At 40.7% G+C, this 71,875-nt stretch overlaps 5 protein-coding genes across 5 annotated transcripts; 4 read left to right on the forward strand and 1 right to left on the reverse strand.

The window, feature by feature from the left end:
- The first annotated feature begins 14,497 nt into the window (after positions 1-14,497).
- Positions 14,498-18,384, forward strand: LOC128509000 (uncharacterized). The gene is made up of 3 exons (XM_053480506.1): positions 14,498-14,782; positions 15,087-15,152; positions 17,651-18,384. Exons 1-3 carry the CDS (start codon positions 14,500-14,502, stop codon positions 17,905-17,907), a joined length of 606 nt encoding a protein of 201 aa, XP_053336481.1. The 5' UTR covers positions 14,498-14,499; the 3' UTR covers positions 17,908-18,384.
- Positions 18,385-21,235: 2,851 nt separating this feature from the next.
- LOC128509001 (PAX-interacting protein 1-like) lies at positions 21,236-22,771 on the reverse strand. Its single transcript, XM_053480507.1, has 4 exons — positions 22,620-22,771; positions 21,946-22,000; positions 21,787-21,838; positions 21,236-21,687 (listed from the first exon to the last, which is right to left on the reverse strand). The coding sequence occupies exons 1-4, from the start codon at positions 22,673-22,675 to the stop codon at positions 21,572-21,574; spliced, it is 279 nt and encodes a 92-aa protein (XP_053336482.1). The 5' UTR covers positions 22,676-22,771; the 3' UTR covers positions 21,236-21,571.
- Positions 22,772-23,280: 509 nt separating this feature from the next.
- Positions 23,281-26,491, forward strand: LOC128509706 (uncharacterized). Its single transcript, XM_053481539.1, has 10 exons — positions 23,281-23,527; positions 24,179-24,267; positions 24,488-24,637; positions 24,767-24,912; positions 25,048-25,184; positions 25,309-25,402; positions 25,493-25,604; positions 25,691-25,917; positions 26,008-26,179; positions 26,309-26,491. Exons 2-10 carry the CDS (start codon positions 24,186-24,188, stop codon positions 26,452-26,454), a joined length of 1,266 nt encoding a protein of 421 aa, XP_053337514.1. The 5' UTR covers positions 23,281-23,527; positions 24,179-24,185; the 3' UTR covers positions 26,455-26,491.
- Positions 26,492-41,812: 15,321 nt separating this feature from the next.
- Positions 41,813-47,153, forward strand: LOC128508999 (uncharacterized). The gene is made up of 4 exons (XM_053480505.1): positions 41,813-41,900; positions 45,298-45,342; positions 45,463-45,759; positions 46,473-47,153. The coding sequence occupies exons 2-4, from the start codon at positions 45,300-45,302 to the stop codon at positions 46,811-46,813; spliced, it is 681 nt and encodes a 226-aa protein (XP_053336480.1). The 5' UTR covers positions 41,813-41,900; positions 45,298-45,299; the 3' UTR covers positions 46,814-47,153.
- Positions 47,154-49,668: 2,515 nt separating this feature from the next.
- Positions 49,669-64,354, forward strand: tnksb (tankyrase, TRF1-interacting ankyrin-related ADP-ribose polymerase b). Its single transcript, XM_053480509.1, has 27 exons — positions 49,669-50,143; positions 50,673-50,897; positions 51,226-51,321; positions 51,459-51,495; positions 51,609-51,684; positions 54,963-55,057; positions 55,139-55,205; positions 55,289-55,475; positions 55,568-55,686; positions 55,853-55,944; positions 56,041-56,119; positions 56,229-56,400; positions 58,147-58,226; positions 58,355-58,500; positions 58,805-58,970; positions 59,092-59,311; positions 59,426-59,535; positions 59,686-59,874; positions 60,013-60,199; positions 60,348-60,430; positions 60,565-60,685; positions 61,982-62,079; positions 62,182-62,256; positions 63,441-63,546; positions 63,632-63,818; positions 63,933-64,089; positions 64,239-64,354. Exons 1-27 carry the CDS (start codon positions 49,708-49,710, stop codon positions 64,323-64,325), a joined length of 3,693 nt encoding a protein of 1,230 aa, XP_053336484.1. The 5' UTR covers positions 49,669-49,707; the 3' UTR covers positions 64,326-64,354.
- Positions 64,355-71,875: the final 7,521 nt, after the last annotated feature.

A 71,875-nucleotide genomic window follows, 5' to 3' on the forward strand; every position in this document is an offset into this window, starting at 1 on the left:
GAACAATAAATATTTATTTTAGAATTAGTTTGACAATAGAATTGGTGGCCCATCTCTTCAACAAAGTTGTTTAATTTAATTTTGCTGTTCCAACTAAAAAATATGCTGTAGTATTTTTTATGCCGCTTCTGCTGAAATCTGTACACTTTTAAAAAAATCTATCTTCTGTCAGGCAAACTTATTTCTCTGTAAATAACAACAGAGCCATTCACAGTTTGTTCCAACAAGACATCATTTCTATTCCATCTGACCATCTACAAGTTTGTATGAAATGTGAATGTGTACAAATCGAAATGATCAGAAATGACAAGCTGAGGGTGACGGCGACTGTGGCAAGGAAAAACTCCAGATGGCAATAGTAAGAAACCTTGAGCGGAACCAGACTCAACAGGGAACCCTCCTCATCTGGGTGATACCGGATAGCAGGGATTGATCTGCAGTCATACTGTGTGTTAGGAGGCTGGAAGTTCAGTATAACAGGAGATGTGGAGAAGTTCATATGGAGTCCAGTTGGCTATTGGAGGCTCGGGTAGACTGTAGGAAATTCCAGTCCTGAACTATCGAGCGACTGCGGTCACGAGTGCTCAAAGAACAGCTGTCTGTATCAGCCGAGGAAAGGACCGTCTTCATGGTAGAGTGGAACCATCCCCAGTCACCACACGCATCCCAGACAGACCACACGGGGCGTCCATGTGATGAGATCTCCAACCAGGAGCAGGACATCAGGCAGGAGAGTGTGAGGAGAGAGAGAGAAGAGGGGAGAGCAGAAGAGAAGGAGAGATAACAGTTAGGTCTGGTCACAGTCACATAATGTATAATGTAAATGTATATTTAGTGTAGAGTGCAAGCAGAGACTCCGGCAGGACTAACTATGACATTGTTAGGAACTTTTTCAGAGACCAGGAGACGTTGGGATATCATTCAAGCAGAAGTTACTCTTAATTGAGAACTCGCCGAGTGTCGCTGTAGTCATCCAAGTCTTGACTAAAAACTCAGCTCTGGAGAGTTTATACTTTACAAGAGGGAGGGATACAAAGAGGTGGAGACAATCAAAACAAGGCATAGTCTAGTACAGGAGTCAGCCTGGTAACGGAAGTTCCCCAGCCCTGATCTCATCAGCATAACAGTGGCTTCCAAATGCATATGTGCTAATCTAATCAGCCTGACAGTATCACCCAAACCTTTACATTCTCATAGAGACAAAGGCACGGCCTGGCCCTGAGATTAGCACTCACATTGACTTTGGGACATTTACATTTAGGCATTTGGCAGACACTCTTATCCAGAGCGACTTACAAAAAGTGCTTTAAAGTTGCCATTATTGGATACATACTTACACTGGGTTAACTAGGTTAATAACTAAGTGCCATTAGTCAAACACAACTGGGAAGAGGGGTATTATAATTTTTTGGGGGGTGGAGGGGTTAGTCCAAGTACTGGAGAAACAGATGCGTCTTGAGTCGTCGTTTAAAGATAGTCAAAGTCTCTGATGTACGGACATCTAGAGGAAGTTCATTCCACCACCTAGGTGCCAGAACAGAAAAGAGCCTGGATGAATGCCGCCCTCGATCCCTGAGAGATGGTGGGATGAGGCGAGCAGTGCTGGAGGATCGGAGGGAACAAGGTGCAGTGCGTGGTGTAATTAGCGCAGAGAGGTAAGTGGGTGCTGGGCCATTTTTAGCTTTGTAGGCAAGCATCAGCGTTTTGAATTTGATGCGGGCAGCTACAGGAAGCCAGTGCAGGGAGCGGAGGAGTGGGGTGGTGTGGGAGAACTTTAAAACTTAACTGGGAAGGTTAAAAATGAGACGTTCTGCTGCATTCTGGATCAGTTGCAGAGGACGAATCGTGGACAGAGGCAGGCCTGCCAGGAGTGAGTTGCAGTAGTCCAGTCTTGAAATAACAAGGGACTGAACAAGCACCTGAGTAGCCTGTGAAGAAAGAACTGGGCGAATTCTTCTGATATTGTAAAGAAGAAATCGACAAGAGCGAGTAAGGTTAGGGGACCCTACCCAGTGGTCAGGAAGTAGATAAAGACAAAAGGTTAATGTCTTTGACCCATGAGCTACGACTTGATCTTCTTAGAATATCACCCTCTTTACCTTAAAATGTAAAACCCAATGTACATAACTTGTTCAGTTTATATAATATTACGTTGGAAGCTAGATTTAACATTTTATAAATTTGTAATCCTACAACATAACTAAAAGGGAGAGCCAGAAGGAAACACAGACATGAGGGGGAACTGGGGTGTAAAGCAAACAATCACCTCACCGTCAACAAACCTGAGTGATCAATGAGAGTGAGGAAGACAGCATCCAAACATACCAGTTCACCATAATACTCTACGTCTTATGTTTACAATATGTACAAGTAATATTTACAAGTAAATAAAATAAAATAGAATTGAAGTAGAATTGAAATAGAAGTGTACCAGATGTTTAGTGTATAGATTATGCTGGATAAGTTACAACTGAGTGTTGTCCTCATTTGTGTGAGAAATGAGCAAACTCTCTGAAAAATGTGCAAAGTCCCAGAAGTGAGCAGCATGTAGGCCAAGTGCCCATTTGCTCACTATGATATTATAAGCCTTTGAATAATGAGATCAGAAAATAATTATAACTAAAATGTATTATAAAACTGTTAATATTGTATAGCTAAGATCACCAGTATTGCTTTACATAAAAGTTATTTAATTGATGAGCAAAAAATTAACAATTTAAGTGTATGAGTAATTCCTGTAAAACCAGTATCAGTCACATGATTTACAATAAGCGCACCATACCAAAGAGAACCTAATTTGTTTAGGAAATGCAGCATAAGGTTTAGCCAATCACACATTAGTGTAGTCCTTTAAGTTTACAATCACTTGTGATCTGGGCTTTAGCATCAGTTGAGGGTCATTTCTCTCTTTATTTTGTAAAGAGTGATTTTATGAGGAGAGCAGCTGTGGAATTCATTCTATATTTGTTCAGGTGAGTACTGAGACTAATGATTAACTCGCTTTTATAACGCTGTTATCTTGTACTAGTGAATAGTAACAAAGATGGGCTGATTGTCTAAGTTGACTTAAACTAATAAAGCTAAATGGAGTTTTGCTGAGAAATCAGACTGTATGTGGAGTAGCTGCCAATTCATATACGCACTCCTGAACAAAATTTTAAGACCAGTGAAAATACAGTAAGACGCAGTAAGACAGTCATTTTAAATTTATTAAAAGATCCTAAGAGTTATGGGCCAAAAATTATGTGGTAGACCCAAAATCATTTCACCTTCACTGAGCCAGATGATCCAACCCAAATTAAGGCCCTTACTGATGCTGATTGCAGTCTAATAACCATAAGACAGCATCTGTGAGAGAAGGGCTTGAACAAAAAACGTCTTCGAAAGCTACGTCTCCTTCCACACTACAAACAGTTGGAAGAAAGTTTTATTCTCGGACAAGAAAAAATTTAATCTGGATGGTCCTGATGATTTCCAACAATATTGGCATGACAAGGAGATTCCACTGGAGATGTTTTCTACACGGCACAATGGAGGAGGCTCCTTCATGATCTGGCCTGCGAAAATGGAGCTTCAGGTTGTGCAGGGGCGTCAAACGGCGGCTGGCTATTTGGACATGTTGCAGCAGGCATCCCTCTTGACTGAGGGACTCATCCGTGTGGTAATGACCAGGTCTTTCAACAGGACAATGCTGCAGTTCACAATGTCCGTCTGACAAAGGACTTCCAGGACAATAACATTGCACTCCTGGACCATCCTGCGGTTTCCCCTGATCTAAAACCCCTTAAGGATGTTTGGGGAAGGATGGCAAGGGTAGTTTACAAAAACTGACATCAGTTCCAGTCTGTGGATGCCCTTCATGAAGCCATTCTTCACCACTTGGAGCAAAGTTCCCACCAGCCTCCTGGAAACAGTTGCATCAAGCATGCCAAAATGAGTGTTAAAAGTTATCAACAAGAACGGTGGAGCTACTCATTACAGAGTCCTTTATTATAAATCATTAGTAAATGCCAATTTCAAAGCTTTACAAATACTTTGACTCTTCAAACCTTGTGCACACACTTGCGGACACTCAACAACCATGGGTTCCTCTAAGCAGCTGTGTAAGACTCTGAAAATGAAAGTTATTGATGCCCACAATGCAGGAGAAGGTACAAGAAGATAAAGCAAAGTGTTGTCAGCTTGCAGTTTCCACAGTGAAAAATGGAATTAAGAGACGGCAGTTCAGGGTAACCATGGAGGTCAAGATGAGATCTGGAAGACCAAGAAAACTCTTGGAGAGAACTGCTTGTATGCTGGTCAGAAAGACAAATCAAAACCCTCATTTGACTGCAAAAAACCTGCAGGTAGATTTAGCAGACTCAGGAGTGGTGGAGCACCGTTCCACTGTGCAGCGATGCTTGCACAGACAAGACCTTCATGGAAGAGTCAGCAGAAGAAAACCTTACCTGCGTCCCCATCATAAAATCCAACGTCAGAAGTTTACAACAGAACATCTACAGAAGCCTGATGCGTTTTGGAAACAAGTGCTGTGGAGTGATAAAGTTAAAATAGAACTCTTTGGCCACAATCAGCAAAGGCATGTTTGAAGAATAAAAGGAGCAGCATATCATGAAAAGAACACCTTGCCAACTATTAAGCTTGGGGGTGGATCTATCATGCTTTGGGGTTGTGTTGCAGCCAGTGGCACAGGAAACATTGCACGGGTGGAGGGAAGAAAATTCAGCAAATTCTGGAAGCAAACATCACACCATCTGTAAAAAAGCTGAAGCTGAAAAGACGATGGCTTCTACAACAGGACAATGATCCTAAACATACCTCGAAATCCACTATAAAATACCTCAAGAGACACAAGCTGAAGGTTTTGGAATGGCCTGTCCCCTGATTTAAACATCTTTGAAAATTTGTGGGTAGATCTTAAAAGAGCTGTGTATGCAGGACGACCAAAGAACATTACAGAACAAGAAGCTGTTTGCAAGGAAGAATGGGAGAAAATCCCAAGTACAAGAATTGAAAGACATTTTTACAAGCTGTGATATCTGCCAGAGGAGGTGTTACTAAGTACTGATTATGTAGGGTGCCCAAACTTTTGCACAGTGCCACAATAATGTTTTTTTTTTTTATCTTTTTTTAATCTATGACATGAAAAGTAACTATGCACCAATGTTTGCTGAAAATACTGTGAATTTTCCATTTCCAAACGTCTTTTCAATGAAAAAATCACCAAAATCTGTTATTTATCAAGGGGGTCCTAAACTTTTGCATAAGTGTATATAAAACACTATTTTGCCTTCACATGCATATGAACTTGAGTAATTTAATTCTTAATCTAAATCCAAATTCAAATTCTATTTGTCACATACACAGTCATACACAGTATGATATGAAGTGAAATGCTTTTGACCTAAAAAATTTTAAAAAGAAAGTATGAAATACCAGAATTTTTACAAATTAGACATGTAAAAAAGAATTCTTAATTTACATTATGTACAAATAATAAAATTATATTAAAAAATTATAGAATAAAAATAGAAATATAAACAATATAATAAAATACAGAAGAGTCGAAGTGGAAAGCCCAACCCTGAATTCTCGACAACTTTGTCCCCAAACAAGTCAGGGTTGGGTTATAAAAAATATCCAAATATAATCCTCCTGAGCACCATCAAATCCATCATCTTTAAAGGGAAAAACATGGTACCACAACAAACCTGCCAAGAGAGGGCCGCCCACCAAAACTCACATACCCAAACTCACAAGGAGGGCATTAATCAGAGAGGCAACACAGAGACCAAAGGTAATCCTGAAGGAACTGTAGAGTTCCACAGCAGAGACTGGTGTATCTGTGCATGGGATCACAATAAGCCATACTCCATAGAGTTGGGCTTTATGAAAGAGTGGCCAGAAAAAAGCTATTACTTAGTTTTAAAAATAAGGAGGCACATTTTGAGTTTGCCCAAAGACATGTGGGTGACTCACCAAATGTATGAAGGAAGGTGCTCAGCCACCAAGGAAAATGCTATGTCTGGTGCATACCCAACACATCCCGTCACCCCAAGAACACTATCCCCAAAATGACACATGGTGGTGGCAGCATCATGCTGTTTTTCAGCAGCAGGGACCGGGAAACTGATCTGAGTCAAGGGAAAGATGGATGGTGCTAAGCACAGGAATATTCTTGAGCAAAACCTGTTTGAGTCTGCCTGTGATTTGAGACAGGGACGGAGGTTCACCTTCTAACAGGACAATGACCTGAAGCATACTGATAAAGCAACACTCGAGTGGTTTAAGGGGAAATATTTAAATGTGTTGGAATGGCCTAATCCAATTAAGAATCTGTGGTCAGACTTGAAGATTGCTGTTCAAATGCCGAAACCATCCAACATAAAGAAGCTGGATCAGGGGTAGCTCAGTGGTTAAGGCATTGGACTATGGTTCGGAAGGTCCCAAGTTTAAATCCCATGACCACCAGGTTGTTTCTTAAGCAAGGCCCTTAATCCTCAACTGCTCAAATGTATAATGAAATAAAAATGTAAGTCACTCTGGATAAGGGCGTCTGCCAAATGCCTAAATGTAAATCGAGTAGTTTTGCCTTCAGGAATAGGCAAAAATCCCAGTGGCTAGATGTGGCAAGCTCATAGAGACTTATCCAAAGCGACTTGCAGCTGTAATTGCCGCAAAAGGTGGCTCTACAAAGTACTGACTTAGTTCTGACATAGTTATGCACTCCCAAGTTTTTTGTTATTTTGTCCTATTTTTTGTTTGCTTCACAATAAAAAAGGGTGGGGCATGTTCTGTAAATGAAATGACAACAAAACATAAAAAATGGGGGTGAATACTTTTGGAAGTCACAGGATAATAAGCGACAGGAAATCATTATGTGTAACATGCTGGCTTTGTTTGCTTCTCTCCGCCTGCAGGTGATGCTTAACCATGCCCATGCTGCAACATGGTCATTTTGAAAAAAAGTGAAAGCATTAGCATACATGTTTAAGTCTTGTTTTTTTTAAGAGCTGGACTACCTGAACCTGGTGTTCTAGCTGTATCACACATTTGCACTCACACATTTTATGATCTCTCTCCTGCACTACCGAACACCATTATCTCCTGCTACTTTGGCCAGAATGTCAGTTCTTTGTTTATTCTACAAGAAAATTGTCATTTTGTTAATCATTCAATCATCATGTTTTTCTATTTCAAAACTCAACTTCTGTCATGAAGTATATACAATACACAGTTCTGGTAAATGAATTTAGCATCAGAGTAGATTAGTTTGACACAGGACACAGGATATTTAATTTGAATTTTTCAGGCCAAAACTGACTGCATTTTTTTCCTTTTGCAGATGACAGTAAATTTACCACTGAAGCTACAGATACTGAGACACTTATCACAAAAATGAGTTAACCTTAATCTTGTGTAACTCTGTGTGTGTTGTGTGTTTCTGCAGTCATGTGGAGCTACACACTTCTGTTTGGGCTGCAGATTTTCACCTGTAAGTTTTCTTTTCGTACATTCAAATGTACATTCACATCAACTACCACACAGAGTATTATCAGTAATCTCCCAGAGTTCCCAACTTCGATTAGATCACCGTCTGACCCCACAGAACTCGATCAGGCGACTGAATATTTAGAGTCGACATTTCGCTATACCCTAGATAATGTAGCTCCAGTTAAAAGAAAAATTATTAGAGATAAGAAACTTGCTCCCTGGTATAACGATCACACGCGCACTTTAAAACAGACCGCTCGGAAATTAGAACGTAAATGGCTCAAACTAAATTGTTAGTATTTCAAATAGCATGGAAGGAGAGCATCCTGAACTATAGAAAAGCTCTTAGTGTAGCTAGATCAACATATCTCTCCACTCTTATAGAAAATAACAAAAATAATCCTAGATTCTTATTTAATGCTGTAGCCAAATTAACCAGAAATAAGACCACTGCAGAAATCTCCACAACAACATCATGCAATAGTGAGGACTTCATGAACTTTTTTAATAATAAAATTGTAAATATTAGGCATAAAATTGAGGTTTTGAAACCGAACAATGTAATTGATGCAGATGTTATTCTAGCCATGTTAGATCAGAACCTAGAATACTTTACTCCCCTTGAAGAGAATGAACTAATTTCACTCATCTCTTCTGCAAATTCATCAACCTGTATATTAGATCCTGTACCGACACATTTTCTTAAACAGATAGTACCAGCAATAATAGAACCCCTGTTGAGAATAATTAATTCTTCACTTAGCATTGGTTATGTTCCAAAATCTTTTAAATTAGCAATTATCAAACCAATAATTAAGAAACCTGACCTCGACCCCTGTCAGCTGTCCAGTTACAGGCCAATATCAAACCTCCTCTTTATCTCTAAGATTCTGGAAAAGATAGTAGCGGAGCAGCTATGCTCATATCTACATAGAAATAGAATACATGAACTGTATCAGTCAGGATTTAGGCCTCATCACAGTACAGAGACAGCACTCATTAAAGTAGTATATGACATCCTATTGGCCTCTGACCAGGGTTGTGTAACTATGCCTGTATTACTTGACCTCAGTGCAGCTTTTGACACCATTGATCATAGTATTCTTCTTCACAGATTAGAAAATGTAGTAGGAATTAAGGGTACAGCCCTCTCCTGGCTCAGATCCTATCTGACCCATCGTTATCAGTATGTAGACTTAAATGGTGATTATTCTGCATGTTCTCTAGTGGAGTTTGGCGTTCCGCAGGGTTCAGTTTTAGGCCCACTGCTTTTTTCCCTTTACATGCTTCCTCTGGGCAACATAATCCGTAAGCATGGTATTAGTTTTCATTGTTATGCTGACGATACACAGTTATATGTCTCAGCAAAACCTGATGAGAAAAAACAGCTTACTAAAATTGAGCAATGTGTGCAGGACATAAGAAATTGGATGCTAATTAACTTCCTTCTGCTAAATCATACAGCTAGGAGTAAAATTTTAGATCACACCGTAACTTTAGATGGCCTTTCTGTTCCATCAAATGCAACAGTGAAAGACCGTGGTGTGATTATTGATTCCAGCCTTTCATTTAAAGCTCATGTAGATAATATTACCAGGATAGCATTCTTTCACCTCAGAAATATTGCCAGGATAAGAAATTTATTGTCGCTAAACGATGCAGAAAAACTAGTTCATGCTTTTATCACCTCTAGGTTGGACTATTGTAATGCCTTACTCTCTGGTTGTTCAGCTAGATGCATAAATAAGCTTCAGCTAGTCCAAAATGCAGCAGCGAGAGTCCTCACTAGAACCAGAAGATATGAGCACATCACCCCTATCTTATCTTCACTGCATTGACTCCCTGTGAAATTTCGCATTGATTTTAAAATACTACTCTTGACATATAAAGCATTAAATGGTCTCGCGCCACAGTACCTGAGTGAACTGCTAGTGTCTTACGATCCGCCACGCCTACTTCGATCAAAGGATGCAGGCTGCTTGTCAGTACCGCGTATTATGAAAACTACAGCTGGGGGCGGAGCTTTTTCTTACAAAGCCCCAAAATTATGGAATAATCTTTCAAATAGTGTTCGGGACTCAGACACAGTCTCAGTGTTTAAGTCCAGGCTAAAAACCTATTTATTTAGCCAAGCATTTTTATAAATAGATTAGCCTTAGGTAAAGGAGCAGATCTGGGGGACTCATGGACGTAGAGTATTATGGTGAACTGGTATGTTTGGATGCTGTCTTCCTCACTCTCATTGATCACTCAGGTTTGCTGACGGTGAGGTGATTGTTTGCTTTACATCTCAGGGAGCCCTCATGTCTGTGTTTTCTTCTGGCTCTCCCTTTTAGTTATGATGTCATAGTTAGTCCTGCCGGAGTCTCTGCTTGCACTCTACAGTTAATATACATTCACATTATACATTGTGTGACTGTGACCATACCTAACTGCCATCTCTCCTCTTCTTCTCTTTCCCCCCTCTTTCTCTTTCCTCTCTCCTCCTGTCTCCCCCTTTCACTCTTTCTCTCTCTCTGTCGAGCTACACATGTCGTTCCCGAGCTGCCAGTGATCCAGACTCCCTCTGCCCTCCGGACCTGTCTGACCCATCCTGGTGCCCCGCTTCTGGTTGAAGATCTCGTCACATGGATGCCCCGTGTGTCTCTCTGGGATGCGTCTGGTGTCTGGGGATGGTTCTCTCTACCTAGAAAATGGTTCTGGCCTTGACTGGTGTTGGCAACTGTTTCTTGGGGGACTTGACAGTTCGATAGTTCAGGACTAGAACTTATCTACCTGGACTCCATATTAACATTAATTAATATCAGCTATTATAGCTGAACTGCCTCCCACCCTACACACTGTATAAATGCAGATCATTTACTGCTTTCTGTTGCACCCAAATGAGGATGGGTTCCCTGTTGAGTCTGGTTCCTCTCAAGGTTTCTTCCTATTACCATCTCAGGGAGTTTTTACTTGCCACCGTCGCCCTCGGCTTGCTCTCCAGGGACAAACTGACCATTTTGATTCATACAAATTCACATTTCATACAAACTTAAATAATTCTTTTGATTGTGTAAAGCTGCTTTGCGGCGATGAAAATTGCTAAAAACGCTATAGAAATAAAATTGAATAGAATTTTCCTTTTTGTAGTACTATACACAATGTATATGATATTTTATGTTATATTAACCATAACATTAAACCATGTGCCTAATATTGTGTAGTTCTCCTTGTGCCGCCTTGAATGTGTGTGTGTGGTATCTTGCACCAGACTGGTAGCAGCAGATCCTTTAAGTCCTGTTAACTGTGAGGTGGATTGCGGATGGGATTAGGTGGCTACTGTAAATCAACACCTTGAACTCTTTGTCATGTTCCTCAAACTCAAACATGATGTAAAGGAAAATGTGATTCACTGCTGCATGGTCAAGTTCTGATGCTCACATGCCTATTGTAGGTGTTTTTAGCAGAGGACATGAGTCAGCATGGGCATTCTGACCGCTCTGCAGCTACTCAGCCCTATACTAATACAGTATATCCACCATCAGGTGTAATCATAATCAGATAATCAATGTTGGTCACTTCACCTGCCCTGGTTGTAATGATAAGGCTAATCAGTATATGCTAATCAAAAAACAAACTGTCATTTCATTATTCACATTGCTTAAGACATGGTTATGGTGTGTTTAGCATTAGCAATATCTACACACTGATTTGTGATAATAGCTTACACTAACAGCACTTCTCTTTTTCTTTTTTCTGTTTCCCTTAGTGACTTCCCCTGTGTCTGGTGAAGGTTCTGCCAAAACAGCCAAACTCCATGACCCTGTAACTCTCACCTGTGACTGGAACTGTTCTGGTTTACTCCAATGGACACCTTATCATAAACAAAGTTATGTTGTGTCCCAGTGTGATCAGAACTCCTGCAGGTCAGAGGTGGGGTTTAACATCTCTTATGATCAGTACCTGGAGGGGAAGCCGTACCTCACCATCACTGCAGCTGATTACAGTAACACAGGAATATACAGTTGTCACTGCGAGGGCACAGTCGTCTGTGAAGTGGATCTCAACATTGAGAGTAGGTGTCTTTATTTGTTTTACTCATAAGATTTTTTCCAGATAATACTGCAGGTGTGTGAGCTCCTCGGGTCATTCGGTTAGGAAAGATTTAAACACAGTACTGCTTGTGTCTGTATTCTCACCTGTTGCCTCATTAAAAAGATATTTATTATCTTAAACATAGAACTTGTACAGTCTTAAAAGTTGTACAGCAAAAGTTTAGGCACCCCTTGATAAACAACAGATTTTGGTGATTTTCCAGTTGAAAAGATGTTAACACAGTCTCTCTTGGAAATGAAAAAAATGAACAATATTTGCAGCAAACATTGATGAATAGTAACTTCCTAAATTGAACAAAAAATAAAAATAAAAACAATATTATGGCAGGTGCAAAGGTTTGGGCACCCTAAGAGTTCCAGAGTCTCAGATTCTTTTTACAAGGTTTCAGATCTTAATTAGCTCATAAGATCTGATGCATGGCAACAGCTGTCATTAGTAAATCCCAATTTCAAAGCTTTACAAATACTTTGACTCTACAAACTTTGTACACCCACTTGTGGACACTCAACAACCATGGGTTCCTCTAAGCAGCTGTGTAAGACTCTGAAAATAAAAGTTATTGATGCTCACAATGCAGGAGAAGGTTACAAGAAGATAGAGCAAAGTGTTATCAGCTTGTAGTTTCCACAGTGAGAAATTAAGAGATGGCAGTTCAGGGGAAATGTGGATGTTAAGATGAGATCTGGAAGACCATAAAAACTCTCGGAGAGAACCACTTATATGCTGGTCAGAAAGACAAATCAAAACCCCCATTTGACTGCAAGAAACCTGCAGGAAGATTTAGCAGTCAAATTTGTGCAGCAACATTTGCATTGACAAGACCTTCATGGAAAACCAGCAAATTCTGGAAGCAAACATCACACCATTTGGAAAAAAGCTGAAGCTGAAAAGAAGATGGCTTCTACAACAGGACAATGATCCTAAACATACCTCAAGAGACGCAAGCTGAAGGTTTTGGAACGGCCATCACAGTCCCCTAATTCAAACATCATTAAAAATTTGTGGGTAGATCTTAAAAGAGCTGTGCATGCAAGACGACCAAAGAACATTGCAGATTTAGAAGCCTTTTGCAAGGAAGAATGGGAGAAAATCCCAAGTACAAGAATTGAAAGACTTTTAGCTATAAAAAGTGTTTGCAAGCTGTGATATCTGCCAGAGGAGGTGTTAAGTACTAAGTACTGATTATGTTGGGTGCCAAAACCTTTGCACAGTGCCACAATAATTATTTTATTTTTCATCTTTGTTCAATTTATGACATAAAAAGTAACTATGCACCAATGTTGGCTCAAAATATTGTGCATTTTTTTCCATTTCCAAGAGAGACTGTGTTAACGTCTTTTCAATTAAAAAATCACCTAAATCTGTTATTTAACAAGGGGTGCCTAAACTTTTGCATAAGACTGTATGTCAGAATTAGGGACCAACCAATTATCTGCCTGGACAATTATTGGGACTGGTATTTTTACTTTATTTTATTTCATTTTTTTATCTGCTTGCTAGAACTGCACAATTAAATGTATTCTGCAATTTAATATTGCAGAATGAATTTCTTTTGTCTTTTAACTGACCGGTCTTTTGTTGGTCAGTTAAATTTATTTCCTGTAGGGATCAGTTTCAAAATCATTCAAAATCAATTTAGTCATTTACAATTATTCAGGTAAACTTTTCCTCAGAACACAGGAACTGCTTCCACAGTCTGCAAAACACTTCCATACTGAGTCATTCTTGCACAGTTTGTGTTGCGGGCAAAAATGTATAGTATAATGTCATTTCATACCATATAACATTTATCAATCGTTCTTAATGTCAAACATAAATCCAAAATCTTTTTTTTTTTTTTACTGATAGGAAAGTTAATATTGGATGTGTAGAAACACTTTACGGTAACCAGCAGGGAAACATATACTGTCTGCAACTATTGCAATTCTGAGCTGCCTTATGAGGTTTTTGGTGAGAACTAGCAGAGGGCTGAGTAATGTTGTTTCTTTTTCCAAATGTTCAGTGTCCATATTTGGTCTTAGAAAGCGCTACTAATTACTATTGTTAGTAGTAACTGTATGGTTTGTTTTTTTAATTGCATTTTCTTCCTAATCATATAAGCCACATTCTCATAATAAGATTTTTGTGAATCTTTTCCTAGTCACTGTTTTTTACCTTTTGAAAGTTTTTAGTCAGCCATTATTTAAATTACGAAACAAATATTTTTTATTTCTGCTCATTTTGTTTTTACATTTCTTACATTACTTAAATGCCTGACCTTAACATTCAGTGTTTAGATTAACATTGGAAAATCTGTAGCTTTATTTTTTATGTGTTTATTGTTAAAATAAAATAAAAAAGTCAATGATGTGTAAACCCTTTACAACACTGGTCAAAAGGTCTTTCCAAAAAAAAAATCTGTTAACTTTGTAAGAAATGCTGCTGGTAGCTCCCTTTATTTTTAAGTTTGAGATAAGTTTTCCTTTAATTAATCACAAAATTAAAGAAATTTTAACATAGTTTTGTGAGGGATTTGTGTTATTTTCAACTTTGACACCAAGATTATTATTTTTTTAATCAGTTCAAAATATTGGTTATTTGTCTTCTTCATTATTAATAATTGGTATCAGCATCAGTTTAAAAAAAATCTTATTGGTCAACCCCTAGTCAGAATATTGCTATTATAATAGAAAATGCTGCAACCTCATTGTCACAATGTCTAAATGGGAAAAAAACATTAATAAAAAAAGCAGTATTAATAATAAAGAGAACAGCTACCAAGCCCCTGGATATAAATACTGCATTTTATTAATGGGTTGTGTGTTTGAAAGTCACAAACATCAGGAAGTTCATGTTCACTAAGCTCAACACTGCACTCTTTCTGCTAGTATTTCTAATTTCCTAACTTTTCTCTGCTTAGCTCAAGAGATGAGCCATGTTGTTACCCCAGGAGAGCCCATACACGTGCACTTACCCCTCACTGACCAGGTGGAGGTGAGTTTTACTGCCAGTGATGCTGCACAACCATCAAACCTGCAGATCTGCACTATGAAGAAAGAGAAGTTGGAATGCAAGCCAGACTATCAAGCAACAGTGTCTCGTCTCAACATTCTTCAGATTAGAATTGTAAATGTCTCTCACAGTGGGACGTACACAGTACGGGATTTGGCGAAGAATCAGACAATAGCCATTGTAACAGTTGAGGTCAGAGGTAAGAGAATGTAAATCAGAATGTAAATAAAGCTGAAAGCAGTCCTGATGTGTGTCTTGCTCATACCTGTGATAAGATGATTTACAAATGTTTCAGCAACAGCAGTCAATCAATGAATTAACATACATACAATATACACACTTTCCCTCAGCTCTGGAGCCATCATTAACAAACTGTCATTTCATCATTTACATTTCTTAAGACATGGTGGTGGTGTGTTTAGCATCATCAGTATCTACACATTGATTTGTGATAATAGCTAACACTAACACTACTTCTCTTTTTCTTTTTTTTTTCTGTGAAGGTTCTGTAACAGACAAGCTTCATCACCCGGTGACTCTCTCCAGTGAATTGGATCTCAGAATTAACAGTAGGTGTCTTTATTTGTTTTACAGATAATACTGCAGGTGTGTGAGCTCTGCAGGTCATTCGGTTAGGAAAGATTTAAACACAGTACTGTTAGTGTCTGTATACTTACCCGCTGCCTCGTTAACAAGATATTTATTATCTTAAACATTTATTTTTTTATCTGCTTGCTAGAGCTGCACAATTAAACCTATTCTGTAATGTAATAGGTCTTCTGGTTGTCACTTCAATTTATTTCCTTGAGAGATCAGTTTTCAATTCAAAATCAATTTAAACTTCAGAACACAGGAACTGCTTCCACAGTCTGCAAAACAAAAAAAGTTACAGTATAATGCCATTTTAAACCATATAAAAATTTATCAATCGTTGTTAATGTCAAACATGGCAAATCTAAAATAATTTTTTTAACCGATAGGAAAGTTAATATTGGATGTGTGGAAACACTTTACGGTAACCAGCAGGGAAACATATACTGTCTGCAACTATAGCAATTCTGAGCTGCCTTATAAACATTGATATGAGGTTTTTGGTGAGAACTAGCAGAGGGCTGAGGAATTTTGTTTCCAATTCCAAATGTTCAATGTCCATATTTGGTAAACAGGAACTATAAAATCCCTTCCTCAAGACAAGAGTTCAATGAAACCAATCCAATCTAGAAGTTTGACAGGGATTTGTCTCTAAGCTCAACTATTACCAATTTCTCATCATCACCACTTATTATTTAACGCGCACTCTAACAACTGATCTCTACCAGGTTATTGTGTTTTCCAGACCCAATATTCCAGCGTTCTTTCCTGTCTGAGCCCTTTTGATCTCGACCTCACTTCACTTAACGGACCTTGTTTTTGCCTTACATCTTGGACTTTCTGCTCTCTCACATTTTCTGTTGCCAACCTTTGGAATTGTTTATCAACCGCGAGTCAACTCTTTGGCGTTGATCCCTGCCTGTACTACAATCATGAATAATTCCCATTGATCAACAACTCCGCTGAACACATAAGTAAGGCAACACTTCTGTTAGCACTGCAAGTGACCTAACAAGGATCTTGCCATATTCTCGGGACCTTGGTTAGTGTTAAAAGGCAAAATGTTTTTTTTCCCCTTTTTTATGCATTACAGATTCACCACCAGACTTTTGTGACACAGACATGGTGCACACAACTGATTGATTAACATTTCCTAGCAGCTCTCTGTGATCAATAATTGTGCCAGTTCATCTATGGTTTGAGTGTCCTCCATCTTTAATCATTGAAAATTATAGCTGCAAAAACACAACATTCAGCTGGATTTGATGGCCATTGGTTGGCCTCACCTGCCCAAACATGTATTTCAGGATGTTGTGACTGCTCCATAGGGAAATCCTTGAGTGGAGAAATCCCCTCTGGAAGCAGTGGGGTGGAGTCTTGCTTGGATCCAGTGTCTCTTGTCAGAACAGCATGGCTGTGTTGCACCGCAGCCCTATTTTGGGGTTCTCACTTTGTGAATGACACCACCAAAAGAAAAAAGTCCACTAATGGCACAGCCACAATAGCACTTTAATGCAGATGGCGAAATGCTCACTTGATCCAAACAGTTCACAGAAAAAGTAACATAAATATATAAACATAAAATCTACAAACTTTGCACTGGTCCAACCCTCACCAACTCTCATCAGACTTGCTATCAGCTTTCTCTGCTCCAAAGCTCCACCAAGGCCAGAGTAGATGGCCTTATATGTAAGATGCTTCGCTTCTTAGCTTGTACCACCAACAACTGCCTTTCAAATAATTATTCTGCACCTTTTTTTGTTTGTTTGCCTAATATACATACATATGTAAGACTGCCACAATTAAACCTTACCTCCACGCAAAAAAATTCAGCGAATACACATATGGGAACACAAGCACCCTTCCTGTTACAACCAAAAAGGTTTCACCCAACCTCAGCAGCACTGTGCCTGCTCAGGGTGGGAAAAGGGCATATGACTAAGAGTGCTTCAACCTCTGTTTCCCCAATGCTCTGGTGATAACACATGTAACCAATGTAAATGTGATGTGTAAATATGTAGCACAGCTGTTTGCACCCAACTGAGCTAGGTTCTGGGATGTACTGTATTTAACATGTGTTATGTGTGAAAAAGACGTCTGCAGTCACTCGCTCAAACCATGGTGCTTGATTGTGTCCATGTACAGATGATGGTTCCTTGACTACTACTGCCTTCTTCACCATTGTCCAGCAGTTTTCTATTGCATTTAAGACTGAAGATGACCCATAGCTCAAAAAGCTGAATGCTATTGTCACATAGTCAGTTTTCACTGGATTTTTTTTAGTTAATTAGTTAACTCTACAGACAGATAGGCTTGACGTAATTAGTGAGATCACTTTTTGTGCACATATATTGTCTTATTACTTTTAGCCATCATTTTAAAATTGTCATTGTAACTGTGCATGTGTGTGCTTGTGTGTGATATAAGGACTTGCCCTGTGTGTGTGTGTGTGTGTGTGTGTGTGTGTTCTTTGCAGAGGAGACATGTATACCTGTGTGGGCAATTCCAGTGACAGTGGTTATTCTGCTCATCATAATGGGATCATTATTCATTTATCAGTGTAGAAAAAATCAGCAGCCCTGTGCAGAATCAGCATCCAACAGACCCCAGCAGTTCAGAATGATTGAAAGTAACAATGAACGCCAGCAGAGCCGAGTGACTGAAAATACCAGCCACAATCCAGGAGATGAGGGAATGTCAGAAGAGACTGCTCTCAATGAAGAGCAACAGTGAAAGCTGAAAATTGGTATATATGTAGTTTCTTCTGCTATTTGGGTTAAAAATACATAAGGAAAAGAATGAACAGCCCTGTGTAAGAGAGATGAAAACAGAGATTAAATATGTAACTTATTAATAATTACCAATAAAAAAAATCTGAGTAATGTGACTAACATACCTCCTCCATGTTCTCTACCTCAAGAGCATTTGCTAAAGAGGAAATGTAAAGTCTTCCTGTAATGAACACAGTAATAGTAAGGGCAGTAATTACTAATACATGACTACTAAACTCTCTTGTATATAATGCCACCACGCTGATTTGAGGTCCCTCTGTAAACATAGATTAATACAAAGCACAGCACAACTAATTAAGTTCATACTATAAATGTGCCTAACAAAAAGATCAAAATTTACTTTTTTATATTGTCTCTTAGCTTGACAGCACTAATACAGAAATAAAGGGGTTATAATTGTAATGTTAATAAAATTATAGCTAATCAGTGCATTTATACTTTAAACTGTATGTAAAATTTAAAAAATTAACTATTTTTGTTTCTGAAAGTAGTATAGTATGTTGATATGAGTGATAAATTGAGTTTGAGTGAATGATGTAAAGTTACTGAAAGAGTCATGAGGTTTTATAATCACCTGAAACTGAGAAATCTGTTAGAAACCTGAGAAAACTGATCATTAAAAATTGACAGATAACTTGTCACCAACTTGTGGACGAGTTGCAATTGTCTGTGGAACTCATAATTATTTATTAACACCAGTTACACATTACTGACAGCCACCTGTCAGATGCCTGTAACTAGTTTATACCACTGCAGCTCTGCTCCTGTCTGCTACAGAGAAGAGGTATATATATATATATATATATATATATATCAGTGGCGATTTCTTTAAGACTGCAAGGGAAGCTCAGCTTCCCCTATAATGTCACAAAATTAATGGTCAAATTATGTACTATTGTATTAACATTTTATTGACTATAAATGCGTTAGAAAACGTTCATTTTAAAGACGAGTTCGTTCAGAATCAGTTAGATATAGCAGGTCGGCTGACTTGATTTTCTTCTCATACATTCCCGTAGCGTCACAGTGCATTTCCCCGTTGAAGCCCAGCGTCCATTGACTTCAATGCGGCCGCCACTGATATATAATATACTCAGCAAAAAAAGAAACGTCCCTTTTTCAGGACTGTGTATTTTAACAATAATGTTGTAAAAATCCAAATAACTTTACAGATCTTCATTGTAAAGTGTTTAAACAATGTTTTCCATGCATGTTCAATTAACCATAATCAATTAATTAACATGCACCTGTGGAATGGTCGTTAAGACCTTAACAGCTTACAGAAAGTAGGCAGACCACAAGAAGAAGTAAGAAGACCACGTGTAACGACACCCGCACAGGATGGGTACATCCGAATATCACACCTGCGTGACAGGTACAGGATGGCCACAACAACTGGCCGAGTCACACCAGGAACACACAATCCCTCCATCAGTGCTCAGACTGTCCGCAATAGGCAGTCCATGAGGAGGAGATGCACTGCAGTACTTTAAGCAGCTGGATGGATGGAGGCAAATGATTCGCTGTGGCGACCCCTGAAAGGGAACAGCCCAAAGACAAAGAAGAAGAAAAGATACACAGTTTACACTGTAATGTATAATTTAGACTTCCTGTGTGCATGAACAGTGCTGTTATTTTACACTAACAGACTGTGTGCGTAAATTACATTTCCATAAACTTTAAATCTCAGGTAATGTCACCTGAACGGCTCTCTCTCCGCCATTACATCATAAACCGGTAGCATCCCCCTCCCTCTCTCTCTCTCTCTCTCTCTCTAACCGGAAGTGACGCAGGTCCAGCTGTTGATTGTTGACACGGTGAGGGAGACGTTAGAGTGTTAGAGTGGTGCAGGACATGTATAAGAGCTGTAAGACAGTGGTGAGATGTGCTGTAGGTGTGACAGAAGAGTTTAAGGTGGAGGTGGGTCTGCATCAAGGATCGGCTCTAAGCTTCTTTTTGTTTGCTCTGGTGATGGACAGGATGACAGATGAGGTTAGACAGGAGTCTCCATGGACTATGATGTTTGCAGATGACATTGTGCTCTGTAGCGAAAGCAGGGAACAGGTGGAGGAAAATTTGGAGAGGTGGAGGTATGCTCTGGAAAGCAGAGGAATGAAGGTTAGCCGCAGCAAGACGGAATACATGTGTGTAAATGAGAGGGACCCAGGAGGATTGGTGAGGCTACAGGGAGCAGAGGTAAAGAAGGTGCAGGATTTTAAGTACTTAGGGTCAACGGTCCAGAGCAACGGAGAGTGTGGAAAGGAGGTGAAGAGGCGGGTACAGGCAGGTTGGAATGGGTGGAGAAAAGTGTCAGGTGTGTTGTGTGACAAAAGAGTATCAGCGAGAATGAAAGGAAAGGTGTACAGGACAGTGGTGAGACCAGGAATGGTCTATGACAGTGAGCATTAGAGACAGTGGCATTGAAGAAAAGACAGGAGGCAGAGCTGGAGGTCACCTGCTGACTCGTCCCTATGCTGAACTGGACTTCATGTTAAATTAAAGAACTTCTGTTATATTAAACTTTCAGCTGCATAACACATGATGTTATATAATTTCTATCTGTTCTATGAGTTTTTCCTTGCCACTGAGATAGTTCATTCATCATTCATTCATTCATCTCATTATTATCTAGACACATTTTTTTCACACATATACACTTCCATAAATTTTCTTTTTTTTAATTTCTTTCATTTTTGTAAAGCTGCTTTGAGACAATAAACATTGTTAAAAGCGCTATATAAATACAATTTAATTGAATTGAATTGAATTGAGGTAGCAGAGCTGAAGATGTTGAGGTTCTCTTTGGAAGTGACAAGGATGGATAGAATCAAGAATGAGTTCATCAGAAGTATAACAGCTACTGCTGCAATAAGAATATATTCATAGTAGATTACTTGTGTAAATGCTGTAATGTACTTATAATATATTCAATATATACTTTAACTTAATGAATTACTGTCAGATATATACATTAGTACACACACAGTCATATACTTTAAGTGTAGTTTAAGTATAGTTAACATTGTTCCACTTTAGCACACAAGATTATACTTAATACACTTAAAATTGTGCTTTTGTATAATTTAATCACAATTTAAATACACTTAGTACAAAATGAGTTGTTCCAAAATAGCAAACTTTAAGTGTACTAGTCATTAGTCTGGAGCAAGTACACTTAAGTATGCTTTAACATGATAGGATTTAATATACTTAGTATACTTCTTTTCACTTGAGTGTGTGTGTGTGTGTCATATTTTCCTCAACACAATGTAAATATGATTTTATATTCAGGATTATTTTTAACTAAATAAAATGTATATTTTCTGTGTGTGTTATTGACTCATTCAGTGTTTAAATACCAGTGAGATGAGACAAAGATGATGAAGTGTTGAGGGATAAATGATGAAATGATGAGTTTAGTCCTCAGTTTAAATGTTATTATCTAAGTGAGACTAAAGGACTAAATTGACTACATGTTCTCCTGCATTAACTGAAGCTCCACAGGTGATTACTGGAACACTGTTACATGAAGATCTCACTGTTTTATCTCATCACACGTCTACATCACACACTAATCAACACCAACGTGTGTGTGTGTGTGTGTGTTATAACACAGTGCATGTTGAAGACTTTTTGGAAGTTGTTTGTTCACCAGCTGTGTCTCGTTCTTCACTCTGAACCTCCTCTGAGTGTTCCTCCTCCTCCTCCTCCTCCTGCACACCTGACACCACACACACACACACACACACACACACAGAGGAGAATCCCAGTAAACCTCAGTAGGACTGTGACAGACCTGGTGCGGTGTGCAGAGACGTACCTTGTGGCAGATCCTCGTCTTCCTCTCCAGCTTGTTGAGAAACACACACAGCCTGTTAAACACACACACACACACACACACACACACACACACACACACACTGAGCCCCTGCAGTGAACACAGCCCTGTGTGATTAGTGTACAGCATGTGATACATCACCTCCAAAGAGCGCTCCAGAACCTTCCTCTCCTCCTGAGGAAGACGAGCGAGGTACCTGAGGACGGGAAGAGACAGGACGCGGTCTGAGACGTCTATCCAGAGTCACGTGTAACACCAAACACCTGCTTTTCTTCTCTACATTATACTGTACACATGATATAGGATTGAGGTAAAGGAGACGTGCGGGGGGTTTAGAGATCTACACAATACACATGAGCAGGAAAAGGACACTTTCACAACATTTCATTCTCACTGACACAAAGTTCAGGAAGGTATTTAACTCTTCAGGGATTATCATAAATAGCTGATTTTTATTAGGTTTATAAAATGATTCAGTGCTTTAATGATGTTTAGATAAAGGTCTGAACATGTGTATTTTTTTTTTTGCCATAACAACAAAATAATTAAATCAGGTGACAATATATTTGTGTAAGTGGAATAATTCAGTTCAGTTCTATAATAAAGAGTTTGATGTGTTAACACTGCCCCCTAGTGGGGAAACACTGAAGATCACTAAAATAAAGACTATAAAGTAAACTCCACTTGAGTCTGGTAAATAATAAATCTGTAAGTCCACTGTTTCTCTCCACACAATATTTATCTCCTGCTGAAATATGAGTTCTGATCAAATCCCTCAGACTGCATTATAACACAGAGTCTGGTTATAAACTCACCTCTTTAAGTAGGAGCCTTGTTTCTGACTCAGTGTAGCACCTGAAGAAATGGGCATGGTGTCTCACACACACACACACACACACACACACTCACATCACTGAACATGAACTTCACCTCCTCTGAATATAATTTATTACTGTGCTGAAAGACAGACTGCTCAGACCGGAAGTGGGGTTTGTTACCGTCTCCATAGCAACCAGGAGTCACGTGTTCATGTGCATGCCATCAGAGACAGTGTACAGAGAGTTTAAGTGTCTTTTACAATCAGTGTTTATCTCTCTGTATAATTATACTCCTGTATACACCACTGTGGTCTTACACCAGTGCAGGAACTTATTAACAACACCAGAGATGATTAAACTGTAGGTTTGAATAAATTATACTTTAACTTTATAACTAATAAATGTCATATTATTTATACTGGAAATAAAACTCTGAAATTAATTGACAAAATATTAGGTGGTTTTGTTTCACTGGAAATAAAAATCCTTCTGGACGAGTTATATTTAGAAAATTTGGTCAAAATAAATAAATAAATAAATGTGGTGTAAAAATATAAAAATAGCATTACAATTGTGTTTGTCATAAACTGAATGAAATGGGTTGCTGTTATATCAGATATATAAAATTAAATGATTGGAGAAGAGCTTTATACACAGTAAAAAATGGGGTGTTAATATTTCAGAGTAAAGTTATTTTAACCCAAATAGAGTATTTTCAACATTTGGGAGAGTAAAGTTGCTCTATCAGTGGAGTTAAAAGTGAGTGTAAAAATCTGCAGAAACGCATGACAATTTCAACTCTACAGCAGTGATGAATACCCGCCACTCTGTTGTGCTGAAGATTGGCACGTTTGTCGGTGGAGAAAGATCGCTCTGGAGTAACGTTAGGCCACTGATATTGCTAGGTAAGTAATAATCCCTGTGTTGTCAACACACAAACGGTATTTTTTAACTTTACATAATTTAATCTGATATTAGTTGAGGTCATAATACAACTAACCAGCTAATCCGTATCGGTAACTGTGTTTCTTACTTGCAATATTTTCACGAATGAATTTGGTCAGAATGATTTATGCGTAAAATAACGTTAGCTCGGTCGATATAACAACAAAATATTTAATATCTATTGTTTTAGCTTCCCATTCAACGTTAATCTGGGTTTTTTATACTGGTAATGTTAGCATGATTCTGATGTTGGTCTAGCTCTAGATCACTGATTGCATGACGTGTTTGTTTAACATGGCTTAACCATTTTAACGGGTTACTGTTTGAACTAAAATAGCTAATGAGCTAGCTAACTTTGGCACAGTTATTTGGTAGCTAGTGGGACGCGGTACCTCTAAACTTTAACTAGCCTAAGTTAACGTTAACCCATTTGCTGCAGAAAATAGCCTAACGTTATATTCAACCAGCATAACTTCAGCCACTCTTTGTAATTGCAGTGTAACATCTAAGTAATGCATAGTGCATTGCCACTACTGAGAGAAATGGATAGATAATTCTTAGTTGAACCAGCCCTAAATTATGATTTTGAATATATATTTTTTTGTTAACAGGGGCAAAATGCTGTTGCGTGTTCAATTCGGGGAAGAGCAGAAATATGTCAAGCTGTCTGAGCTGACATTGGATGCTTTCTTGAAAGAAGGTGGGTCATTAGGTTAAAGCAATATCACCCAATGATACAGCACCTATTATGTTATGATATCTAGCTAATCATTTCTGCTGTGCTTTATATTTTCAGTTACATAAAATTGGGTGCAGATACTTGTCTTTCATCATTTTGTGAATACATGAGGCAAACTTAAATATGACCTTTGATTCTTGTGAGGGAATGCATGTTTTTTTATTTTATTTTTTTTAAACAGCGTGTCTAAAATTCAACATACCAGAAAGCAGGCAGCCAGACATTAAGGTGTATGACCAGTCAGACACAGAAGTTGACACAGAGGTTTTTGAAGAAATAGTGAAGGAGTCACCTGGAACTTTCAGAATCATGCTGGGCAATGGAGGACTTGGTATTCATTCAGACAATTCACAAATTAGTTTGTTTAGTTCAAAGGCCGGAATGAGAACATTTATTGTTTTAAAAATAACTGTTTCTTGTAATATGTTTCTATGTTTTGTACAAATTTCATAATGAACAGGTGCCTCTCAATCATCATCATGCTCGGGTACATCTGATGACACCGTCATCCTGAATTTCACGATGTGTGACCCTGTTGAAGAAATAGCTGCTGCCGAAAGAAGCCAGCCTAAAAGGCCATGTCACATAAACTATGAGGCAAAAGCGGTAAGTGGTGGAAATTGCTGTTAAGTCCAATCTGAATGTTGTTTCACCATGGGAAGTGTTCTTTAGATAGCTTTTTTTTTTCAGCATTACATATGGTTTTACAATAACGGAAAGCACATTTTATTCCACCTTTAGTTGATTGAAAAAATACTAACATCAAAGCCTGGTGGTGAACGCATTATGCAAGAGTATGGAAAAACCAAATCTCTGACAGATACCACCAGAAGACAGATGATTAACATACTTGCTGCTGAGATGACAGAAACACATGGGTAAGCATTAAGCATATAGATGGGCTGTAAAGAAACATTGTTATTGTTGTACAGTTATTAATTATGTAAATTGTGTTGTGCAATGTCAGTTGAGTGTGATGTTAAATTTGAATTCATATGCTAGGACATCCCCCCCCAAAAGTGTCAGAGTGATGTATGCACAGGGGATAGTAGCTTTGTTTCCCTATCTAGAAGACCCATACTCACAGCATGGATATGTAAGTAAATGGGTTATTGCAACATTATGCACATATTCACTCTTTGAAATGTTAATAGTACTCATTTATAATTTATTTATAATCACATAGGAACATTACTACGATCCGGAGAGTGGTTCGGGATACCTTGCATGGCGATTGAAGACCATACAAAGAAAAACAGCAGAGGAAAGAGGTGCCTCAGTCAGCAAATCTCCTAAAGGTATGTTTACTGATCAGTGATGTGATTATAGTGGTGACCTGTGAATTGTACAGAAATCAGTTCTTAACATTGTATTTTTTCTTAAGTTGGTGGGCCAGGCCGTGGTCGTCAGCCCGTCAGCCCTTCAGCCCTTCCGCCATCTGATGAGGATGTGGAAGCAGCTATTTCTGTTTTGAGACACTCTGCTGATGAAAAGACTGTCCGCGAGAAGATGGAAATGACCTTCATATATCGGCAAGCAATGGTCAACGATGAAGCCAAATCATCAGATGTCTTCTTGGTCTTCCCACGATTTCTGGACACACCAGGACTGGTATGACATCTTAATTCACTGCATCACCAAAATATCCAATGTAGCATTAGGCATCACTCATCACTTCTGTCTGTGTGTGTTACATTGCAGATAGAACAAGATTTCAGACTTATGTTTGGTGAGACCACGGCCAACAAATTCTTGGAGAAGTGGCCAACCACTTTCAAAGCAAAAGTAATAAAGGAAAGTCACGGACTTGTACCCACCACAGAGCTCTTGGATTTGATCCACAATGCTGAGTCAGCTGCTGAAGTTGAGAATGGTATGAATGGAACTGTTTTACTTTTTAATGTAGGTGTGTAGTGTACATTTTCGTAATGGTGCAAGTTCTCAAATTTGAATACTATGCCATGGCATAATGTTAACCAGGTTCTAATGTACTTATTTGTAGGCTGGGACAGTGACATGTCCGCCATCTTGCTGCTGCTACATTTGCTACCACCATCTGCACAAGGTAGAAAGAGGCCGGGAAAGCTGTCTGCATATCAAGCTGTAGATCAGCTCATCAGATTTCAAAAGGTATGCTTAAAGGATTAGTTCACTTATAAAAATTGTTTTGCTGATTATTTACTAACCCCCATGTCATCCAAGAGGTCCATGTCTTTCTTTCTTCGGTCGAAAAGAAATTAAGGTTTTTGCGGAAAACATTCCAGGATTTGTCTCCAAATAATGGACTTCCATGGTGACCAACGGTTTGAGGGTTCAAATGAGGGTTCAAAGTCTGTCTCAATACTGCTTCAAAGACTTGACACAATCCCATCAGAGAAATAAGGTTCTTATCTAGCAAAACAATCTGTCGTTTTCAAAATAAATAAAAACATTATATACTTTTGGACATTTGACCCCTCATTTGAACCCTCAAACCGTTGGTCACCATGGAATGTTTTAATCCTGGAATGTTTTAATCCTGGAACCTTGATCTTGTGCACAGTTTAAGGTGATCTGATCTATTGTCAGAAGTTAGTCACCTAAAAATTCTGTTGAATGTGCTTTGATGTAGGTTGGAACCAGTGTGCAGCAACATCTAGATAACATTACCCAAAGCAGTCAGCCCTACCTTCTCGCCCAGGGATCCACACAGAGCACCATTCACTCATACTTCATTGTGGTTGACAAGCATGCACTTCCATGCAAGGCAACAGGTTCAGTTGGAGTTTTTGACGAACTCTTTAAAGCCCATTACGTCTTTGGTACGTCATACAGTTTTTCTCTGAGCAGCTTTTTCACTTTTGTGCAAACAACCATTTATAACATCGACATGGGGGAAACAAAGGAGACTCCTAGAGTTGCAGAGTTGCGAGCAAGAATGGTGCATTAGTTGAGATAAAACGATGAAGTGTTTTCTTTGCAAAAGTGACCATGGAAGTCCAAACAACCTTGTTAAACACTTTAAGGTAATTCATGGGCTATTTACAGGCAGGACTCTTTTTCTGAAGTGTGGTCAAGAAGGATGCTCACGTTCTTTTGGTAGTTTTTCTGGTTTAAGAAAGCATCTTAATAAGTGCCATGGAAGCAGTTTAGTTGATTCTGTAGATTATGATCATTCATATCCTCAAAGTACCATCAATACAGGTAATGTTTCTCATGTTGAAGAGTCGACTGAATATTTAGAGGCCGAGTCACAGTTATCTTCGCCATACATTGTAAATAGTTGTTCAGCTGTAATTTCTGATCTAAAGGCAGCAGGTGTTGGTCAAAGTACACTGAATTCTGTAGTGATTTCCATGGAAGAGATCGTTCAAGATATCCATGAGCATGCTAAAGAGACAGTGATAAAAGATGTATTTAGTAATGAAAGAGAAACGGAAATGTGCAAGAAAGTTGAGGCATGTTTTGAGGGGTTAGAGAATCCTTTCACAATTCTAAATTCGGAATACAAGAGATCCAAATTTATGACTGACAAGTGGGAAATAGTAGAACCAGTTGAATGTGTGATTGGTTCAAGATTTGACACAAGACGAAATAAAAAGACTGGAACATATGATCAGGTAGTAGTTCAAGATAAATTCATGTATATTCCAATTTTATCTACACTGCAGTCAATATTTAAAAGTCAGTATGTTGCAGAAATGTTGCAAAGCTCAGCTACTAGCGACTCTAGACTGAGAGATATTTGTGATGGATCTTTTTTTAAAAGTCACCCCCTGTTCTCAACTGAGAAGCAGACAATACAGATCCAGATGTTCTATGATGATTTTGAGGTCGCCAACCCTCTGGGTCCTAAGCGAGGTATTCATAAATTGGGTGGAGTATATTTTACTTTAAGAAACTTCTCTCCAAAATGGAATTCTTTCTTGGCTAACATACACCTGTGCGCCTTATTTCATACTCAAGATGTTAAACGGTATGGTTTTAGTGAAATTTTTGCTCCCATTGTTCGAGACATTAAAGTGTTAGAGAGTGATGGTATTGAGATTCCATTATACAATGGTTATGTTCGTGGCACTGTAGTACAGGTTACTGGTGATAATTTGGGTTTACATAGTTTGTTTGGACTGGTGGAGTCTTTCAGTGCAAGGTACTGTTGCAGGTTCTGTTTAGCAGAAAAGGAGGACTTTCAGACAGAATTCTCTGAAGATTCTTCCAAAGTAGTTTTGCGCACCAAAGACATACACACTGCTCACTGTCAAGAAATGGCTTGTAATCCATCCCTTCCATACGTTTTTGGTGTGAAAAGGTCATGCATATTAAATTCATTGGAGTATTTTCACACAACAGAGAACTTTTCAGTTGATGTGATGCATGATGTGTTAGAAGGGGTGGGCCAGTACGAATTGAAGTTATTATTTCTGTATTTGAAGGAAAAACATGTTACATCAGCAGAAATACATTCAAGAATACAAAGTTTTGATTATGGTTTCATGGAGAGAAACAACAGGCCTGTATCTGTTAATTTAGCTGAAGGATCTAATGATCTGGGACTGAATGCAGTTCAGTCCTGGTGCTTACTTCGGAATGTTCCTCTTATCTTTGGAGATTTAGTAACTTCTACTGACCAACACTGGGGCCTGCTTCTTTTATTACTTCAAATAATAAACATTATATTCTCGCCCATGTTATCTCAAGGTTTATGTGTATATTTAAAACATTTAATTGTGGATCACCACACACTGTTTAAGAAGTTGTACCCTCAGAAAAACCTTTTACCAAAGCACCATTTTCTTATCCACTATCCCCGCTGCATTCAGAAAATTGGGCCTGTCCTTCATAGTTGGTGTATGAGGTATGAAGGCAAGCATAATTTTTTCAAAAAACAGCTTAAATCATTTAAAAATATTACTAAAACGCTTGCAAAAAAGCATCAGATTCATATGGCACACAGTTGGCGAAGTTCAACAACTTTTAGTCGGTTAGATATTGGTCCAGGAAAAATGGTGTCTTTAAATATGGTAAGAGGAGGTTCTGAAATTGCTATGGCAATGCAAGTGGCTAGTAGCATTCAGGTTATGAAGGTTAAATGGGCGAAACATAATGGGTTTATTTATCGGCCAAACTTGGTTATCTGTGGCAAAGTTGAATCTGAAGTGCCCGTGTTTTTTCAAATTGAGTCAGTTCTGATAATGTGTGAAAAACTGTTGCTACTCACAGTGCCTTTAGTTACAGAAACTTTTCAAGAACATTTCCACGCATATGAGGTGATCAGATCAAAGAAGGATTTGGTTTTTTTTCATGTCGACAACCTGCATTACCCTAGGCCTTTTGACATACAAATGTCATATGGAGGGACTGACACAACTCTCCTTGTTGTGCCATATTGCTTTCTCTGGTAAGAGAAAAATGTTTGTAAAAAAACATTGTTATACATGTTTCTGTCAGATACAAGGCATTGTAAATTCAATGTTCAACTCAATTCAACATTGAAATGCTTTTTCACAATAAATTGTGAGTTCTGTGATCTAGTGTTATTGTGCTTGTTTTTATTTGGATAGTATTGATAGTTCTATATAATTCAGTAACAATGCATCTTATGATTTATATATATTTTAAAACACTGTAGAGAAATAAAGTAAACATTACACTTAAAGTGTCATTTTTTAAGTAAAATTGTAGATAAATTAACTCTATACTGTGTAATCATATTACTCTTAACAGTGTGATTAAACTACAGTGTTAAATACTTTTACACAATTCATTGTTATTTTTTACTCAATATTGAGTAGAATTAACTCTAAAAACTTGACACTGACCAAAGAGTAAATTTTACACTGATTTCGAGTGGGACCAAATGTTATCTGAAACAGAGTCAAATTCATTTACATTTACATTTAGACATTTGGCAGACGCTCTTATCCAGAGTGACTTACATTTTTATCTCATAACACATCTGAGCAGTTGAGGGTTAAGGGCCGCACTCAAGGGCCCAACAGTGGCAACTTGGTGGTTGTGGGGTTTGAACCTGGGATCTTCCGAACCGTAGTCCAATGCCTTAACCACTGAGCTACCCCTGTCCTCTTTAGGAGTTAAATTAACACTTCTGTTTTTACTGTGTAGTGGAACATATTGGAAATGAGTCAGTTTAAAGCTGTGTGGAGTTTATTTACATTTATTTAGTCATTTATTCACTTCATGTGTGTGTGTATATATTGTGGCGTGGGCGGGGCGGCAGCTGACGACCAGCATGCCTTCGGGGATGTCGGTGTGTTCACCGTGTTGGGGAAAGGTGTTTGGGTTAGTGGCTTCGGCCCTGTTTGTGTGTGTGGGGTGTGGGACGTGGGACGTGTGAAATGTGCTCTGGTTCAGGCTCAGGCGGATGGCGGATGGCGGATGTAGGCTCCTGAGTGAAGGTGCTGCTCATGCCATACCTGCTGTGTACCTAATAAAGTACCTAATAAGCTCACTCGTCTCTCCACCATCCTTTCCGGCAGAAAAACGCTACAATATATATATATATATATATATATATATAATTTTTTTATCTGAAAATTGGCGTGTGCAAATGTATTCACCCCCCAGTTCTAGTGCAACCAATTATATTCAGATGTCACATAATTAGTGAAATGAAGCAGCTTGAGTGTCACATAATCTATATAAACTATATAAACACACCTTTTCTGAAAGGCCCCAGAGGCATCATAACACCATGAAGACCAAGAAGCTCTCCAAACAAGTCAGAGTTATAAAAAATATCCAAATGTTTGGTGATCCCCCGGAGCACCATTAAATCCATCATCTTCAAATGGAAAGAATATGGTACTACAACAAAGAGCTCTGAGGTCTACAGACAGTTCCTTTGACTTCATGCTGGGTTTGTGCTCTGACATGAACTGTCACCTGTGGAACCTTATATAGACAGGTGTGTGTCTTTCCAAATCATCTCCAATCAACTGAATTTACCACAAGTGGACTCCAATTAAGCTGCAGAAACATCTCAAGGATGATCAGGGTGAACAGGGTGATCAGGGGAAACAGGATGATCAGGGGAAACAGGATGCGCCTGAGCTCATTTTTGCAAATGCTGTGAACACTTATGTACTCATGTTCTTTTAAAAAAATATTTTATACATTTGCAAAAATCTCAAGTAAACTTTTTTCATGTTGTCATTATGGGGTTGTTGTGTGTAGAATTTTGAGGATAAAAATGAATTTAATCCATTTTAGAATAAGGCTGTGACAAAATGTGGAAAAAGTGATGCACTGTGAATACTTTCCGGATGTACTGTGTATATAAACCAGAGGTGGAAGGAGTAATAAAATGTTGTACTTAAGTATAAGTACTGTTACTTTAGTGAACTTTTACTGAAGTACAAGTAAAGTTACCCTCATAAAAATCTACTCAAGTAAAAGTAAAAAGTAACACATTAAAAATCAGTAAAAGTTACTGAGTTACTTTTTTTTACCAGCGGGGGTGTGGGGGGGGGGATGGAACACACTCACATAATGAATCTGTTCCCTTTGTTGTGCTTGAAATCAAAGTGGTGGCTTTAATATGACCAGGGGTTTGATCATAAGAATTTGTTGGAATTTCACTTTCAGCTGTTTCTGCATCACTGACATCTGTTTTGTCTCCATCGTTCTTGTGAATTTAACGCATTTGTTCTCCATCAATCAATCAGTGCAGTGGTTTCCGGGGTGCAATTTTTTTCTACCCCGTTGTATTATTTTTATTATTTTTCATTTTTATTCATTTATTTTTAACTCAGTAGTGAATATGATTTAAAATGTAGTGAAGTACAATACTTTAAACAAAATATACTTAAGTAAAAGTAAAATTACAGATTTTAAAAACTACTTTAAAAAGTAGAAGTACCCCTAAAATCTACTCAATTACAGTAATGTGAGTAAATGTAATTCATTACTTTCCACCTCTGATATAAACAGTATGACTACATATTAAATATGCATCATAGCTTTTACTACAAAAGACAAACCTGCCACTCTATGGAAATTCCCCTTTAAAAACGACGCAGAGGTTCATGGCCAGGGAAACCCTACAAAGTGTGTAAGATGCTTACGAGACATATGTTCTGCATCGCCCACATTGTAGGGTCAGTGATCAGAGTATTTCTGCAGTGATGCTCAACTACACACCGAACTACAGAAATTAGAGGGATGGAAAGGGCAAAAGTCTACAAAGTGTGTGTGTGTGTGTGTGTGTGTGTGTGTGTGTGTAGGTTGTAGTCAGAACTCTCATTTGTGAAAATGAAATGAGATTGAGTTGTCTCTCTCACAGCGAAACACAGCGATGTGAGAGATGGTGGATAGTTTGGAGATTTGTGTTGTGGTTTGGTGCATCTACTCTGCAGTATGTTCGAGTCAATGCCGTCAGTGACTTCTTCTAGATGCTCTTCAGTTTCACATTAGGGTTAGAGAGTAAACTGTCTCTCTCTCCTCTGCTGGAGTGTGTACTACTAAATGCATTTCTCATTAAAATAAACATTTGATAATTCTTGATTTTCAGACATTTATATGGTCAAAAACAAAAGAGACTGAAAATACTATTATATGTATAAATTATATATACTGATGTATGAGTCCAAGATTCAGTGGATTTTAAGGATTCTGTGATTCAAGTTTCTCATCTACATCTGCAAGAGTCCAGGGCGGGGCGGGGCGGCGCAGGGCGGGGCGCTCCTCAGGTATTACTGTATCTGTATCTTCATTCTGATCTTTCATTACAGCAGGTAGGTGTGTGTGTGTGTGTGTGTGTGTGTGTGTGTGTGTGTGTGTGTCTGTCTGTCTGTGTGTGTGTGCGTCAACAGGAAATGTCCTGGTTGACCATCACTGCAGCTGATTACAGTAACAGAGGGACATACACGTGTCGGTGTGAGGACAGTGAGGTCTGTGACGTGCATCTCTTCGTCCAGAGTGAGTGTCCTTCAGTCTGCAGTTGGTCCTGAGTGTGTGTGAGCTCCTGGTGTCATTGTGTTAGGAGAGAGTTAAAGTGGCCCTATTATGCTTTTTCAAATATGATCTTTCATGCAGTGTGTCATGTAGCTGTATGTGAACATAAACTATCTGCACTATCTGTGATGCCGCACCATAAATGAAGTTTTTGCCTATTAAAAAAAAGAGTCGGCTCACATTCGTCTAAACGAGTCGTTAGCAAATCTAATTTTTCTTTGTTTTGGATCCACGTCACTCCGTAACATATTTGCATAATGTTCGCCCACGTTCTATGTCACGAACAACCTGCCCACCATCTTACAATTAACGTTACCACACTGCACTGTGATCGAGCATTCATGCCGGGTTCGCTTAAACACTTAAAGTATAAAAAAACAATAAAAACGAGAGCACACAAAATTCTGTTTAACTGTTTATTCTCCACCATTCACCAAAACTGAACTTAACACTCGTGAAGTGCACATGCCCCTTACTCTTCTATGGTAAGCCCAGAGGAAAAAAATGCATCACACACACATATGCACATCACGAGCGCCCGTGCATTTAACATTAACATATGACACTTACCACTGAGAAACGTCCTGCTCCAGTCATGCTTGCGAAACAGTTTCTTGTCGATGTGCCACTTCAACCGTTTCATCGTCAGATTCCGGCTCGAATTCATACGGTTGTAGCGCAGCCACATAAGGGTTTTTTTAATATAGAACATAAGGGCATTAATACACATGCTGAATAATGAAAAACAGCGGTGCTTTTCTAAAAAGGACCCGTTCGGTTACATGTCCCTGGAGGGGAGGACAAGGACTGTGTTTTAGTGCCTCACTCCCCCCCCTCGTAGAACTACACTTCCTGGTCGCAGGAGGTCAGAGGTCGTAAAAGGTCACCTGATCTGCCTTCAAAGTAACAGCCGGGAAAGAGCGGGGTAGTAGTAGTGATGGTGCAGCAGCAGCACTGCCATTATTTGTTTGGACGAGAGAAGGAGAGATTGTTGTGGATCATTTTCTTTCGAAGATTTTTTAACTTGATTATCTTTGACTGGACATATTCCCCGGACTTCTCACCCTCCGTCATCGGCCTCTCGGACCCCGGTGAGACCGAAACATGCTCCTCTAACACACATACAATAAACACGGACTTCTGACATTTTCCACTCACTCGCGTTTACATACACATACAGTTTATTATATGTAGTTTGTAAATATTGTTTATATCTTTGTTTGGTTGTGGTGGATCTTTTTCGTTTACTTTATTTAGTTTTGTATAATACACGTTTGCTTTATCTACTTGTTTGTGTTTGTCCTTTTTGCTCACCGGCCTTTTAACGCAACACCGACACAAAGATAAAAGACCTCCGGATTTTTTTAGCCACAGTTAATATAAAATTAGCTGGTCGTTACACTGTAAAACCGACGCCATCTTTTCTATGTATTGACGCGTCTCCAGAGCCATCGTTCAGTTATGGTTATGGGTGTTTCGTTTTCCGACACACTCTTTAGCGGTAGACCAGTCATAAATCTTTGTGCCATCTGACCAATCACAGCAGTGAGGGCTCGCGGAAAGGAGGGGTTTAGACAGACTCAATCTTTAAACTGCTTCACACTAGTCGTTTACGAATCATTTAGAAATGGGATAAAATACACTGTATAAATGCAGATCATTTACTGCTTTCTGTTTCACCCAGATGAGGATGGGTTCCCTGTTGAGTCTGGTTCCTCTCAAGGTTTCTTCCTATTACCATCTCAGGGAGTTTTTCCTTGCCACTGTCGCCCTCGGCTTGCTCACCAGGGACAAACTGACCATTTTGATTCATACAAATTCACATTTCATACAAACTTAAATAATTCTTTTGACTGTGTAAAGCTGCTTTGCGGCAATGAAAATTGCTAAAAGCGCTATACAAATAAAATTGAATTGAATTGAATAAAATTAAATCTATTTTTGGAGAAAACTAAAGTGTTTTTTGACCTTAAAACTCAAACTCAAGTTTTAAGAGACTCATTAAGCAATATTAGCAACCTTTAAAATGTCATAATAGGGGCACTTTAAAAACTGGTTTAAGGACCATGGTGTCTCTGTGCTTGATGGACCAGCAGACTCGCCTGACCTAAACCTCATAAAGAATCTATGGAGGATTGTGAAGAGGAAGCTTCCAACCTGGGCTTCCATACAGTAAGACCTCAACAGAGACACAGACTGATCACCTCCATGCCACGCCGCATTGCTGCAGGAATTCATGCTCAGGGAGCCTCAACCAAGTACTGAGTGCTAAACATATTCATACTGTTCAGTAGTTCATCATTTCTAAGTTTATTTATTTTTAAATGATATTCCACATTTACATTTAGGCATTCGGCAGATGCCCTTATCCAAAGCGACTTATATTTTGATCTCATTACATCAGAGATCAGGGACGACTTGGTGGTCATGAGATTTGAACCTGGGTCCTTTCAAACCATAGTCCAATGCCTTAACCAATAGGAACAATAGTCTGCTTGATGGTGGGAAGAGGGTGGAGAAATAATGAAGGAAAAAGAAAAATTTAGAAAAACATTAGGTGAAATGTTATGACAATTCTTGATGTTTCCCTCTAGTTGTAGACTGCTAATATCATTGTAATTTTTATATTTGCAACCAAAATGAACATTTTTATGCATTAGGCAGGGGCAGGTTGTGGAGCTAAAGGTCCCAGGTTTAATTCCCAAATATGACTTTTTTTTTGTTTGTTTGTTTATCCAAAAATCTGACAAGTGTCACAAAAATTAAAAATACTGCCTAATTAATCATGACATGAGGTTAGGTTATTGTAAAAAATAGTAGAGTTTGTTGTTAAATGCTTCATGTTGTGTCACACAAAAAGTACATTTGACTGATATAATCAAAATAATAATGAATAGATTAGACAAGCAATGCAACCGTGTATTTGCCTTCTCTATATGACTGTGACCTGCTGGAACGAAGGCAAATTCATTACAAATGAAATATTAATCTGGTAATGTACTTTAGTTTCAGTCATTTTTAGTCATTTGAGTCATTTAGTGCATCACAACAGATTTACTAAATGACTCAAGTTATAACACAAACCGTCTCCTAAAATGAGTCATTCTCAAACATTTGAGTGGTTCTCAAACAAAATTTTCTGTCATTCCCCACTTAAAAGCATTTGGTGAATTTTCGAGCCCCACTCGTCAACAAAATGATAACGAAATCAGCCAAGTGTACTATTTATAGAAATATCAATTTCTTAACCAATAGGATCAAACAACACCGAGTTCAAAACAGATAAAATACACGTGCTATTGTTATAACAGGCTTACTTTCTCACTTATCTAGAGCTTTCTTTTAAAAAGGTCGAGTACCGCCTTAAATTATACATGTTTAAAAGCATAAACACCATTATTCTCTACGGAGCAACGAATGATTTAGGGATCATCGCAAAATGCCGCACACCAACAAAAAGGGTAGAACGATATCGATCTTCCCCTTTGTTGAGCACCTGAAGGATAAAATATATTAAAATATGAAATATTAATAAAATATTAATTTTCAACAAAAAATACAGAAACATCAGCATACACATTGGAATAAATGAAATGACATATATAATACCGAATGTTTCCTTATATATTGTTCCTCTCCAATTAACATGCAAAAACAAACATGGTTAAACCGTTATTGTTGCACTATGGTTCCACTTTTTCTCTGATGTTATTTTAATTTACTTGTATTAATGATCCATTTCTTTGTGTGTGATTGTTTAGTTTCGAGTGTCCGATCTTTATTGTCAATAAAGAAAAGCATGAATTAGAATAGGTACTTTCCTATTATTTTCCACTAATTCCCTCCCGTTCATTGCGCCCCACCTGTCATGTCTGTATTCACCACTAGTGGGGCGCCCCACACTTTGAGAACCATGGCATTAGGGTGTTACTATAGTCAGGTAGTTGATTATTCATTGTTTTGCACAGTGATTGATTTTAGAGCATCAGATTATAATCTAATATTAGTTAAATATGCATCACATGTCCGTTATAACGGTGTTATGCCGTGTGTGTGTGTGTGTGTGTGTGTGTGTGTGTTACATGTTGGAATGCCGATAGCAGCCTGCAGTCAGTTTGTACATGCAAGTGAAATGTGTGTGTTCACGTTTATTTTATTTATTTTACATGCAAAACGAAACGAGATGGTTTTCTTCAGATCGTAACAAACTCCCCCAGGACTAAGATCACATCACCGCGACCCCTGTGTGTTAATAAATACAGAGAAGGTGTCATTACTGGACAAATACACTGTGAACACATTAAACTCTGGAAAACACTCAAATACACCGCTGATGTATAAACCTTAGTGCAGGCGTGTGTCTTTAGGAAACGGTAATGTTAATACAACACAATATACAATATACGGTATATAATGTACAATATACGATATACGGTATATAATGTACAATATACTATAATGGTATATAATGTACAATATACAATATACGGTATATAATGTACAATATACTATAACGGTATATAATGTACAATATACAATATACGGTATATAATGTACAATATACAATAACGGTATATAATGTACAATATACTATAACGGTATATAATGTACAATATACAATATTCGGTATATAATGTACAATATACAATAACGGTATATAATGTACAATATACTATAACGGTATATAATGTACAATATACAATATTCGGTATATAATGTACAATATACAATAACGGTATATAATGTACAATATACGATATACGGTATATAATGTAGGCCTACAATATACAATATACGGTATATAATGTACAATATACAATAATGGTATATAATGTACAATATACGATATATGGTATATAATGTACAATATACAATAACGGTATATAATGTACAATATGCGATATACGGTATATAATGTAGGCCTACAATATACAATATACGGTATATAATGTACAATATACAATAATGGTATATAATGTACAATATACGATATATGGTATATAATGTACAATATACAATAACGGTATATAATGTACAATATACAATAACGGTATATAATGTACAATATACGATATATGGTATATAATGTACAATATACAATAACGGTATATAATGTACAATATACAATAACGGTATATAATGTACAATATACAATATACGGTATATAATGTACAATATACGATATACGGTATATAATGTACAATATACAATAACGGTATATAATGTACAATATACAATATACGGTATATAATGTACAACATACTATAACGGTATATAATGTACAATATACAATATACGGTATATAATGTACAATATACAATAACGGTATATAATGTACAATATACTATAACGGTATATAATGTACAATATACAATATTCGGTATATAATGTACAATATACAATAACGGTATATAATGTACAATATACTATAACGGTATATAATGTACAATATACAATATTCGGTATATAATGTACAATATACAATAACGGTATATAATGTACAATATACTATAACGGTATATAATGTACAATATACAATATTCGGTATATAATGTACAATATACAATAACGGTATATAATGTACAATATACGATATACGGTATATAATGTAGGCCTACAATATACAATATACGGTATATAATGTACAATATACAATAATGGTATATAATGTACAATATACGATATATGGTATATAATGTACAATATACAATAACGGTATATAATGTACAATATGCGATATACGGTATATAATGTAGGCCTACAATATACAATATACGGTATATAATGTACAATATACAATAATGGTATATAATGTACAATATACGATATATGGTATATAATGTACAATATACAATAACGGTATATAATGTACAATATACAATAACGGTATATAATGTACAATATACGATATATGGTATATAATGTACAATATACAATAACGGTATATAATGTACAATATACAATAACGGTATATAATGTACAATATACGATATATGGTATATAATGTACAATATACGATAACGGTATATAATGTACAATATACAATAACGGTATATAATGTACAATATACAATAACGGTATATAATGTACAATATACAATAACGGTATATAATGTACAATATACAATAACGGTTTATAATGTACAATATACAATTTACGGTATATATGCATCCTCTCCACTTCTCCACAGTTTGTCCCTTTATTCTGCTGTGCCGGTGTTTCCTCCTGAACACTTGAGGTGAGTGTTTATTACTGATCAGTGTGATAATTAACACTAACACCAGGACTAAACTGTGGATTCTCACACAGATCTACTGTCTCTCTTTACTCTTCTGTTAGACTTCAATCATTATTAGAACTCAGTCTCTCACTCTCTATATACTGGATGAAGCGATACAGACTGTGTGTGTGTGTGTGTGTGAGAGAGAGAGAGAGAGTTTTTTATTTCACCACTCCTGTTATTTTCCTCTTATCTCTATCTATCGCTTTGTTAATGTGAATGTAAATATTTGTAACGCCAATAAAGCACAGTTAAATCCTAAGTGACTCCCGCTACCGTCTCAGGACGAGAGTCTGCAGGAACAGGGGGGGGGGGGTATCTGTATCTGCGGGGGCGCGCGTGCACAGATGATTGACAGGTTTGGTAAACACAAGCTAATAATGACACCATTCAGTTGTTCAGTAGTTATTAGTTGTTATTCAGTAACTGTAGGAACAAATATCTGACTGATTGTTTAAAAAACACAGAGTCAGAAACATAAGAGACTTAAAACCACAGGTACTGATTCATCTAGACCGGGGGACTCAGTGGTGCGTAATTGCAGTTGATGCCCCTAGTGGACATTATGTGTATTACGAAAAGGAAATATGTGAGTCACCAGTGTGTGAGCTATTTATTTCAGCAGTCATAATAACAATACTGTATGTGTGAGGACTCGAGTTCGAATCCCGGCTTTACCGCCTAAACTTCTTTTAAATGATGATAAACCATACCCGATACCTATCCGTTCTATCTCATACAAATAAAATGAATCAGATATCTTTAAAATATTTCTATAGTTATTTTAACAACTTTTAGTTAGTTAGTCTTTAGTTAGTGTCTCTGTTAATTTATGTTGTAAGTTTATGTTGCATGTAGCACCTTGGTCCTGGAGGAACGTTGTTTCGTTTCACTGTGTACTAACTGTATATGGTTGAAGTGAAAATAAAGCCTACTTGAACTTGAACTTTTATCCATTTTCCTTTAAAAAAAAAAAAAAAGTTTTGTCTGAGTGATTTTACACTTTTACATTTTGTTGTATTTGTTGTTGTCTAAACTTATTTCTAAGTGCATTTGTCATAATTTAATCATTTTGATTTTCAGTCATTTATATTTTGATGGTCAAAAACAAGTGTTACTGTATCTGTAAACTTAATTCTGATCCATTACAGTGTGTGTGTGTGTGTGTGTGTGTGTGTGTGGGTGGGTGTGTGTGTGTGTGTGTGTTTCTGCAGACATGTGGATCTACACACTTCTGTTTGGGCTGCAGATCTTCAGCTGTAAGTTTTATGTTAATAATATGTTAAAACTAATCATTTATTAGTAATAATACAATAAAGACATTTCTAAGTGTGATAGTAACCAACGCTTCCTTTCCCTGTTTCTGTATCTACCCTCAGTCCCTCCCCCTGTGTACTATAACTAGCACTATAACTTTTTCTACTGATTTTAATGAGGTGTTTTATTATTCAGGGGGAGATGATCTGTGTGTGTGTGTGTGGGGGGATTATCTAAAGTTAGGTACAATCTCGACTGGTTGCTGCTGGACGCTCGAGAGCAGAAGTGTGTGTTAGGTTTATGTCCACTAAATTACTTAATCACATTTATTAAACCTGGATTTGGTGTAATTTTAATTGAATGTACATGAAACATGTAGAAAGTGTTTACATTGTGAGAATGACTTTTTATCTTTACATCCCTCACTGTAGTGTTTTCTGTGTTTCAGGTTTTTCTGTGTTTTAAAATTGATTACTGAAATAAAACTGTCATAACAATAAACAAAAACAGCAAACAAACAAATGAAAACAAACACCAGCAGTCAGTCTTTATATAACCTCATAACCTCTTAGTAGATGTTTATGGCTGTAGGGTCAGTGATCAGAGTTTTTCTGCAGTGATGCTCAACTACACACTAAACTACATAAAGGGGAATGTAAAGGCTAAAAGTCTACAAACCATCATCCTCACTGCCTCCTGCCTGAACGTGAACCGACACCGCGCCTCTCGTCTTCACTCAGAACTCTTTCCAGGCGCGATGTCCTCTGACACAGTGAATTAGAATAGAGACAGGCTCCGCCCAATTGCCCAAATAAGGAGACCGTTCAGACAAGAGGACTCTCCGCACTATGTAAACAGTGAATGAGAGAGCGCGTGCAGAAGTTTCATGCTACTATCGGCCGGCGCCGCGCGCTGTCAGTCCGTACACACCCCTCAGTGCAGTAACAGAGTGCGCGTGTGTCGGGAACAGAGTGCGCGTGTGTCGGTGTGATTTAACTTTAGTGTTAGAGAGTGCACTGTGTCTCTGTCTCTCTCCTCCACTGGAGTGTGTGGACAGTTTATCCCTTTATTCTGCTGTGCCGGTGTTTCCTCCTGAACACTTGAGGTGAGTGTTTATTACTGATCAGTGTGATAATTAACACTAACACCAGGACTAAACTGTGGATTCTCACACAGATCTACTGTCTCTCTTTACTCTTCTGTTAGACTTCAGTCATTATTAGAACTCAGTCTCTCACTCTCTATATACTGGATGAAGCGATACAGACTGTGTGTGTGTGTGTGTGTGAGAGAGAGAGAGAGAGTTTTTTATTTCACCACTCCTGTTATTTTCCTCTTATCTCTATCTATCGCTTTGTTAATGTGAATGTAAATATTTGTAACGCCAATAAAGCACAGTTAAATCCTAAGTGACTCCCGCTACCGTCTCAGGACGAGAGTCTGCAGGAACAGGGGGGGGGGGGTATCTGTATCTGCGGGGGCGCGCGTGCACAGATGATTGACAGGTTTGGTAAACACAAGCTAATAATGACACCATTCAGTTGTTCAGTAGTTGTTAGTTGTTATTCAGTAACTGTAGGAACAAATATCTGACTGATTGTTTAAAAAACACAGAGTCAGAAACATAAGAGACTTAAAACCACAGGTACTGATCACATCTGGACCGGGGGACTCAGTGGGCCTGTCGGACTCGCAGTGTGGATGTTCAGCGCCCCCTAGTGGAAGAGACAAATTATGTACAGTATGTGTATTATGAACAGGAAATGTATGAGTTATTTACCTCAGCGGTTATAATAACAGTGCTGTATGTGTGAACACTCAAGCTCGAATCCCGACTTTACCACCTCAACTATTTTTATATTATATCAGTCCATACCCGATACCTATCCGTTTTATCCCATAAAAATAAAATTAATCAGATATCTTTGAAATATTTAGTCATTTTATCCATTTTACGTATTTTAAAAAGTTTTGCACATTTATTTAAAAACAACTTTTTTGTATGTTTATATCTATCATATTGTAGCGTTTTTCTGCCGGAAAGGATGGTGGAGAGACGAGTGAGCTTATTTGCTGCCCAATGCAATGGCTGGGAGTACTTTATTAGGCACACAGCAGGTAGCGCATGAGCAGCACCTTCACTCAGAAACCTACATCCAATTCAGCTTCAGCCTGAACCGAAGCACATTTCACACGTCACACCCCCCACACACACAAACAAGGCCGAAGCCACTAACCCAAACACCCTTCCCCAACATGGTGAACACACCGACATCTCCACAAGGCATGCTGGTCGTCAGCCGCCGCCCCGCCCACGCCACACTGCCCCCATCCGAGCTGTGACCGTCCCTGGTCACTGTGACGAACTTTGTTTCGGAGGTGTGAAGGCGGTCGGCGCTGACGGTGGGAACGCCGGCGTCCTTTGGCAGGTGAGGGACGAACGCTAACATTGCTGAGGCAATCCGACCTCCACAGAGTTCGATGTTTCCTCGGCGTGCGGCTGGTAAGGCGCAAGACGGTCCCGGTGGAGCACAACTCGTGCCCGCCCCGCCAACCGCACCCAGTAGAAGACATCGGAGAGCCGAGCAATTACCGTACAGGGGCCCACCCAGTGGGACATTTCCGGAGGGGCACACCCATACCTGCTCTCCAACAGCAAAATCTCGCCCCCGGCTGTGAGTGTCCACGCCCATACGCCCCATAGGTGCCCCCACCCGAAAGTCTTGCAGCGGTGCCCGCGAGCGCTGGGTGGGGCCCGTCTGCTTGGCGATGGGCGGATCACGGTTCAGCTTTGACACCGGCGAAGCCACTGCGGGTGACGCAGTAACTCGGCTGCACGCTGGGTCGGACGGCTGATCACCGCCGGAGAGCCTGGAGAACTGCATGGGGAGAATGTTCTGCGTCGAGGGTTCTACATCATCATGGCGCTCCACTCGCCCGCAGTACGGACCATGCGCTTTGCTGCCCGGCCGGCGAGGTAAAACGCTGGTGTTAGCGCGTAGGTTTCCCCCTCGGTCTGCTACCGGAAGCTCTGCCCCCCGGGTGTGTGCTACTAACCTGTCTGGCTGTGGTTTGGGTCCTAGCAACCTGGCTACCCCGAAGTTACCACGCAGAGTTCCGCTAGACAAATTTAGCACCGCACCCCACCTTTGCAAAATGTCTAACCCCAAAACGCAGTCCTCCTCGACATTCCCCACAACGAACCCGTGGGAATAAGTTCGACCACCCACCTGGACTCGCGCTGTGCGACACGCCCGTACCTTCACATCTCGCCCCAGTAATCCAGAGCGCAGCAGCGAAACAGTGGAGCCGGTGTCCACGAGCGCCTGCAGTAAGTCGCCGTCCAGCACACAGTCGACGTAAAGCCCAGCGCAGCTTACCAAGCGTCCTACCGGCGCTAGTTTAGCGGCTGCTGGTGTACGCTGTCCCTCAGGCCTGAAAACGTTGTAGTCCCGAGATCCCGTGCCTCGGCCTCGCCGCGAAACGTCGGAGACTTGCTTGTTGCCTAGCCGCGACGGGTTGCCCTGTCCCCGGCTAGGTTCACGAACCGAGCGCCACTGAGCTGCAGCCGGTCGCTCGGCTCTTCCGCTGTGATGTACTGCCAATACGGGCTCAGCGCGCTCGGCCTCGCGCAGCGGCAGGTCGCCTTGCCGGCTAACAGCCTCCGCCCCAAGATCCAGCGCCGGGATTTTCTTCTTGCTGCTGCGCGTTGGTTGACGTGGTGTGCTCGCGCTTGCTCCATCGGGAACGCGCTTCTTCTGTGCGAGTAGTCGCTCCGCTACTCGGCGGCCCGCTTGGATTTTCAAAAGGTCCTCCGTTGTGCGCTCGAACCCGTTAATCTCCATCCCACTTCTGACACCAATGTAGCGTTTTTCGCCGGAAAGAATGCTGGAGAGACGAGTGAGCTTATTTGCTGCCCAATGCAATGGCTGGGAGTACTTTATTAGGCACACAGCAGGTATGGCATGAACAGCACCTTCACTCAGGAACCTACGTCCAATTCAGCGTCAGCCTGAACCGGAGCACATTTCACACGTCACACCCCCACACACACAAACAGGGCCGAAGCCACTAACCCAAACACCCTTCCCCAACATGGTGAACACACCGACATCTCCGCAAGGCATGCTGGTCGTCAGCCGCCGCCCCGCCCACGCCACAATATTCATATTAGTCTACAGGCCGAATTCTGAGTGATTTTACACTTTTACAGTTTGTTATATTTGTTGTTGTCTAAACTTATTTCTAAGTGCATTTTTCATTAAAAGTCATTAAAATGATTTTTAGTCATTTATATTTTGATGGTCAAAAACAAAAGAGACTGAAAATACTCTACAGTAAGTGTAAACTCCACGTGTCCAGGTTGATACCAGGTCAGCCGGGGGATTCAGCGGATCTGTTGGACTTGTAGCGTCCACAGGGGGGCGCTCCTCAGGGGTTACTGTATCTGTAAACTTCATTCTGATTCTTGTGTGTGTGTGTGTGTGTGTGTGTTTCTACAGACATGTGGATCTACACACTTCTGTTTGGGCTGCAGATCTTCAGCTGTAAGTTTTATGTTAATAATAAGTTAAAACTAATCATTTATTAGTAATAATACAATAAAGACATTTCTAAGTGTGATAGTAACCAACGCTTCCTTTCCCTGTTTCTGTATCTCCCCTCAGTCCCTCCCCCTGTGTGCGGTCATCTCTCTGTAACAGCTGAACTCCATCACCCCGCTCCTCTCCCCTGTCACTGGAAATGTCCTGGTTCACTCAGATGGAGCAACAGGTTTCAGAAGGTGGTGTCTCAGTGTGATCAGAGCTCCTGCAGGTCAGAGGAGGGGTTTAACATCTCTCATGATCAGTACCTGAAGGGGAAGCCGTACCTCACCATCACTGCAGCTGATTACAGTAACAGAGGGACATACACGTGTCGGTGTGAGGACAGTGAGGTCTGTGACGTGCGTCTCTTCGTCCAGAGTGAGTGTCCTTCAGTCTGCAGTTGGTCCTGAGTGTGTGTGAGCTCCTGGTGTCATTGTGTTAGGAGAGGTTTAAACACTGTACGTCTCTGTGCTCAGCGCTTCCTGTAGTGTTAAACATCACACAGTCACTATACGAGTGTATGAACCTCAACACTACACACACTTTCTCCTGGTGTCTCTAATTCCCTCACTTTCCTCTCCTTAGCTGTAGAGAGGCGTGTTATTACCCCAGGAGAGCCCATAGACCTGCACTTACCCCTCACTGACCAGGTGGAGGTGAGTTTTACTCCCAGTGACGCTGTACAACCATCAAACCTGCAGATCTGCACCGTGGACGAGGAGAAGATACACTGCAGTCCAGATTATAAAGAGAGAGCGTCTCGTCTCAACACTCTTCAGATTAAAGATGGGCGTGGCTCTGACAGCGGGAACTACACAGTACGGGACACAGTGAATGATGAGACTCTGGCCATCGTACACGTCCATGTGACAGGTGAGGGAGGGACTGAGACATCATCACACACACTGAACAGTCTTAAGATCTGTCAGGGATTTAGGGGCGGGGCTTATTAGACATCAAGTCAACCATCAGTTCTCAAAGTTGATGTGTTTAAAGCAGAAAACTGGGTGGGGATAGGGATCAGAGTGTAATTTGTGTGTGTGTGTGTGTGTGTGTGTGTGTGTGTGTGTGTGTGTGTGTGTGTTTTGCAGAGGAGCAGTCAGATCCCCACAGGAAGCAGGAGTGTGTTCTGGCAGTGTGTGTGACAGTGTGTGTGTTTGTGCCGGTGCTGGTTGGAGCTGGGTTTGTGTTCCTGTTAGTGATGAACCTGCGTCTGAGGAGAGAACTTCAGCAGCTCCGTGGCGGATCAGCTAACACCAGGCGTGGACAGAATGAGATGAACGGACACACCAACCACGATCTCACCAACCACGATCTCACCAACCACGATCTCACCAACCGCGATCTCACCAACCACGATCTCACCAACCACAATCACACCAACCATGAGGAGATCTCCGTACACACTGCTCTCACTGACCAGCAGCACTGAACTCTGTAAACCAGTACAGATAGTCTGATACTCGTAGTTATATCTGTCAGAACCACTTCATGAGTGTGTGGGTGTGTGTTTATTATCAGTCTGATCTTTGTTTTATATTTAGTTTAGTCCTGATCCAGTCCTGTATGAAGCCCTTTTCCACTTTTCTGATTGGCTCATCTATTGTCCACTTCTAGTTTGAATTAACGGCTAGAAGCTGCATCATCACGTGCGTTAGTTCGTATCGGTATTATTTTATTTTCATCGGCATAAGGTACATTTTATGGTTTTTGTTAGATAATTTGTAATTAAGTAGATACTTTAAACTATAGAATGTATTGTCTAATGTGTTGTTGCTAAATCTCATGTACTGTGCTTGTGGTATAACGGCTCCGTAGCTCTCGGCCTGTTTTCAAGTTCAAGTTCAAGTTCGCTTTATTGTCATTACAACCATTAGTACACAGTTAGTACACAGTGAAACGAAACAACGTTCCTCCAGGACCAAGGTGCTACATACAACATAAAATTACAACATAAATTAACAGAGACACTAAACTAGCTAACCAAGAGGCCTAGTTAACTGGCTAGCAGAGACAGGACAGAGAGACCTAACATAAATTACAACATAAATTAACAAAAACTAACTAGCTAAGTATAACTATTTTTACAGACAACATAAAGTGCACGTGCAAATGTGCAAACAAGAGCAACAACAAAGTGACAGTGCGCAACCACGACATAACAGAACATAAAATATGGTGTTGAGGTAGTGGGTAAACGTAAACATTCTTTCAGTCTCTGGTTTAAACTAATACTGTACCTGTATACTCTAATACTAATGTCTGTCACACCAGTTTAAATTTTAGTTTGTGTTTGTGAACACGTTTTGTTGAACACAAATAAACTATAGTAGTGTTTTTTTGTAACCTTGTGTAAATTAAATCTGTTTAACCCATGAATAAAATCTGCCTTTCAAAAACATGTTATAGTGTAAAAATGCATTTAGCATTTGTAAATTATCCTAAACACCTTTAGTGTACTGGTAACACATTTGCAATACAGTATTATAAAAGACTGTGTGTATGATATAATATAATAAAGTAGATTTGTAGTGTACTTTTTTAGTATTTGTAATTGGACAGACGTATAACAGCATGTTACTGCTGCAATAAGAATATACTCATAGTAGATTACTCGTGTAATTGCTGTAATGTACTTATAATACATCAAATATATACTTTAATTTCATTAATTACTATCAGTTATGTACGTTAGTACACACACAGCCATATACTTTAAGTGTACTAAGTATACTTAAAGTTGTTCCGCTTTAGCAAAAGAAAGTTTACTTAATACACTTAAAATTGTGCTTTTGTACAATTTAATTACAACTTAAATACACTTAGTACAAAATTAGTTGTTCCAAAATAGCAAACTTTAGGTATACTAGTCATTAGTCTGGAGCAAGTACACTTAAGTATGCTTTAACATGATTAATATTTAATATACTTAGCATAATTTTTTTTTTACTTGCGGTCTGATATACACAGCTGGTTTTTACTAAAACTGTATAATATACCCTCTTTTCGTTATTTAGATATTATATATTTTATTGATAATCTTGATTCTAGTAAGTCAGACATTGTTAATCTTGTATTAATTTGGTGTAAATACCATATTTATAGTTGTAAGTGGCAAAATTCCCTCCTTCATCTTGTTTATAACTTATTTATATTTTATATATAAACCTAGTTATTTCTGCTCATTTATTTTTAGGAATGTTTCAGGCTTGTTTTTGGTAGATTCGGTTTCATAAATCAAAGTTTAAAAAGTTCAAACTCAGTTACCACGGCAACTTATGCGGGCAAATTAACCTGGTCCGGGGCAGGCTAACTGTCAGGCTAAGTCTGAGTTCAGGCTTAACGAACATACCATTTATACTCACCTGCTGGTAATTCCATGTCATTTTGTATGTAACTTAACCACTACTAATATTTTTTTAAATAAATAAATAAATAAGGAAATGTACTTTACTAATAAATGTAAGAAATTATAAGGTATCAATACACTAAGAAATGTTCAAAACTTGTGTGTTTAATTGGTGGGTTTGGTTAACGAGTTTGGTAATGAATTAATTAAAAGTCTATAAATAGGGAGCTGAACTCGTTTCCAAACTTAACCATGGCGTGTCCTTTCCTGGATGAGGTGGTGGATGAGGGAGCTATAGTCTTGCATTTTAAAGAGAGAGAACTTTCAGAGACAGGTCAGACCCCTTGGCTTTTAATGACAGCTACCTGTATGAGCGATATAGGTTCTCAAGAGATGGGATGGCATATATTTGTAGATTACTAAACCCACACATTGCAAATAAAACACGCCGCAACAGAGCGCTCACAGTCCCACAGACGGTGTGCATTGCACTTCGCTTTTTTGCCAGTGGAACATTCTTGTACACAGTTGGAGATGCATCAGTTTGCCGCTCTGCACGAACTGGGTACCTTTCTTTAAAAAGACGATGTGTTCATCACATTCCCTGGCCACAAAGCTTTTCGTACCATAGCTGCATAAACTGCTACGGTCACATACAAACAGAAAAAGTTACCTCTGTTTTTAAACCGAAAGTTGAGGTTTTCCACTAAATTACCATCAAACTTATCCGGGTCTGACACATAACCTGCTTCCTGGAATACACCCCCGGATATATATATATATATGTGTGTGTGTGTGTGTGTGTTGTGCTTCTTGTTCTGAAGATATCTGTGCAAAAACACACACAATCTGAATAAGTGTTCACGCGCCCCCCCCCCCCCCTCCTCTCTCTCTCTCCCTCCCTCTCTCTCTAACCGGAAGTGACGCAGGTCCAGCTGTTGATTGTTGACACGGTGAGGGAGACGGACGGGGTAAAGATGGCGGTGTCCCGTCGCTCGTCTCAGCATCAGGGAGTTCCGTCCTCTCCGCCGCGCGGCGCCCTGCTCCCCTCCTCCTCCTCCTCGGCCCCGGACAGCCCCACACTCAGCCCCTCTCTCAGCCCCACACTCAGCCCCTCTCTCAGCCCCTCTCTCAGCCCGGACTCGGCGGAGGACGGCGGCCCGGTGTCGGATGTGTGTGTATCGGCCCCCGCGGCCTCCCCGGGCCGCCCCGCTCCGGCTCTGTGCGCTCCGGGGGAGGATGAGGAGGAGGAGGACGGGGAGAGCGGCGGGGGAGTCGGGGCGGCGTTCAGGGAGCTGTTCGAGGCCTGCAGGAACGGGGACGTGTCGCGGGTCAAGCGGCTGGTGGACTCGGGCAACGTGAACGCCAAGGACGTGTCGGGCAGGAAGTCCACTCCGCTCCACTTCGCCGCAGGTCACAGCCGCGCGCTCTTCTGTTTACACTCTGCTAGCATAGCCGCAGCGATTAGCATAGCATAGCCTAGCCTAGCCTAGCCGCTTAGCATCTCCTCAGATCTCTCTCTCTGATAGATCTTTAACTCGAGAAATCACTTCTCACATTATTATTATTATATTTATATTAGAGTGACGTCACTGTATGACGGAGTAAAACGTCACGTGAATGAGTTTGTATTTATATTTCTATTAAAGTGCTTTAATAATCTACATCCCAGAGATGATCTTCATATCACAATCATGTTTTAACACTTTTTAATATATTTATAGCTTAAAGAAAAATAATCATTTATCATGAGTTCTGTAGAATTATTACTCGAACCTTATGAGCTGTTTACCAAATAAGGTCATGTGGGCGGAGCTAGAGTCAGCCCAGCTCACTGATTGACAGGATGCAGGGCACAGTGATAAACTCTCGTTAATAGTGTATTGAGGATAACAAGAGTTGTGTTTTAAAACATTCAGGTTGTAACTGTGTGTGTGTGTAGGGTTCGGGCGTAAGGACGTGGTGGAGCACCTCCTGCGTACAGGAGCGAACGTGCACGCCCGTGACGACGGCGGCCTCATCCCTCTGCACAACGCGTGCTCGTTCGGTCACGCAGAGGTGGTGAGTGTGTTACTGTGTCAGGGGGCCGACCCCAACGCCCGCGACAACTGGAACTACACACCGCTGCACGAGGCCGCCATCAAGGGCAAGATCGACGTGTGTATAGGTGAGGAGCGTGTTCAACACGCACACACTCAGAGAAAAGAGATTGATAGAGCAAGAAAGAGAGAGAATAGGAATGTTCCTGTAGTGTGCTGTAATCTGATTGGATACAGTCATGCTGGGGGCGGGGCCTATGATGTGTTGCAATAGATATAGACAGACAAGGTCAAGATCAAAGATATAAACAGGAGAGAGAGAGGATGGGAATGTTTTTGCTATACTGTATTATCTGATTGGTTACAGTAATAATGGGGCGGAGCCTGTTGCTGTAGATGGATGGGCGTACCTGTGATTGTGTGTGGTTTTAATACGTGTGTGTGTGTGTGTTTCAGTCCTCCTCCAGCATGGCGCTGACCCCAACATCAGAAATACAGACGGCAAGTCAGCTCTAGACCTGGCAGACCCTTCAGCCAAGAGTGTGCTCACTGGTACACACACACACACACACACACACACACACACACACACTAAAAGTGTATACATTATACATGGACTGATTTGAAAAAAGGCACACACTAAGAGACTTAATGATCCTGATCTCAATGTGTGTGTGTGTCTGTTTCAGGTGAATATAAGAAGGATGAGCTGTTGGAGGCCGCGAGGTGGGTGTGTGTAACCTGGAAAAAGAAGTTGGATCATTTGGGGTTTTTTTTTCTTCTTTTTTTTCTTGTATACATATGATCTAAGTGTGTGTGTGTCTGTGTTTTGTGTTTAGGAGCGGGAACGAAGATAAGCTGATGGCTCTTCTCACACCACTCAACGTCAACTGTCACGCCAGCGATGGACGCAAGGTGAACACACACACACACACACAGAGTTTAACCTGCATTTCACCCTAATGAGATGCGTTCACGTCGTGTCCAAATCAGATGCACACACACACACACACACTGAGCAGATTGCCTGACGAGTTGTTACCATGGCGACCACATTGATGAGAACAATTATATCCTAATGCCGCCTTGTTGCGTCACTCTGTAAGTGTGTGTTATGTTTTAGAGCGTCATGCTAGCTGATAATGATGGTTATGGCATGAACGCACCTTTGTTACTGTTAGCGCTGATGATGTCACTGTGTGTCTGACTTTAAGCGCTAATGATTTTCTCACACTCTGCTCTGTTTTATTTGTCTCTGACTACTTTCAGTCAACTTCACAAAAAATGCTGGTAAGTGTATCTTCAGAACCACAGTGTTGATGATTTAAACTCTGATCATTTTACTTACTGCTGCACTTTATGTTCACCTGCACTTTAATCACACCTGGTTCATACTTTTGTTTTTCTGTTGTTGGTGTTGGATACGACTCGTTCCTCATCTCATTGTTAAATCTGACTAATTAATGGAGGAATTCTGCAGAAAATCACGCAGGAAATACACAGCACTGACTGACACTGGAGACTCCGTCCCTAAATAGGTTTATCACTGGAGCATGCGATGTTCATGTCCCCGTAAACAAGCCGTTACCATGGAAACACTAACCTGTTAGTGACAGTAATCCCCCTACATACAGTAACAATATTTGAGAAATGAACGTTCAAACATGGGCTATAAACATGTGCTAAACAGCGTTGATGAAGGTGGTCCTGCTAACAAGCGCCGAGCGTTAATGATGAAGGCAAAAGTGAAAATAATTGAGAGAATGGAGCAAGGTAAAGAATATAACAGACATCGCTAGATCTTTTAACATGAAGGCACGGTTCTAAAGAACACTAGTGTAATATACTGTGTACAGCCAATTGTGTGTTCAAGTACCTAGACAGTGTTTGTTAAACTTACAAACAAATTAAACTTACAATCAAGCCCTCGGAATGGAACTCGTTCATATGTAGAAGTATAAACCTGTGCTATCATCACGTACAATTTATATAAATCACCATCTGACAAATCAGAGCGCAGGATTCAGCAGGTGTCAAAGTGACGTTATATAGAATATCAGCACGTGCCTGCTGTTCATCACTTTCTGTTTGGTGTAAAAGAGTGTGATGTTTGTGCTCGAATCTGTCATCTTGCTGTCTTTCAGTGCTCACATCAATGTGTGTGTGTGTGTGTGGTTGGCATGTAACGTCACAATGCTTATTATATAAAAATACACATTTAATTATATGATTATTTCCCAAAATTCCTCACCTTACACATGTAAAATCATGGGTCAGATGGTGTAATAACCAGTGCATGCTGGGTGTTTGTGTGTGTGTGTTCCAGGGGAAAACATCAAACTAAATTGCCTTAAAAGGGATCTAACATGTAAAGTTAAATTTAAACACGGCTGCAGACTTTTAATGTGGTCCTGCTCGATTTTCTGAGACACATCTGGATCCTGATGTGTCTCACAGATCAGACAGATCATTAGTTACATGGTGTCTAATCACTGATCACGTTATACTCAGTCGTGGTGTTGGTGCTGAAACACTCCTCTGGTGTAGTACACTTGGTACCGCTGTCCTGGGGTGGACTGAAGCAGGTTTTTTTTCTAAGATCATGCTGTCTTCATCCATGCTCATGAAAAGCCTCCTGACAGCATGGCACTACCACCACTGAGTCATGGTGATCTCACTGTTAAGGTTTCCACCATGTTCTAGCACTTTGTGGAGCCAGCATGAGGTCTTCCTGTGGAGCTTCTCAAGAGTTCCCCCTCAGTCGAATTCCCCCACAGTCCCCCCACGGCCAAGAACTCCACAGCAAACTATGTTCAAGTCAAGTTCTTCCACACCAAACTCGCTCATCCATGTCTTTATACTGTAGACCTCGCTTTGTGCACTAGTGCGCAGTCATGTTGTAAAAGAAAGGCGCCGTCCTCCAACTGTTCTCACAAAGTTGAGAGCATGAAATTGTCCAAAATGTCTGGGTATGCTGAAGCATTAAGAGTTCCTTTCACTACAACTAAGGGGACAAGTGCACAAAGCGAGGTCCATAAAGACATGGATGAGAATGTTTGGTGTGTAAGAACTTTCGACCTCAACCTGGTAGAACACCTTTGGGATGAATTAGAGCGGAGACAGGCCTTCTCATCCAACATCAGTGTCTGATCTCACAAATGTGCTTCTGGAAGAATGTTCAAAAAGTCCCATAAACACACACCTAAACTTGTGGAAAGCCTTCACAGAGGAGTTGAAGCTGTTAAACATCATCATAAACTCTATGGATTAAGAAGTGGATGTTACTCAAGTTCATATCCACGTAAAGGCAGACGAGCCAATACTTTTGGCGCTATAGTGTTCCTCTTTGAAATATTTAGGAGAAAGCAAGACAGGTGTGTTAAACACTGACTTACTTTGATGTAGGAATTTTATTCACATCAGGACCATCAGGGGATGACTTACTCTCATAAGTCGGTGTGCCAAAAGACATCGTCCTGTGTACATCGTACGTCCTGTGTGACTGGTGCTGTTCTGACCACGAGATAAGATTCAGCAAGTTTCCAGCGATGCTACGAGTTGTTTGAGGTGTTTCAAGAGTGGAAGAACATCACTGGAAGACGGCAAGAGATCAAAAAAATCTCGAAACCATTCAGCAACGTGATGACCGTCGGAGAACAGTCCACAAAATCGCTGCCGTTGTCGGTGTGTCATAGGGAACAGTCCAGTCGAGCAGAAGGAACATCACGTCAAAGTCTGCCAAGAACTCCATCAGCGTGCTGTGGATGAAACGTCCTTCATGTCGACGATCATTACTAGTGATAGAAATGGGGTAAACTGGTCTGACCCTGAGAAGAAGAAACAGTGTTAACAGTGGAAGAGCTCGTCATCTCCACCACTGGAAAAGGGCAGAGGGCAGGTCCACAGCTCGACTGAGTGCTTCATAAGTTCATCCCTTGGACTCAGGCGAATTCTACTGCCAGGGTTTAAGGTGCCTGAGGGAGGACGTACCATGAGAGAAACCCGATCTGTGGATCTCAAAGCTATGATACCACCTCATACAGTGGATGTGTGTATCCTGTGCTTGAGGATGATGAGGATGATCTGGTTTGCTGTGAGAGAGCATGCTGCATCCTTACAGCCCTGCATGAGACACTGTGATGTCTAAGTGTGTGTGTGTGTGTGTGTTTGATTCACGAATGTGTGTGTTACAGTCGACTCCACTGCACCTGGCTGCAGGTTATAACCGCGTACGCATCGTCCAGCTGCTGCTGCAGTACGGAGCAGACGTCCACGCCAAGGACAAGGGGTGAGGGACATGAACACACACACATTCACATGTATTAAAACAACTGATAATTATGAACACTCTGTCTCTGTGTCCCCTCAGAGGTCTGGTTCCTCTCCATAACGCCTGCTCGTATGGACACTACGAGGTCACTGAGCTGCTGCTGAAGGTGAGACGTGACCCTGTATCTCACACACACACTCATTAAGAGTCTCGTTATGTTTTTGTAAATATTGTGTGTGTGTTTGTCAGCACGGGGCGTGTGTGAACGCGATGGACCTGTGGCAGTTCACGCCCCTGCACGAGGCGGCGAGTAAGAACCGGGCCGAGGTGTGTTCACTGCTGCTGAGCCACGGGGCCGACCCCACCGTCCTCAACTGTCACTGCAAGAGCGCCATCGAGCTCGCACACACACCCGAGCTCCGCGACCGGCTCGCCTGTGAGTCTCTCACACACACACACACACACACACACACTGAGCTCTGTGATACACTCGTCTGTGAGTAACACAAACACACATTTCTCTTTCAGATGAGTTCAAAGGTCACTCGCTGCTGCAGGCCGCCCGCGAGGCCGACATGGCCAAGGTGAAAAAGGTTCCGCCGGATATCATCAACTTCAAACACCCAAACTCTCAGGACAGCGCGCTGGTAACACACACACACACACACACACTCAGAGCTGTGTTTATCTTCATATATTTTTCCTTATATGGAATATTTTAGATGGCTTAAATAGCTTGATTTCATGTTTGTTATCCGTGTGTGTGTGTGTGTGTGTGTGTGTGTGTGTGTGTGTGTGTGTGTGTGTGTGTAGCACTGTGCCGTGGCGTCTCCTCATCCCAAACGCAAACAGTTGACAGAACTGCTGTTGCGCAAAGGAGCCAACATCCACGAGAAGAACAAAGAGTGAGTCTCTCTCTCTCACACACACACACACACACACACACACACACACGCTGTGTATCACTGTGTATTCCTTACGTCTGTGGTGTTTCCTCACAGTTTCATGACTGCGTTCCACGTGGCTGCAGAGCGAGCGCATAACGACGTGCTGGAGGTTCTACAGAAACACGGAGCAAAGGTTCACACACACACACACACACACACACAATAATGATGTAAACACCTTTTTTTTCACTCTACGTGATGAGCATGGTGTAACTCTGTTGTGTGTGTGTGTGTGTGTGTAGGTGAACGCAGTAGACACTCTGGGTCAGACGGCGCTGCACAGAGCCGCACTAGCGGGTCACCTACAGACCTGCAGACTGTTACTGAGTTACGGAGCCGATCCGTCCATCGTCTCACTGCAGGGCTTCACTGCTGCACAGACGGGCAACGAGGCCGTGCAACAGATACTCAGTGGTGAACACACACACCACATACACACACACACACACACCACATACATACACATACATACACACCACACACATGCACACCACATACACACACACCACATACATACATCTAGGGTTAGGGACAGGCTAACCCTGTCTCTCTCTTGGTCTCTCTTTCACCTGTCTCTCTCTGTCTCTCTTTCACCTGTCACTCTTTCTCTGTGTCTTTCTTTCAACTGTCTCTCTCTCTTTCACCTGTTTCTCTCTCTCTATGTCTCTCTCTTTCTCGGTCTCTCTTTCGCCTGTCTCTCTCTGTCTTTTATCTGTCTCTGTCTATTTCACCTGTTCCTCTCTCTCTTGGTCTCTATTTCACTTGTCTCTGTCTCTTTCGCCTGTCTCTCTCTATTGGTCTCTCTTTCACCTGTTTCGCTTTCTTTCACCTGTCTCTCTCTCAGTCTCTCTTTCACCTGTCTCTCTCTCAGTCTCTCTTTCACCTGTCTCTCTCTCAGTCTCTCTTTCACCTGTCTCTCTCTCAGTCTCTCTTTCACCTGTCTCTTTCTCTTTTATCTGTCTCTTTCTTTCTTGGTCTCTCTGTTACCTGTCTCCGTTGGGGATGCACCGAAATAAAATTCTCGGCCGAAGCCGAACAATAATGAAATGCTTGACCGAAGGCCGAATACCGAACGCGGTGTTTCGCATTTTTTCCATTTATTTTGCCAATTTATATTAATTATTTATTAAATAGTAAAAATTTGCTTTTTACTATTTTGTGTTGCTTTTCAGAAAAATAACTAACAAAAATACAATTTCAAAATATTTATTTAACACTGAACATTTTTTTTAACATTCCAGCAGATATACAAACAAAGCACAATATAACTTAAAATAAATAAATTAGTAAAATAAAAAATATTTTTATTTGTCCATCTTTGAAGCCCCCTTCTCTAATAGCCTATGTTAGGGCTTATAGTCATAGTAACTGACTGCTGAAAGAATGTGACTCTGTAAGTCTACAACAACAAATGTGCATTAAATAGTGCAAAAAATGTGGATTCGCTGCTGCTGTTGCCGTAACCGCCGCCGTGTCTTTCTTGTACTCTGCATGATGTTCGGGGTGTCTCGTTTTTAAATGATAAATTAAACTTACGTGCTGTATGTTTTTGCAGATGCACCCCCTCTGGACAATTCAGCACAACAGTGTCTGCAAACGGCCGTTTTTGTCTCTTTCTCTGACACTTTAAAGTGCTTTCACACAGCTGACATGTTTGCTGCATAAAGCGCGCGCCTCTCACTCTGCGCAGGTTACTATATGATCGCGTCATTAAAAACCTCATTGTTCGGCAAAATTTATTCGGCCTTTTTACTTACTTTTATAATTATAATTTCGGTTGCCAAACATTCGGTGCATCCCTAGTCTCCGTCTCTTACCTGTCCCTCTCTCTCTTGGTCTCTCTTTCACCTGTCTCTATTTCCCTGTCTCTCACCTGTCTCTGTCTCTTTCACCTGTCTCTTTTTCTCTTGGTCTTTCACCTCTCTCTCCCTCTCTCTGTCTCTCTCCCAGGTGTGTGTTTCTGTAAGCGTGTGTATGTGAACGAGGGCAGGTAGCTCTTTCCTCAGTGTGTGAGACTCAGCATGATGAGCAGCTGACATACCTCAGAGGAAGTGTAATGACACTGTGCTAGGCGTGTGTGTGTGTGTGTGCACATGTATGTGTATCAGTGAGTGGTTGTTGGTTGTATCTGACTAGTTGTTCCTGTAACATGTCCTTTAGAGAACATTCCCACTCGGAACTCTGATGCAGACTATCGCTTCCTGGAGGCGGCCAAAGCAGGAGACCTGGACACGGTGAAGGTGTGTGTGTGTGTGTGTGTGTGTGTGTGTGTTTAATGTTCCACTGAACATAGTGGTGACAAAATTACAGAAAAGAACAGAAACTAACTGTATTGTGTGTGTGTGTGTGTGTGTGTGTGTGTGCGCAGCGACTGTGCTCTCCCCAGAACGTGAACTGTCGTGACCTGGAGGGACGTCACTCCACTCCGCTGCACTTCGCGGCTGGTTATAACCGCGTGGCCGTGGTGGAGTATCTCCTGCAGCACGGGGCTGATGTCCACGCCAAGGACAAGGGGTCAGACCTTCATCATCACCATCATCATCATCATCATCACTGACTACAGTCATGATCTCCACAGTACACAACACAACACTGCTCACACACTTCATTCACAGAATAATCATTACACACACATCTCTAATAACCAACATGAGTGGAATCATAATCCTCAATGAACACACACACACACACACACACACACAAACATAAAACACTGTAATAATGCAGCTTTGATTCATTACCTGTCTCTCTCTCTCTCACACACACACACACACACACACACACACACACACACACACACACACACACACACACACAGGGGTCTGGTTCCTCTCCATAACGCCTGCTCGTACGGTCATTATGAAGTAGCCGAGCTGCTGGTGCGTCACGGCGCGTCGGTGAACGTAGCGGACCTGTGGAAGTTCACACCACTGCACGAAGCTGCAGCCAAGGGCAAATACGAGATCTGTAAACTGCTGCTCAAGGTAACCTGATGTGTACATACACACACACACACACACACACACCTATTCAGAATAACATTAACACATAGCCTTCTAATACACTCGTTGTGTGTGTGTGTGTGTGTGTGTGCGTGTGTTGTAGCATGGTGCTGACCCATCAAAGAAGAACCGGGACGGTAACGTGGCTTTGGACATGGTGAAGGACGGAGACACGGACATCCAGGACCTGCTGCGTGGCGATGCCGCCCTGCTGGACGCCGCCAAGAAGGGCTGCCTCGCCCGCGTCCAGAAACTGTGTAGCAGCGACAACATCAACTGTAGAGACACACAGGGGAGGAACTCTACACCCTTACACCTCGCCGGTACACACACACACACACACACACACGCACACACACACCTCCCTGATTAAAGCATGCTTTGAATTTGGTCCGTTGTTAATTTATGAAGTGTGTGTGTGTGTGTGTGTGTGTTAGCTGGCTACAATAACCTGGAGGTAGCGGAGTACCTGTTGGAGCACGGCGCGGATGTGAACGCTCAGGATAAAGGAGGTCTGATCCCGCTGCACAACGCTGCCTCCTACGGGGTGAGAGACGCCACTGCAGCACTGAGCACAGACTCAATCCACCTTCTCTCTGCCCTGAACACTCATCCCTCTCTCTCTCACTCTGTGTGTGTGTGTGTGTGTGTGTGTGTGTGTGTGTGTGTGTGTGCGTGTGTGTGTGTGTGTGTGTAGCACGTGGACATAGCGGCTCTGCTCATCAAGTTCAACACGTGTGTGAACGCGACGGATAAGTGGGCGTTCACGCCGCTGCACGAGGCGGCTCAGAAGGGCCGGACACAGCTGTGTGCGCTGCTGCTGGCTCACGGCGCCGACCCGTCCATGAAGAACCAGGAGGGACAGACCGCGCTGGACTTAGCCACGGTACGCTAGCACAGGGACTGACCAGGTGTACTGACTGTGTGTAACCGCTGTGTGTCTCACTGTGTATGTACCAAACCCCCTCTCTCTCTCTCTCCCCCCCCTCTCCCTCTCCCTCTCTCTCTCTCTCTCTCCGTCCAGGCTGATGATATCCGCGCGTTGCTGATGGACGCTATGCCCCCTGACGCGTTACCCAGCTGTCTGAAGCCCCAGGCCACAGTGCTGAGCGCCACCCTCATCTCCCCCGCCTCCAGCATCGACAACCTGAGCGACGGGGCCTGCGGGGGGGCAGACGGGGCCGTGGGGGGCGAGCGCAAGGAGGGAGAGGGTGAGAGACAGTGACGTGTGTGTGTGTGTCAGAATAAAGAAAAAGGGCAAAAATATTATAAATGCAATAAAATGCTATTGTGTAGTATAAACACATGGGGTGTGTGTGTGTGTGTGTGTGTGTGTGTGCGCGTGTGTGTGTGCTGCAGTAGCGGTGTTGGACATGAACATCAGCCAGTTCCTGAAAAGTCTGGGCCTCGAACACCTCAGAGATATCTTTGAGCGCGAGCAGGTGAGAGATGGAACAGGGGTGTTTACTCTGGTGTGTAAGGTGTGTGTATGTACATCCCCAGTTCATCACTGTGTGTGTGTGTGTGTGTGTGTGTGTGTGTGTGTGTGTGTGTGTGTGTGTGTGTGTGTGTTTAGATCACTCTGGACGTCCTGGCTGATATGGGACACGAGGAGCTGAAGGAGATCGGAATAAACGCTTACGGACACAGACACAAACTGATCAAAGGTCTTGAGAGACTGCTGGGGGGTCAGCAGGGTGAGTACACACACACATACACACGCACATACACATACACATACACACACACATTCTGCCAATAACTTTATTAACAATACTAACTCTCACTGTGCACGCAAATACAGTGGAACCTCGGATTACGAGTAACGTGGTTTACGAGTGTTTCGCAAGACGAGCAACCATTTTTAATAATTTTTGACTTGAAAAACGAGGATGGTCTTAGTTTACGAGCACCAAGTATCATGTTTCACGCATGCGCTTCTTGTTTTAACAACGAGCGTTACATCATCACAAGTGAGCCAACGGTTTTTCTCTCTCTTGCAGCAGAATTGTAGGTAATCGTCTCTCCTGCTGGGTGAATACACACACACACGCGCTGTGTGTGTGTGAGATGTGACGCACACACACACATTAACGGAGAGACCGTTTTTAAAACCGTTTAAAAATTAGCAAGGAACATCGCTAGTCACACTCATGTGAGCGCATACTAACAGGATCACTACTGTAAAGTAAAACAACAACAACAAAAAAACAAATTAAACAGCTCCTCACCTTTGAAAACAATTGCGACAGAGAAGAGTTTGTGTGTTTATTTGGCAACCTGAGAGGAGGGGGGCTGTAAAGCCGAGACCTATCAGGTCTCCCCTGCTGGGTCTTAGTGCCTGCAGTGTTTTTGAGTGTGCGTGTGTGTGTGTGTGTGTGTTTAGGTCTGTGTAAGGCAGAGAGTTTGTGTGTTTGTTTGGCAACCTGAGAGAAGGGGGCTGTAAACGCAAGCGAGCCCCCCTTCATCCCCCCTCCTCTCAGGTTGCCAAATAAACACACAAACAAAATTTTTTTTGTTGATTTACTTACAGCAGTGATCCTGTTAGTATGCGCTCACGTGAGTGACTAGGAATGTTCCTTGCTAATTTTTAAACGGTTTTAAAAACGGTCTATCCGTTAATGTGTGTGTGTGTGTGTGTGTGTGTGTGTGCACGCGCACATTTTACACACATACACTCTGCGTGCACAAACGAAAACCCTTATCTGTCGGGGTTTATTTTTAAATTTTTTTAAGGTAAAGTACAGGTTAATTTGTTTTATTTTTACGTTATATTTTGTATTAATTATTTTTATGTATTTATTTTTTGGGGCTGTAGAACGAATAATTTAAGTTTCCATTATTTCCTATGGGAAAATTAAATTTGGTTTACGAGTGTTTTGGAATACGAGCCCACTTCCGGAACGAATTAAGCTCGTAATCCGAGGTTCCACTGTAATGTTTAGACTAATCATCATTGTGTGTGTGTGTGTGTGTGTGTGTGTGTGTGTTAGGTGCAAATCCGTACCTGGCGTTCCACTGCGCAGCTCAGGGCACCGTCCTGATCGACCTGCCGCCTGACGACAAGGAGTTCCAGTCTGTGGCGGAGGAGGTACACACCACACCGTCCTGTATAACACACACACACACACACACACACACAGCTGTCCCTCATAACACACTGTTATGCTCCCTTCGTGTGTGTGTTTAACAGATGCAGAGTACGATCCGTGAGCACAGAGACGGAGGAAACGCTGGAGGAGTTTTTAACAGATACAACATCATCAAGGTGCTTCATCATCATCATCATCATCATCATCAACACACACCTCAGTGAGACAGAGGACGTGTTCGATTGGACAAATTCGAGAACTATAAGTCAGATCAGAGTCATGAAATAAACCAGTCCTGAGAACAGGTGTAGCATGATAGAAGAGGTTCAGTCTGACAGGCCCGGACTCTAGAACTGTTCTCAGGTCTGTGTGTGTGTGTTTGTGTGTCTTTGATGGTTCTAGAATTTGTTCAAACAAAACTCCTATCAAACTTTAATCTGCATTAGATCAGTTAAACCAGTTATCCCTCACACCCTGGATATCACTCGACTCCATCACTCGACTCCATCGCTCGACTCCATCACTCGACTCCATCACTCGACTCCATCCCTGGTCTACACACAGTTTGATTATTAGTTAATATTTACACCTATTAAGGTAAAAAGGTCACGTTTCAGTCTGATTAGTTATTTAGTTATCACGCGTGTAGCGAGTCCTGTGTCTGTCACTAGGTGGCAGTAGAGTTCTGTCGGAAAGAGAGCGCTGCTCAATCGCCAGAAAGTCAAGACAGATCGTTTAAAAAAAGAAATGAAATATAGTTGCAAAGCAGTGATGAGCGGGCCCAAGCACCTGCTCTATCACCACTCAGGCTCGGCAGTGGGCGGGGAAATACCATTATCATCACATGATGTATACAAACTGATAATACGAGTCCCATAGTAGAAGTATATCAAATCCCATTGTGTGTGTTTTACAAACAACCCAGAATAACTGCCTTCCTGTTGAGTTGAGCCGCACCAGATTCCATCCTGTCCGACTCTTTGATTTCCATGAATTTTGGATGTTAACTTGGGGGTTAAGACTCCAAAATGGGCTGAGATGCTGGGAAAAGAAAATATCCTTAGAAGAAGAAGAGTGACTTTTGCCCGCTATGATATTATAGTGCTTGGGCTCTAATAAAGGGTCACTGTGATGACATCATCACAATCAGTGTTTAGATTCAGGTGTAGAAGCGGGCGGAGTTTACCTGATGGTCTGCTCATCTGATATGATATGATGGATGAAGTCACATGACCTGACATCACACTGTCATATGTAACACTGAGGCTGTAGGGGAGAAAATCCTCAAATCATGTGTGAAGATATCTAGTATTGATTATATTGTGTGTGTGTGTGTGTGTGTGTGTGTGTGTGTGTGCAGATCCAGAAGGTGGTGAATAAGAAGCTGCGTGAGCGCTACACACACCGTCAGAAGGAGATCTCCGATGAGAACCATAACCACCAGAACGAGCGCATGCTCTTCCATGGTACACACACACACACACACACACACACACTGTATAATATCACGATTGCCCTGATCACTGTTACTTACACTGTGTGTGTGTTCAGGTTCTCCGTTCATTAACGCCATCATCCACAAGGGCTTTGACGAGCGCCACGCCTACATCGGCGGTATGTTCGGGGCCGGGATCTACTTTGCTGAAAACTCCTCCAAGAGTAACCAGTACGTCTACGGCATCGGCGGGGGGACGGGATGCCCCGCCCACAAGGACCGCTCCTGTTACGTGTGTCACAGGTGAGCAGGCCACGCCCACTCAGAGAGACGTGATGGCACTCTACTGTTGGTGTGGATAGAGGTTACTCTTACTGAACGTGTGTGTGTGTGTGTGTGTGTGTGTGTGTGTTCCAGGCAGATGCTGTTCTGCAGGGTGACTCTGGGGAAGTCGTTCCTGCAGTTCAGTGCCATGAAGATGGCTCACGCTCCTCCTGCTCATCACTCGGTCATCGGGAGGCCCAGCGTCAACGGCCTGGCCTACGCCGAGTACGTCATCTACAGAGGAGAGCAGGTACACACACACACACACACACACACACAGTTTATACTCCTCTCTTGTTGTTCCTCTGTGTCGAGTTGGTGGTGCTTGTGGTCTCCTACAGATATACTGATCATTTGTGTGTGTGTGGGGGTGTGTGTGTGTGTGTGTCTGTGTTTCAGGCGTATCCAGAGTATCTGATCACCTACCAGATCGCTAAACCAGAGAGCAGCACACAGAGCAGCCCTGGAGCACAACAGAAATCATAGTGTCTCTCTCTCTCTCTCTCTCTCTCTGACCTACTCTTGCTCTCTCTCTCTCTCTCTCTCACATTCTGACCTACTCTTGCTCTCTCTCTCGCTCTCATTTTGACTTACTCTCGCTATCTCTCTCTCTCTCCCTCTCTGACCTACTCTTGCACTCTCTCTCTCTCTCTCTCTCTCTCTCTCTCATTCTGACACTCTCTCTCTCTCTCTCTCTCCCTCTCTGACCTACTCTTGCACTCTCTCTCTCTCTCTCTCTCTCATTCTGACTCTCTCTCTCTCTCTCTCTCTCTCTCTCTGACCTACTCTTGCACTCTCTCCCCCCTCCCCCCCCCGCCTCAGTCAGACATGGGTGTGATTGCTGCACAGGTGAAATGTGAACCGTCTCCCGGGCGGACGTCGTGCTCGTGCCGTTGCCATGTATGACTTGTGAATTTGCACTTTTTAAAGACGGAGTTATTTAAGTTATTGGTGAGAATGCTGACCGTGAAGTGAACTCTCTGTACAGACAGAAATATCCGTGTAAAAGACGTCGTGATGAACTGAACCGTTGTATTTGAGTTGTATTTTAAAGAATGTCATGTCTTGCTTTTGTTAATTTCTTTTAAATAAACCTTATGGTAACGTCGGACTGAGTCACGTTTACACGCTTTCAGGTGAACAACTCCTATGAATACACACGTCTCAGCATCCGCTTACCCAAGACGTGTCAGAGTCAGCATGGAAAACATAAAGATGATAAAACATCAGAGTCAGAGCGACTGTACAGTGTGATTCCTCTCATTTCATATAAAACCCTTTGACTTTATACAATACGACTGTAGTTCTGACACAATGTACTGTAAAATAATTCATTCACTATAGCGATTCATATCATTGTTTCAGTACTTTTGTCACATGGTCAGTTCCTGCTGTCTGTAGCTCCAGACGTCTCCTGACCTTCTCAATGGGTTTCACTGGTTTAATATCTCTGAATATTTTGCTGCTATAATAACCTCCACATATCTAACGCTTCACTAACACAGGGTGATGTTGGGGAAATGATTAAGAGGAGTCATTTCAGCTCGATACTACAAAAATGATGTGAATATTACTGCTGCTCTGCCCTGTCTCACACACACACACACACAGTTATACCACACACATTCACCAGTCACTACATCTTTATGACTATTATAGAATCGTGTTAAATACAGGAAGGAACACAAATGCATGAATGTCTCAGTGGTCTATACGCTATTTGATGGTTAATGTATAAAAAAAAAACATATAAACTTTTTGAACATTACATTTATATTATAATTGAGCACAGAAAAGTAAACCTTTATTGCTGACATGAATATTTTTACATAAATATATAACAGATTTTTTAAATAAATTTTATTGCAGTCATATGCAGAGCTGAATGTAACGTGGCACATTTAATTACTGTACTTAAGTACTTATTTCACATATTTGTACTTTATTAAAGGATCCGTTTTCCTTTTACTCCAGTACATCATACAGCAAACATCTGTACTTTTACTGTCTGTACGGTGATGCATAAACATAGTGGGATGTAGTATATGTGTACATATAAACATAAGTGGTAACCTGCTGATATTATGTGTAACTGCATGACTTGTCTTTCTGTCCAGACACACCTGATAGACAGATAGATAGATAGATAGATAGAGTACTTTATTAATTCCAAAGGGAAATTGTAATGTTAGAGCCGCCAGTTCACATGTAAGTACAGATGATCTGTTTCAGCCCCTCAAAAATATTACCAATATTACCCATTTCCAACACTATGATCATATTTCTGTGTATTAAAACAATCACACCATAAAAAAAATTCTCTCGGCACCAGCTGCTTTAAAAACCAAACTGTAAGTGTCTCCCTTTTCTTCCTGCCACCGTCCTAATAATATTCTTGTGAAATGCAAAAATAATAAATATGTACAATTTGTAACCTTTCTTCTTTGGCTTTCCACTGACACCAAGTTTAAGCGGCTCCCAGACGTGTGTGTAATTTACGCAGTGTTCAGTTTGTTTTGTTTGTTATTATGCTGAAAGTGCTCCGTATGCTGAGGAAAATCTCTTACAACATTTTAATTCTTAAGGAAAAACTAATCGTAAGGGCTGGACGTTCGTATGCTGAGGTACTGCTGTAGAAGAGTGTAAGAGGTGTGTGAAACCAGGAGCAGACAGTAACGAGATTAGCATGTCCACAATCAGACAGTACTGTACTTACTTTTACACATTTACATGTAACTGGAGGACTTTTACTTATAGAGTAATATTTGCCCCAGGGAGTCTCTACTTTCCCTCTGCTACAGGATTTGTGTATTTGTCCACCTCAGTATGTCAGTGACGTAAAAAACTATTCAGGAAACTTTAACTGGGGTTCAGTGAATGACTGCTTTAATGTCTACTGACCACCAGAGGGCGCTGTTCCTCCTTCATCAGTTTCTATTAGACTTTAGTAAGAGACTTAAACACAGCCTTCATTAGGATTAAACTCTTTACTTTAATAGTGTAACACTAACATTACTGTAGAACTTATGGGTTGTTGTTTATGTTTGTTAAACCCGTGTGTTAAACCTAAGAGGTGTGTGTGTGTGTGTGTGTGTCAGTGTGTGTCAGTGTGCAGTGTTGGACTGGCCATCTAAAGCACCGTGAGTTTCCCCAGTGGGTCGCTGGTCCATCCGTGTTCTGATAACTGTGTAGAGCAGAGGGAAAGAGTGTGTGTGTGTGTGTCTGTGAAAGTAGGAGGGGTCTGTGTGTGTGTGTGTGTGTGTGAAGGTAAAAGTAGGACAGACACAGTGTGATGAGAACTCACAGTATTGGGACTAAACAGCTGTGTGTCCATAAGAAGTCCACATGTTGAGACATGTTGTGTAGTTTGTCTTCAGTTTGTTAGGGATCATAAAGACTGGACTTTGGAGTGATGTGGAGAAAGGTCATGTGACCTGATGAGTCCAGACTGATCCTATTCCAGAGTGATGGGCGTGTCAGGGTGAGAAGAGAGGGACATGAAGCCATTAGAAAAGCCATGGTCTCAGAGGACATGATGAGGTTCTTTGGAGACTTGGTGAAAGTGAAGACCTTCACTTGGATGTGTGCCAGGTTGATACCATGTTTAGATTGACGGTCGATGGGGGGTAAATCCCACCCACTCATACTTTCCTAAAAAGTCATTGTAGTAAAATATGTCTCTTTATTACAACAGTAAGAGGAACAAGCGAACCAGGTAAAAATGATTTTTTGTTAATTTGTACTGATTGTGTAATATTTACACCAGAGGAGTAAGGAAAGGTTCATGTCTTATTAATGCATAAGAATCTGCTATTCCAGTAACACTGATCTATGATTATTCTCATTCCCCTACAATCAGTCATTTATTGGTGTAGTTCATCCTAACATAACTTTAATGTTGTGTTATGCTTTTAAAGACCGTTTAGGAAACATTTAATTCTGTGTTAATGTTAATGTGTTAATGTGTTTAATGACTTGTGTAAACTTTTACTTTCACAGGAAAGGAGAGAGGACTTATTGACCCTTCCATATGTTGAGCTGGTAAAATTAGTTTGACGTTTTGTATATCCCAGATGGGAAACTTTTACTTTCACAGGAAAGGAGACAATTTTCTTAATGACTTAAACACGTGTAAACAATTAAGACACAACTACTCTTAATTACCCTTGCATATGTATCCTTTGACATTTAGCTGTCAAAAATGAAATATAGTAATCGTAATATAAAAATTCACATCACCTTTCACATGACCTTTGACCTTTAAGCAATCAATCAAACTTTGACACCCCTCTATTTCTCTCTGATGTTGCATAAGATTATCAAAACAAAAGCCGTAATCAATGCAAAAGGCGGTCAAATAAAAAAAACAATTACATTTCCCAAAAAAGATACATGAATTAAAAAGTTCTGTGATCTTGAGCTGTGCCCCGCCCACAGCACTCTCTGATTGGTTAACCCTATCAGAGCTGATATCTGCCACTGAAGCCCCTCTGATGGTGTGGACTGTATTTATTTTATCTCTAAACATTAAGGTGACTTTATAAGAAATGCTGCTGGGAGTGAGGACACTTTATGTTTAGTTCTGAGTGATTTTATCATTCGACCCCGAGTCTCCACCCCTGACTTTAAACACACAATAATCAGGAGAGAAACTCTGGAGTGATGATGAAGGGAAGTGAACTGAAACTCTCCATACACAGCTTAACTCAAATTCAAATTTTATTTGTCACATACACAGTCATACACAGTACGATATGCAGTGAAATGCTTATATGACCGCCAGTGACCTTAAAAAATAAGACTTTTTATTTATAAAACAGACAAACAAACAAGCAAACAAAAAAAGCACAAAATGTCCAGGGTTCAGTGCTCCAGGTTTGTGTGACACTGTGTTAAATCCTGAAGTAAATAAATAAAAAAAAAAGTACAAAAACATATAATTATTTTTAAAAAAGCAAAAGAAATTATGAAAGTATAAAAACAAAAACAGTGCTGTGCATTTTTTTTATTATAGCGCTTTGAATTAAAAATAGTTTTTGCATATTTTCACACTTAAATAATTAAGATCATATATTGATCTTAATTCTGAGCAAATACAAAATTCGTTTAAGTTTTTTTAAGGAAGGAAAGCTGCAATAGATCAATGAGATGCTGCGGTACCAGGTCATTTAATACCTGGTAGACAAGAGTTAAAACCTTAAAATAAATTCTATAATATACTGGGAGTAAGTACAGGGATACCAGAATTGGTGAGAGTTAGTCAAGAGGTGAGCTGCAGCGTTCGGACCAAATCTGCAGTACAGTACATAAAGGGTACGATTGAGGGCAGTTAAGATACAGCGCATGACAATAATTCATCCTATATGACCTTTTAAAATCCCTGAGAATCAGAATTCTGTCATATTTCAGCATGAAGCCTCCAAAAGTTCCTCAAACTCATGAATAAAGTCATTGTGGTGTTTACGAGGCTGATAATCAGTGTGCAGGTTAATAATAATGAGAAGCTGAAGTTTAAATCTCTGATGGACGTCCAGTGGTGGTTAAACCACATGGCAGTTACACATGGATGTAAACACAGGGTTCAGTCCAGCAGCCCTGCTGATGGTCCTGGGACATAAAACAGGCACCATGTGGTGAAGGAGATCAGAAAAGGCACAGGGGTCTCTGGAATGTAACCGTGTCTCAGTAACAAGCAGGAAATCTAATCACCATGAAGCAACGATTTAATATAAAAGTTTTATGATCAGGTGTTGACCGAAACCATCCTACCAGTGGACACAGGACCTGAGACACAGGACACACCCACTGAACTGGGAGGATATTAGTGACACACACACACCAGCTCTATTCCATAGTCATGGTGTCCACCAACACTGGATGGTGTAGAAACTACTGAGATCAGTGGAGGAAGTGAGCGGTGTGTGTTCAGTGGGCTGGTAGTAACTGGTTCCAGTAGCTGGTAGTAGATGGTTCCAGTAGCTGGTCCAGAATCATTGTACAGTATTGGGTGGGAAAAAAGGAGTCAAGTCCATTTTAAGCTAAATGTGAATCATAAACTGGAAAAGGTCATTTTACTGTCAAATTCCCATCACAAGTCGAGTGATAAATTTCACTGTGGACGGTTTTGTCTCAGAGGACGATGTGTGTCTGTAAACTCATGACAGAAAGACGCGTCCACACCTGAAAGTGTTTTTAGGAGAGTAATTTCCCATTAAACAGGGGTTTAATGTTCACTCATCTGTTAATGCTTAACTTTAACCCCTGACTATAAACACAAACCTGTGGGTGAGGAGGAGGAGGGTTTGGGTCCAGATAGAGAAACTTATTGCTGATGTGAACTGGTAGAGTCTATGGAGAAGTTCAGCTTAAACTGGGAAGGAACTCTGTACTGGTGTCTCAGTGCTGCTGGTCGGTGAGAGGAGTGTGTGCTGAGTTGGATTTGGGCTGGTTCGTTCATTCACTCCGTTCTGCTGGTGTCCGTTGGTATTTCCATTCATCTGGTGTGTGCTGTGTGTAGGTCCTCTACGGAGCTTCTGATTTTCCCTCCACAGATAAACGATCACTAACACTGCTAGGATGAGCAGAATCACCAGCACTGCTACCAGTACACTCTCCCATGGTGGCATGGATCTCTCCTGATTACAGACCGGACATGTCTTCTCCTCTGAAAACACACACACATACACACACACACACACACAAATGAGTTTTACAGAAGGTTCTCACTTTGACATCACACACACACACACCCACACTATCTAGAGTCTCAGAGTATTTATTCCTGAGCCTCAGCAGCAGTGTGTGTTAGTTATTAACCTGGGCCCGGTTTCCAGATAACACACACTCTTAGCGCGCTATGAAGACTCTTAAGATATATTTTACGTGAAGTGATTACTTTTCTAAGTGTGTTTTCTGTGACAAGGCGCTGTCTACAGTGAAGGTACTGAATTAGCTAACATCATTTGCTCAGGAATCGATTTTTGACTCCTTTTGCATGACAGCGTTAAGAAAGACGGGACTTTCTATGCAAATTAAACACTGCACTAAATTCTTCTAATAACGTTTATTTCGACAAGGGTTAACTTATCAATAGCAGGCCATAATAGACAAATATATAAATTAAATCACCAAACTGTCGCTGATATTTTCATGTAACCTGTAGTGACTGTGAAACGAACCAGGTATATAATCATAGTTGATTGACAAACAGCTGCAGTTACTCATGTGCAACGCACTCTTGATTGCCATCTAACATGCCGTATAAACGCAGATCAATTCCTGCTTTCTGTTTCACCCAGATGAGGATGGGTTCCCTGTTGAGTCTGGTTCCTCTCAAGTTTCCTCCTATTACCATCTCAGGGAGTTTTTCCTTGCCACTGTCGCCCTCGGCTTGCTCACCAGGGACAAACTGACCATTTTGATTCATACAAATTTACATTTCATACAAACTTAAATAATTCTTTTGACTATGTAAAGCTGCTTTGGGACAATTGTTAAAAGTGTTATACATATAAAATTGAACTGAATTGAATTGATTGCCATTGGTTGAAACCTTCAATAAAAGCAACCATGCACAGCCAGGTTATGGCGCATAGCTGTGGTTACTGTAACTGCGCAAGACCTGTGAGATTTCATGCACAATCCTCCTGCGGACCTGTGCAGACCCACATCAGCCAAAATATGAAAAGGGCTAAAGTTTTGCCTAAAGGAAAAATGTACATGACCCACACGGCTCCGCGGACGGCGCCGTCTTCAGTTTAGCACAACAACACGCTGTATCGCCGCCAAATCTGTTGCTTTCTGGACGCCACAATGATTACCCCTTTATATGATCTTAGACACTTAGAGCCAAATTGTTTGCCACCTGTTTAATATTAAAAGTGATCGCCAATTTTAATGCATTAGTCACATTATAAAATAGGCTAATTAAAATTCGCTCTATTAGTACTGATTATCAAATAAAATAAAATTCTTAAACAGGTCTACAGTATATTCCATCATTAATACGACTTTAATAACGTACCATAATGTGCTTG

Source organism: Clarias gariepinus, chromosome 21 (assembly GCF_024256425.1).
Source record: "Clarias gariepinus isolate MV-2021 ecotype Netherlands chromosome 21, CGAR_prim_01v2, whole genome shotgun sequence".
In the NCBI taxonomy this organism is placed as follows: domain Eukaryota; kingdom Metazoa; phylum Chordata; class Actinopteri; order Siluriformes; family Clariidae; genus Clarias; species Clarias gariepinus.

Coding starts and splice junctions, on each gene's coding strand:
- LOC128509000 (XM_053480506.1), top strand. CDS start 14,500: ATGAGCCATGTTGTTACCCCAGGAGAGCCCATACACGTGCACTTACCC. Junction 14,783..15,086: donor TGTAACAGTTGAGGTCAGAG/GTAAGAGAATGT, acceptor TTTTCTGTGAAG/GTTCTGTAACAGACAAGCTT. Junction 15,153..17,650: donor ATTGGATCTCAGAATTAACA/GTAGGTGTCTTT, acceptor TGTTCTTTGCAG/AGGAGACATGTATACCTGTG.
- LOC128509001 (XM_053480507.1), bottom strand. CDS start 22,675: ATGCCCATTTCTTCAGGTGCTACACTGAGTCAGAAACAAGGCTCCTAC. Junction 21,839..21,945: donor TTCTGGAGCGCTCTTTGGAG/GTGATGTATCAC, acceptor TGTGTTTAACAG/GCTGTGTGTGTTTCTCAACA. Junction 21,688..21,786: donor AGACGAGGATCTGCCACAAG/GTACGTCTCTGC, acceptor GTGTGGTGTCAG/GTGTGCAGGAGGAGGAGGAG.
- LOC128509706 (XM_053481539.1), top strand. CDS start 24,186: ATGCTGTTGCGTGTTCAATTCGGGGAAGAGCAGAAATATGTCAAGCTG. Junction 25,185..25,308: donor GAGATGACAGAAACACATGG/GTAAGCATTAAG, acceptor TTCATATGCTAG/GACATCCCCCCCCAAAAGTG. Junction 25,605..25,690: donor AGTCAGCAAATCTCCTAAAG/GTATGTTTACTG, acceptor TTTTTTCTTAAG/TTGGTGGGCCAGGCCGTGGT.
- LOC128508999 (XM_053480505.1), top strand. CDS start 45,300: ATGTGGATCTACACACTTCTGTTTGGGCTGCAGATCTTCAGCT. Junction 45,343..45,462: donor TGGGCTGCAGATCTTCAGCT/GTAAGTTTTATG, acceptor ATCTCCCCTCAG/TCCCTCCCCCTGTGTGCGGT. Junction 45,760..46,472: donor CGTGCGTCTCTTCGTCCAGA/GTGAGTGTCCTT, acceptor TGTGTTTTGCAG/AGGAGCAGTCAGATCCCCAC.
- tnksb (XM_053480509.1), top strand. CDS start 49,708: ATGGCGGTGTCCCGTCGCTCGTCTCAGCATCAGGGAGTTCCGTCCTCT. Junction 50,144..50,672: donor TCCGCTCCACTTCGCCGCAG/GTCACAGCCGCG, acceptor GTGTGTGTGTAG/GGTTCGGGCGTAAGGACGTG. Junction 58,971..59,091: donor TCTGTAAACTGCTGCTCAAG/GTAACCTGATGT, acceptor CGTGTGTTGTAG/CATGGTGCTGACCCATCAAA.